The sequence below is a fragment of the Aphelocoma coerulescens genome, chromosome 29, assembly GCF_041296385.1.
Source record: "Aphelocoma coerulescens isolate FSJ_1873_10779 chromosome 29, UR_Acoe_1.0, whole genome shotgun sequence".
Lineage (NCBI taxonomy): Eukaryota > Metazoa > Chordata > Aves > Passeriformes > Corvidae > Aphelocoma > Aphelocoma coerulescens.
The window spans coordinates 3,340,467-3,401,414 of record NC_091042.1 but is presented as its reverse complement, the minus strand read 5'-3'; the positions used below and the strand labels follow the sequence as shown (position 1 = coordinate 3,401,414).

Here is a 60,948-nt window from a genome sequence, read left to right as displayed (position 1 = left end):
TTTTTTCCCCCAGTTTTTTCTGCCCCCAAATCCAGGGGGAATGGGCGGAAAGGGGGGAAAAGCCCCTTTTGCAGCCGCCAGGTGGGATTGTGAAAGCACTTCTCGGGAAATCTCCGCTCCCCTGGGATGGGGCGAGTCCGAATCCGTCCTGGGAGGGGCTCCGGGATGAGAGATCATTGCTACACACGAAATATATCGGATTTGGACTTTTTTCCCCGCTTTTCCGTGCGTCCCTCAGGGATTTCTGAGCCCTGGAACGGGATCATGGAATCGCGGGACTTTTTGGGAGGGACTTCCGAGCTCATCCAGCCCCGTTTATCCCACACCTGCCGCTCTCCCGGCTGGCTCCAAGCCCCGTCCAGGGACAATTCCAGGGGTGGCAATGACGATCCTTAAGGTCCCTTCCCACCCCAAACCATTCCACGACGATCTGGGGAGGTCTCGTAATTCCCAATTCCTGCCGCTCCACATCCCCGAGCCCTCATCCTCCTCTCCCAGCCCCGCCGATCCCTTTTTCCAGGCTGGAGCAGCACAAAAGCTGCGGCTCCGGGTCACAGCTCTTGGAATTTCCATGCAGGAATTAAATCCTCCCGAATCCCTGCACATCCCCGGCTGTCCCAGGGATGCGGAACAGAGCCGGGATTTGACCCCAAAGCCCTTTGGATTGAGGGTGGAAGAGCAGCAGGAAATCGGGAGAAAGGGAGGGAATTCAAGCCTTCATCGGCCACAAACTTTCCCCAGAGCTCGGGGGGCACAAATTCCCGGTGGGAAAGAGGTGGGAATGGCGGCAAATTCCTATGGAAAAGGTGTCACGCTGCTCTGGGCGCGGCCGGGTCAGTGGGGAAAAGCCTCGGGAGGTTTTGGGACATTTTTTGGGCATGGAAAGAGCTGCGATCCCAGAAACGCCGGGATGGGGATGAGCAGCTTCCACCACTCCGCACCCTCCCGAAATCCTTCCGCGCCACGAAATTGCCTCTGATGAGCTCCCATTTCTTCCCAGACGTTGTTTTCCCCTCATCAGTCTCATTAAATCAATTTAAAGGCGATTTCGAAGCGTTTTCCCCACGCAAATCGCGGCGGCTGAACCCGGTGCCCGCGGCTGCGGGGGCTCCTCTGCACCGCGGGCTCGTTTGTTCTCGGGATTTTGGGTTTAGGGGACATCCAATAAACCCTGGGAGCAGCAGGAGCGGTTTTCTGGGAGCCTTTCTCGCTGCTCTGTTCGGTGTTGCATCCCGGAGGCGGGGGGGGGGGGGGAGGGCGAGAGGAGGATGCGGATGGAAATTTGGAAAGTGGAAAATTGCCGAATATGCCGATTTTTTTTAGACTGGGGTGCAGCGTGCCCAGACTGGGCTGAGCTGGCTCTGCCGAAATCCCCACATTCCAAGACCCCAATAATGGGATTTTGGGTGGTCAGGGTCGGTTCTTGCTTTGTCCCAAACACCATCAAATGCTTTAGGAGCAGCCAAATCCAGGTGTCCTGCGCTTCCCCGGGCTCGGTTCAGGCTGCTGATGTGGAGGCCGGGGCTCTGTGGGGACAACGGGAGCAGCTGTAGTTTGCAAAGAGCCGGGAGTGCTGGGGGTGGCACTCTGGCGCTGGTGGCGTTTTTCCTGTCCCAGTACAGCACTGGGCACTCACTGGGAGCTGGATCGGCTGCCCGAACCCACTGGGCTTTCTGGAGGGGCGGCAGCCCCCGAAGCGCTGGGCTCTGGCACCCCGAGAGTCCCCTGCCCACCTGGGTGCTCCCGACCGGGCAGCGGGATCGAGGGACAGGCAAAGAGAGGGTGGGCAGCGAAGGCCGTGCGGGCAGCAGAGAACCGGTGGGCACCGGGCGGGCAGCGGGAACCGGGCGGGCAGCGGAGGTCCGGGGGGCACCGGGAGGGCAGCGGGAACCGGGTGGGTAGCGGAGGTCTGGGGGGCACCGGGAGGTCCGGTGGGCACCGGGCGGGCAGCGGAGGTCCGGGGGGCACCGGGCGGGCAGTGGAGGTCCCGTGGGCACCGGGCGGGCAGCGGGAACCAGGCGGGCAGCGGAGGTCCGGGGGGCACCGGGAGGACAGCGGGAACCAGGCGGGCAGCGGAGATCCGGGGGGCACCGGGTGGGCACCGGGAGGTCCGGTGAGCACCAGGAGGGCCGCGGGAACCGCGTGGGCAGCGGAGGTCCGGGGGGCACCGGGTGGGCAGCGGAGGTCCGGAGGGCACCGGGCGGGCAGCGGAGGTCCGGGGGGCACCGGGTGGGCACCGGGAGGTCCGGGGGGCACCGGGAGGGCCGCAGACCCTCCGGGGAGCCCCCGGGCTACCGGGGGGAGCCACGTGCGATTTTTCCGGCACACCCCGGCAGGCGTGACCACGCCCACAGCTGCCCTTATTTGGCGCGGGTGGGCGGTGCCGAGGCGGTGCCGCGCTGGCATTGGCGGGGCGGAGCCTGCGGGGGGCGTGGTCTGCGCGGAGGGGGCGGGGCCGGGCCGCCGGTTCCCGTCAAAAGGCGGCAGCGGCCGGGGTGGGGGCGGCGGGGTTGGAGCGCAGGTACCGGGACGTGGCGGGTACCGGAACACCGGGCTGGGGACAGCGGGACCAGGTCAACACCCTCTTAGTGCTCGCCGGGGCTCTGGCGCTCCTCGGGATGCGGGGGGTGCCCGCTGCGGCGAACCGGGGATCGGCCGTTCCCGTGGGCACCGGGGGGTGCGGGGGCCGTGGGGTACCGTGGGGGTGAAGGGACGCGGGCACGGGGACCTCCCAGGATGTCCCCGCCGGCAGGAGGAACACGGGGAGGAGGGCGTGGAGGCTCCCCGGTGCTCCCGGTGCTTCCTGGTTTGGGCTCGCGGGGTTCCCATTCTGGTTTGGGTTTCCCGTGTGAGTTTGAGCCCCCCGGTGCCCTGGGAGCGCTTGGGGGTCCCCGGTGAGACCCCCTCACCCCCGTGTTCCCCCTCAGCTGGAGGCTCTCGGGGCTTTCCCTGCGAAAATTAGGATCCCCCTTAGGGTTGGGGGTATCCCGGTCCCTCTCAGCCTCTCTGGGGGCGGCTCCTGGTTTTGGGGTGGTCATGGACTACCCAGTCTCAGCCCTGACTACCCCAGAAATTTGAGTTCACCCCGGAGTGTTGGGGTGCTCCGGGGCGTCCCCACATCCCGGAAAGGCACCGCTGTCCCTCCCCGCTCTCTGGGGTTCCCCCTTTCTGGGGGGGACTTCGAAACCGGGGAATTTCTGGGGGCTGTGGGGGTGTTCATGAGATTTTAGGCTCTCTTGCAATGTTATTTTGGGGTTCCTGGGTGCTGTTGGGGGTATTGATGTGATTGTAGGGTTTCCTGTAAGGTGATTTTAGGGTTTCTGTCTGCTCTCTTGATTCAGCGTCCGATTCAAACCCACGTTCAAGGTCCCAAATCGGGTTTTTCGGGGGCTGAGCCCCCGGCACGGCATTAATCCCCCTCCTTTTTAATTCCCCAGCGCCTTCCTATATTTTGGAGCGATCCCGAGCCGTGCCAGGAGCAGGAAAATAAAGGTACGGGGGGATTTTCTGCAGCGCAATTGGGGGATCCTCCCCTGGGCACTCTAAACGTTTTTGGGGTGGTTTGGGGCCGGCAGAGCCGCTCCTTCCTCTCGTTTTCAAGGCTGGAGCTTTGAGAAAAGTTGGGGGTTTTTTTTTTCTCGGAAAGAGGTTTTCGGGAGAAGCGACGTTTTTGCGGCGTCTCCTCCTCCCCCGGAGCAGCCCGTGACTCATCTTCCTCCGGCTCGGGGAAGGAGCCGCGGCCGCGGCGGGACACGCGGGGGGAGCGAAAATCCTGGGAACTGGGATTAAATCCGGGCAAGTTTGGGTTAAACCCAGGGGTGAGGGCAGCAAAAATCCACGGAAATTAAGATTAAACCCGGAGTGAGGGGAGAAAAATCCAGGGAAATTAAGATTAAACCCAGGGGTGAGGGGAGAAAAATCGAGGGAAATTAAGATTAAACCAAGGTGTGAATGGAGCAAAACTCCAGGGAACTGAGGGGAGCCAAAATCAAGGGGAATTGGGGTTAAACCAATTTGCGAGGGCATCAGAAATCCAGGGAACTGAAGATTGAAACCAAGGGGACCAAAAATGGCATAAATGAAGTTAAATAAACTTTGAAAAGCCCCGGGATCGGGCTGGATCTGGTGGAAATGGGGTGAAATAAAGGGGGGAAAATGCCAGGGTGAGGTTGGGTTCTCTCTGGAATCCCGGAGCAAGGAAAGTCTGGGATATGACAACGATGATGATGATGGGAGATGTCTGCCCCAGATCTCCAGGGCGTGACCAGATCAGGGCTGAGATGTCCCAGCAATAACAAAAATCCCCAAAATCAGAATTTTCCCGAGCTAGAAATACCCCTGGGGTCGTTGTTGGGGGTTGTTTCCCTGAATCCTGCTGTGTTTAGGGAGAAATAAATGGAATAAATAGAAAATCCAGGGGGTTTTTTTCCCCCATTTAATGGCTAACCCTGCTCCAGGAATAATTTTTAACCTCCTGTGGCCGAGCCAAAGCAGAGCCAGCCTGGCCCAAGCTCTCGGAGGGGAAATTCTGGAATTGTCAGGGATTGGGAGAGGGAAAATCCCAGTTCAAGGTGGGCTGGGATGGAAATAGGAACCTAAAAAGGAGAGAAATGGGAAGGGGAACGGTTCTGGAAATTAAAAATAAAAATAAATCAGGGAGATGATGGGGAAAGTGAGGGGAGCAAAAATCCAGGGAAACCAGGGCAGCAAAAATCCAGGGAAATTACGGTTGAACCGAGGTGAGAATGGAACAAAAATCCCGGGAAAGGCCGAGGAAGGTCCGGGACTCTCCGAGGCTCCGAAACGGAGGGAGCTGATGGGGACGGCGCTTCCTCCTCCTCCTCCTGCCAGGGCCTGGGGTGGCACTGCCCGGATGTCCCCGCTGCCACCCCCGGTGCCACTTCATCTCCAGCCGCTGCTGATTCAGCTCCTCCTCGGGCCCATTTCTCTTATCTCGGCTCTTATCAGCTCAACCCTCGCCCTTTTCTGCCGCTAATAAATGGGAAAAGGGTGGAAAACAATACCTGGAATCTTTATCCGGGCATCCAAAGGCGTTTCCTCATTCCCGGGAATCCCAGGGAGCTGCTCCAGGTTCTCCTGGGCAGGGGTACAGCAACGCTGGGGAGGGATTCTCCTTCCCTGGAGCGATTCCTGAGCGTTTTTGTAACTCCCAGAGAGTTTTGCTGGAGGCAAGTGGGATGGAAAAGGAGATTTTTGGCACGTGAGGCCTTCCTGATTTTTCTCTGGAAAAGTCTGAGCCGTTTCCTGAGGATTTTCCCACCTTCTCCATGCCCCAGGCGTGGCTGCTGCTCCAATTTCCCAATTCCAGGCTGCAACAGCTCCGGCTGCTTCATCATTCCCACTCCTCCTCCTCTTTCCTTGGGCAAGATGAGGCTCTGGGGAATGAGAATTCCCTTTTTCACCTGGCATATCCCAGGTACAGGGAACGGACAGAGATTTAGGGGTCTCCTGAAGTGAAAATTCCCTTTTCCCTCAGGCACACCCCAGGGAAGGGAGAGGAATCTGGGCGTCCAGGCACATCCTGGTTCCACCTTTATCCAGGGAAAAGACAGGATTTTGGGGTCTCTAAAGGCTCCCAGCTGTAAGGAGGAGAACCTGCAGTGAGAATTCCCTTTTCCTCCAGGCATATCCCAGGGGAGGGAGAGGAATTTGGGGTCTCCTGTCCCTGCTGCCCCAGAGAGCTCCCTAAAAACGACCCCTCCTCCCAAAAAAATCCCTCCCAGCTCCATAAATCCCCTGCTCCAGAGTCTGACAAGGCCCAGCTCTATTGTAAGACCAGGATGTGTCCCCTGGCTCACCTGGGAGGGGACAGCAAATCCCAGATTTCCTGGGAATTGCCACAGCTGGGAACCACTTGTGTCCCTCCACACCTTCTCAGGGCTCTTTTGGGGCTGTTTCCAGCACAAAAAGAGATTTTATTCCACAGCACAGGGCTGGTGCTGCCCTTCCACTTCTGCTTTGGGAATTTTTCCATACGGAGAGCCCTTCCCAGCACAGTTTTCCTGGAATTTTGCTTTTCCCTCCCACTTTCTCCTGGCCTTGTGGTGCAATTCCTGTGTCTGGAGGAGTCCTGAGCTCCACAATCCCTTCCTGAGGGGCTGGGACACTCCAAGAATTCCATGGGAAAAACCTGGATTTGTGTCCTGCTGCTGCCCAGGGTGGCCCCTGCCCTACCCAAAAATTGGGATTTTGGGGCTGTTTCATTAGTGAGAAATTCCCACTCCCAGAAACTCTTCCTGCTGCTCCCAGGGGTGACAATTCCAACCAGGGGAGTTGGGGACAAAATGTCTGGGAATGGCTATGTCCAAAGCTGGCAGGGAAAAGGCTGAGGTGGGATCTGATTCCCAAATCCAAGGGGGATTTGAGATCCTTGAAGGAGGGGGAGCAGGCCCAGGGCAGGGCTTTGCTCACAGTACAAAAAAAATGTCATTTTAGGGTTCTTTTCCAGCACAAAAAATGTATTTTTGGGTCTTTTTGCAGCCCAGGAACAGCTGGGAAGAGCAATTCCCACTCCAGCTGGACTGGGAATGCTGCAGCTCCTCTCAGGAAGGGGAAAAGCGGAATTCCCTCTCAATTTCTGAGCAACTCCAGCAGCAGAAAAATTGCCAGGGAAGGAGCAGGGCAGGGCCTGGCCCTGTCACGTGCTGGGATCAGTTGGAATTTTCTTCCTGGCTTGTCCAGACAGGTGGGAAAAGCCAGGATTTGGGATCCAGCTCGTCCTCGTCCTTGTCCCCTTCTCCCTCTTCCCCCTGCTCCTTTCTCCACGTGGATATTTCCCCACCTTCACGGATTAAATAATCCATTAATTAGCAATTGAAGCAGCTGGAAAAGTTGGAAGTGGAGCAGGTGCAGGGATTTCGGTGATTTAGGAGTTGTTGGGCCTCTGGAAAGAGAGGGTTTGAGGTGGATTTTGGGTGGATTTTGGACATCCCACACCAAAAATCCCCCTCAGCCAAATCCATGGGGTTTCTCCTGCTGGGAATGGGGTTGGGTATTGGCCTTTACCCACTGGGAAAGTTGGGAAATGAGTTTCCTGTGGGGCAGGGCCCGATCCCACGTGGGATCCCAAGGCCGCGGATTCCTGACTCTCCTTTGCAGGAAGGAGCTGGAATCCTGGAAAATTCCAAGTTGGGATCATCCAGTCCCACTCCTGGCCCTGCACTGGACGCAAAAATCCCAAATATCCAAGAGCATTTTCCAAAAATTCCTTGGGCTCTGGCAGCCTCAGGGCCGTGCCCATTCCCTGGGAAGATTTTTCCAGTGCTTGACCACCCTCTGGATGATGACTTTTCCCTAATATCCACCCTAAACTTCCCCTGGCCATTCCCAGGGTTCCTGTACCAGGAAGATCAGACAATCTTTGCTCCAATCCAGGGAATTAAGGCTGGAATTCCCCAAATTCCAGCTCCTCTCCCCAGCTCCCTGTTTTCAGGGCAGATTTCAGGAGCATTTTGCTGTAATTTTGCTGGAATTTTCCCTCCCTCTGGAGCAGAAAAAAAAGCCCAAGGGAGGCTGGAAATTATAAAAAAAATGAATCCCGGATGAAAATTCCTGGGAATTGCATTTTACCAGGGTGGTTTTCCCTCTCCGGAGGGTGACAGAGCCAGAACCTGTTTGGGAATATTTCGAAATCCAGGGAGAAGCTCTGGAGGAGTTTTGGAATTTGCCACAAGCAGGAGCAGCTTCTCCCTGACGGCCTTCCCTTGATTTTCCCACTTAAAAGGAGCAGTGGGATGCATTTGGGACACAGGGAATGTCACTCCAAGGGTTTAACCTGGAATATTCCCACATTTTTATGGGACCAGAAGTGCCAGCTCCAGGGGGAACCTGTGGAAGTGGAATATTCCCAATTTTTTATGGGATACAGAGAAAACTGGGATCTATGGATCCCAAATTCCTCATCCCAGAGTTCCTTCCCATGTCAGGGCCAGGAGCTCCGGAGTTGCCAGGCTCGTTTTTCCCAGCTGGAATTCCCGGGGCGTTGCATCTGCCCCTGCTCTTTGCTCCGATTCCGTTGGGAAACTTTCACCCCTTCCCTGTCCCGGTTTTCCTTGGGATTTTGTTTACCTGGAACGTCCCAATGGAGCAGCTCCTGTGGGATTTCGGGAGTTCTTTGTTTGGGATCGCTTTTGGGAGAGGATTCCATGGGACCTTCACAAAATACGGGCAGGGATCCCCAGGGATCTTTCAGCCCAGCCCCGCCCCCAAGGCCCAGCTGGGAAAATCCAAATGAAAGCAAAATTCTGAAGGAATTAAAGGAATGAAGGTGAAAACCCAGGCTTTGGTTGGGAATGGTGGGAGAGGAGAGCTGGGAATGCTGTCCCAGGGAATTCCAGGGAAAGCCCCAAAATCTGGCTCTTGACCCAAAATCTCCCTCAGGAATCCCAAAACTCCCTCTCAAAATCCCCCTCAGGAATCCCTGGAAAACAGTCCCAAAGCAGAGGATATTATTTAATTGGGATTTAATGGGATTTGAATGGATTTAAAGGATTCCAGCGCTTGCTGCTGCTGGAATTTGGGAACGGGTGGGTTTGGAATGGAAAAAAGGCAAATTCCTTGCCAGAGGCACCGGGAATTTTTAAGGAGCCTCGGGGTTGTTTTGCCTCATTAGTGAGGCGTTAATTGAGCCTCTCCCAGAGCTCTCCCGGCATTCCAGAAACCCAAAAATTGGATTTTTTTTGGGAGGTTTTAACGCCCAGAGCCAATGGGAATAAAAATTCCTTGCCCAAATCAGTGGGAATCCAAGGAAAAATCCTAAATTTTAGAAATAATTTTAGGAATAAACACCTGTTTTTGCCCCAAATCAGGGGGAATTAAAAGAAAAATCCCGAATTTTTGTGACAAATCCCAGCTTTTTCCCCCTCCCAGCCATGGATCCGGGCACTTCCAGCACCTCCCTGCCCGATCCCGCCGGAGATTCCGAGCGGAACATTCCCAGGATCTGCGGGGTCTGCGGGGACAGAGCCACCGGCTTCCACTTCAACGCCATGACCTGCGAGGGCTGCAAGGGCTTCTTCAGGTGGGCCTGGATCCTCGGGAATGTCCCCATCCCAGAAAAAACTTGGGATTCCCAATGGGAATCCAATGGGATCCCGGAAGAGGCCTGGAATTCCAGGCGGTTCTGCGTTCCCAGGGTTTAAGGGGGGGGGGGGGGGGGGATGTTCGGTTTTTTGGTGGTTTTGGAACCTTGGGATGGGTTTTTCCCTGTTTTTCCAGGGTTTTTCATGGAGCTGGGAGCCTTGCAGAGCTCCAGGAAAAGGGGGGAGTGTGGGAAAACTCCTCTGGCGTCACAAATTGGGATTTTTCCCGAGCCAAAAAGTCCTAAAATCTCCTCAAAAACTCTGGGATTGGGGGATGTGGATGGGCAGGGTATCCCCTGGAGCGGCTCTTCCCAAAATCCGGTGTTTCCAGGGAATTCTGCTGACTCCCCCTGGCAATTCTGTCCCTTGGGAATCCTGCCCCATTCCCACTTTCCCCTGGAGCCCTCCCAACCCAATTCCCGCGTTCCAGGCCAGGAATGAGGCCTGGAATCCACTATTTTTAGCCCCTGGGATCCCAAATCCTCCTGGGAATGGGCGGCTTGGGAAGGTTTCCACGAAATTCCAGCCAAGCCCGGCTCCAGTGTCACCCTGGGAGCCTCTGGAGCCACCCAAGCTGCAATTTTCATTCCCAACCTGGAATTTTGGCCTGCCCTGAGCCCCCGGAGTGTTTTTCCCTACTCCAAGGTCCTGTTGTTTGCACATTCCCAGCCTTTCCCTGGGTTTTTTGGGGAAACAAGGAGCTTTTTGTGCAGCAAAATTGTGAATTTTGGGGTGCCCATGGCTGAATTCCGAGTGCTGGGATTGTTTGTCCCCATTGGGGACAGCAAAATTCCAAAGGTTTTGGAGGAATGGGGGAAAACAGGACCCTGCCATCCATTTTTCCAGGATGAATTCCCAAAAATCCCAAATTCCTGGCAAGTAAGGGCAGAGTGAAGCTGCTTTGTTGAGATCTCCATTCCTAAAACCAGCTTTTGATTCCTGGGGCTGCAGCCTTAAGGAAATATTGGGGATTTTTATCCATATTGGAGATTTTTTTTACCCATATTTTTAGCCACAGCTTCCCTGGGAATTCCATTCCAGGGCCTCACAGGGAGGAATTCCTTCCCAAAATCCCATCCAACCCCTTTAGCCTTGGAATATTCTGGCTCAGACCCTCTGTCCTGGAAAGATTCTGGCTCAGACCCTTTTCCTTCGGAAGAGTCTGGCTCTGACCCTTTACCCTTGGCCAGCTCTGCCCCTTTGTCCCGAGGCTCGGCGTTCCCGTTCCGGCTGCGGTTTCGCTGCAGCTCAGGGCTGTCATTTCGGGCTCCTTCCTCTCATGTCCTGCAGCGAGAATTCCTCTCCCTGCACACCCAAAATGTGCTCAGGCCAGTTCTGCCAGCAAAGCCGGGCTTAGGGCAGCTCAGTTTAAACCACACGGCCCCAGCTCGGGTTTATTTGCTGCCAGGGGGGTTTCTCTGCAACCCTTCCATCCTTCCACCCTCCTGGCCTTAAAAGTCCCTAACCCTAAACCCTTTTGGTTTAGACCCAGAAATCTGCTTAAACCCAGCAGGCTGGGCTGGGCTTAGAGCAGCCTGGTTTAGTGGAAGGGGATCAAGCTGGGTTTAAGGTCATTTTCCCCCAAATCATTTTAGGATTAACCCGTGGCTGAACCCCTTGGATGTTTCCCTGTGGGAAATTTCCTTTTTTCAGCATTGCCTGCAGCTCCCAACTCAACTGATGTTTGCAGTGTCAGCCAAACCGGTGGGAATTCAGCCCAAAAAGGTGGTTTTTTTTCCCTTTTCCTGCTTTTTTCCAGGAGGAGCATGAAGAGGAAGGCCATGTTCACCTGTCCCTTCAGCGGGGACTGCCACATCACCAAGGACAACCGGCGGCACTGCCAGGCCTGCCGGCTCAAGCGCTGCGTGGACATCGGAATGATGAAGGAATGTGAGTGTCCAGCTCCCGGGAATGACCCCTGGGAATGCTCCAGGGGCCATGTCTGGTCCCTTTTCCGTGTGCCTGGTGCCAGGGCTGGGATTTGGAACATCCCAGGGGGATGCAAAGGGCAGGGGAAGCAGTGGGTAATGATTGAGAGGAGCTGGTTTAATGATTCCTTCCCACTCTGGAGTTGTTTTCTCATGGCTTTTCCTGGGTTTTTTGTGAAAATCAGCTCCATGGCTCCCAGCAGCTCTGAAAATCCTCTTTTCCAGTATTTTCCATGCACTACAGGGAGAGCTGGAGGAGCTTCCCCATCCCCATGGAGCCGGGTTGGGTTTTCCTCCTCTCCCTCTGGGATTTTTTTTTTCCGAGCCTTTTTTCCCTGTGGGATAAAGCTGGGACTTAAGTCAACAGCAGAGGGAATTAAAGCAGTTTTTAAACCCAGTCCAAACACACAAATGTGGCCCAAATGTTTGTTTTCTCCAGGTGTATTTAGAGATAAGTGGCTTTTAAAAATAAATTTGTTTGAGGTGTGCAAGGCCTCCTGGAGAGCTCCAACCAAACATTTTCTGCTGGGAGATTGTGGCCAGGGTGTCCATGGAGCTGGAAACTTGGGATGTGGAAGCAAGGCCCTTTCCCTGATGTGCTGCACAGGGAGCAAACAGAGCCTGATGTCACCCCGGGGCTTCCATAAAATCAAAATTTGGAGGTATTTGTGGGAAAAAAATGCTCAAATTTTCAACAGTCCTGATGGAAATCCCTGGATTTTATTCTTTGGGATTGGCAGCTTGGTGAGGGCAGCAAAGGCCACACCCCACACTGGCTGTCCCCAGATTTTGGGGGCTGTCCCTGTTTTTTGGGGAGCCCCTAATGAGGGAAATGCTTTAATTTGCACCAGCAGCCAATTAATTACCCAGGAAAGGCTGGAAAGTTCCTGGGCAGCAATTCCAGGGAGTTTTCTCCATGTTTTCCCCACAGGAGTTAACATGTAAACAGCCCCGTTAGCAACTCCTGCCTGGATTAACCAAAACTGACCCAGAGAGGCTAAAAATAGCTAAAAATGGACTTTGCCACTGGAAAAAGGGGGGAGAACCAGGGGTTGGGGTTATTTTTAGGTGGAAAAAGGGAATCTGGGAGGTTTTGAGGCCCTGTTTTCCACAAGGTGTTGGGATCCAGGGCCAGTTTGGGATTCAGGTCTGGGAGTGTGGGATGGGCATGAAGAGGAGGAAGATGAGCAGGGCAGACCCTCCTGCCGGGGTTAATTTGGGCTCTGGCAGCCACAGAGCTGCCAATGGGGGAGGTGGGAGTGAGTTTTCAGCCCCAACCAGACCTTCTGAGCTCTCCCAGGCCCCTCTGAGATTGTGCAAGGCTGGAAAATGGAGAATGGAAAATGGAAAATCGCCCTTGGCCAAAGGAGCAGGGGAGGCCGAGGGTTCCTCACCTTGAGCTCCTCCCGCTGACCTCTCGCCCTAAATTCCACCTTGACTCTCCCAGAATCCACTCTCTGCACCCAAGGAATTTAAAAGCAACCCTTGGGGGGGGGGGGGGGGGAGGGTCTCCAATCCCTGGAGAAAAGGCTGAGGAAGGGAATTCCTGCTTTTGGGGGGATCTGTCCCACCTGGCGCTCTCGGGAATTGTGATCCCCAGAGATTTGTGCAGCTCCCTGGTTGCAAAAAATAGCTTTTTCTTCTCTTCCAGCCCCTCTAAGGCTACTTAGGGCTTGGAGTTCTTGATAAAAAAAGTGAAGATTTGAGCCCAAATTGCCCCTGGCTGCTCCTTTTCCCTAAATAAACAGGCCCAGCCTTGCGTGGAGCCCAACCTTTGGCCGCTGCCGAGCGCCGCCACCCCAATAAAAGTCATAAATCCCCAACCCTGAGGGCGGGGGAGGCTCAGCTGTGCCTTGACCTTAAAAATCAGATTAAAATTGCCCTGAAGCAGTGCTGGACACCCCTGGGTGGCAGCTGGGAGCCGCGAGGAGCTGGAGCTGGGTGAACCCAGCGGCCCTAAGGGTTTCCGAATTGGGATTTGGGAGCACAGAGCAAACAGGGAGGGAGCAGAGCAGGCACGGGGCATGGCTGGCATGGCCTTGGTGCCCCCAAATCCTTCCCTAAAAGCACCAGAACCCTCCTGGGCACAGCAGGAAACCGGGGCCAAGGGGTTGCAGGTGGAAAAATTGATTTTCCAGGTAGAAAAAGCGATTTTTCAGGCGCTGGACGTGGCATCCAGGGGTCATTTCAATCCCTAATTCCCCTCCTTTTCCTTTTCCCAGTCATCCTGACGGACGAGGAGGTGCAGAGGAAGCGGGAGATGATCCTGAAGAGGAAGGAGGAGGAAGCGCTCAGGGAAAGCCTCAAACCCAAACTCTCGGAGGAGCAGCAAAAAGTCATCGATGTCCTGCTCGAGGCCCATCGCAAAACCTATGACCCCACCTATGCTGACTTCACCAAATTCCGGGTACAACCCCAAAAAATCCCTTTTATCCCTCAAATTCCCCCTGCAAAACCCCCAAATCCCTCTGCCAGCCAGGCTCCTCAGGGAGTTTTCTCTGTCTTCTCCAGCCCCCCGTGAGGAGCCACCCCAGCAGCAGAGGGGCCACAAAATCCTCGTCCCTCCTCACCCAGGACCTGTCGTCCGAGGATTCCTCGGATCTCTTCAGCTCTGAGGCCTTCAGCACATTCCCAGGTGTGCCCCGGCTCCTCCCAGCCCTAAAACAGGATTGGGAGCATGGGGAGGGACCCCAGGGCTCAGTTTGGGCTGGAGGTGACGCCTCAAACCACCCCAAACCCCAAATTCCGGGGCTGGGGAAGGGTCTGCCTGTGCCAGAGCCCAGATTAACCCCACCACCAGAGCCCTTTTTCTCCTCCTCCTCCTCTCCATCCCCCATTCCCAGGCCTGAATCCCAAACTGGCCCTGGATCCCATTGGAAAACAGGGCCTCAAAACCTTCCCAGTTCCCTTCTCTTACCCCTCCAGAGGAGACAGGGACAGAATTGCAGCAGTGTCACCCGAATTTGCCATTCCAGACCTTTTTTTTTTTACTCCCTGTGGGGGCTCATCCAGGTGCAACCCCCCCTGGGGTCCCCTCAGAGCATTTCCCTCTGCACAGATTCCGTGGAGCCGCCGCCGTTTTCCAGCCTGGTGCTGTCGGAGGAGCAGGACGAGAGCTCCTCCATGAACCTGGAGTTCTCGCAGCTCTCCATGCTCCCACACCTGGCTGACCTGGTCAGCTACAGCATCCAGAAGGTGATCGGCTTTGCCAAGATGATCCCGGGATTCAGGTGAGGCCTTGGATCCCAAATCCAGCATTTCCCACTCCCAGGAATCCCATCCTGCCCTTCACAGCCTTCCCTGTTTCCTCTTCCCCGGTGTCCCTTGGTTCTGTTCCCTTTCCAACTCCATTTTCTGTCTCTTCCCCTTTCCTGGGGTTCTCCTCTTTTCCCAAAACCTTGTAAAATGCACCCAAATTCCATCAGGGAAACACCTGGAGCTGCTGCAGCAGTCGAGGGGTTCATGAGGGGCCTCAGGCCCTGTTCACTCCAGATTTGGGGCAAAAACCCACCTGAAAAAAAACCTGGAATGGGAGTTTCTGGGGAGGGAGCCCCAGCTGAGGGCCTGGTGACCACCCTGGGGGGATGGCAGCTCCTCCTGGCCCTATCCCACATCCCCTCTGTCCCCTGAGCATCCTGATCCCCTCCTGAGGGAAATTCCTCTTGCAGGGACCTGTCGGCCGAGGACCAGATCATTCTGCTCAAGTGCAGCGCCATCGAGGTGATCATGCTGCGCTCCAACCAGTCCTTCACCCTCGAGGACATGTCCTGGACCTGCGGCAGCAACGACTTCAAGTACAGGGTCAGCGATGTCACCCAAGGTAAGGGAATCCCAGCCCCAAATCCAGAAATTCCGTGGGTTTTCCCACTGTTGTGGCTTCCCTCTGTGCCCGGTTTTGTGCTGGGAAAGGGAGTGGGTTCTGCCCCGAGTTTGGGGGGCTTGGGGGCAACAAGTGGTCCTTCAATGTCTCCAGTGCCACCTCAGTATCTCGAAAAAAATCTTCTTCCAGAGGAATAAAGCCTCTCCCACAGGAAAAAATCCCCTCCCAGAGGAAAAGATCCTTTTCCAGAGCCTTCTAAGGTTCTGTTCTCTCCGCAGCTGGGCACAGCATGGACCTGCTGGAGCCGCTGGTGAAATTCCAGGTGGGGCTGAAGAAGCTGAACCTGCACGAGGAGGAGCACGTGCTGCTCATGGCCATCTGTATCCTGTCCCCAGGTAGGGACAAACCCACCCTGAACCCTAAAAACCCACAGAAGGGGAGGGAAGAAACCGTGAGCCCTGAAACCCCACAAAAGGGAGGGAAAACCGCCAAGCACGTCTGGCCCTAAAAAGGGACCAAAAGGGAGGGATTGAGAGAAAAGGGAGTGAATCACCCCAAGCCCTAAAAAGCCACAAAAGCAGGGGGATCCCCTCAGTCCCGTCTCTTCCCCAGACCGGCCGGGCGTGCGGGAGCCGGCGCGGGTGGAGGCTCTGCAGGAGCGGCTCTCGGAGGTGCTGCAGAGCTACATCCGCGCCCGGCACGCCGCGCCCGGCGGCCGCCTGCTCTACGCCAAGATGATCCAGAAGCTCGCGGACCTGCGCAGCCTCAACGAGGAGCACTCACGGCAGTACCGCTGCCTCTCCTTCCAGCCCGAGCACAGCATGCAGCTCACGCCGCTGGTGCTCGAGGTGTTCGGCAACGAGATCTCTTGACGGGCTGGGAAAGGGGAAAATCCGCCCTGCATGCCTCGGGAAAAAGGGAGAAGCCACCATGGTTGTGGCAGGACGAGGAGGGGACTGGGCCCGAGCAGGGGTTGGGTTTTGGCATCGCTGCTCGGGTTCTTCCCCTTCCAGGAGCAGCTTCCCCGCTTCCCCATGAGCTGGTTGATCTCTCCGTGGATGTTTTGGGGCTGGGCTGCCTCAAATCCCTTCTTTCTTCGAACGCTGGGAAGGGGAAGCCGCATGAGATGAACTCAGGGCTCTGCTGTGGGGGCCGTGTTCTGCTCCCCCTGAATCGCCACAGTGCCCATGGGCTTGGACACCCTAAATCCCAGCCAGGAGGTGCCACGGAGAGCGTCCCCACAGCTCCAACACATCCTGGGTGCTGCTGCTGCTGGACTGGGACGAGCCAGAGGCAGCCAAGAAAGCCCCAAGAGGGGAAATTTTGTCCTCGAACCTCAAAAGGAAGAGCAGGACAAACTTTGTTTGCATTCCCTGGGAATTAGGGAGCAGGGGGATCTCCAGGAGCCACCCCCACTTTGGAGCTGGACCCCTCTGAGGGATGGGGGGATGACCCCCGGGACCGGGGAATGACCCCTGGGATGGGGCAGGGACCCCAATTCCAGCTTGGCTTCCTCCTCCTGCCGTGTTCTGGGGGCAGCTCTAGGCCCCTGCCCCCACCCGGAGAAAACCCTGGGAAGGGGGATTTGAGAGCTGGGGGGCTCCGGACCCCCGGGAAGAACCGTCACAGACCCCCCAGGCCATCATCAGTGTCCAGAAGGTCCCTGGCTCTGGCTAATAAACTCCTGCTTGGGCAAATCAACTCAGCCCCAGGCTCCTGTGTCCGTCCATCCGCGTGCCCACCCCTGTGTCTCTGTCCATCCATCGCTCCCCAGGGGGGCTGTCCCAGAGGGGGGTGGAGGTGTCCCCGTGTCCGTGTCCCCGTGTCCCCGTGTCCGTGTCCCTGTGTCCGTGTCCCCGTGTCCCCGTGTCCCCGTGTCCCCGTGTCCGTGTCCCGTGTCCCTGTGTCCGTGTCCGTGTCCCCGTGTCCCTGTCCCCCTGTCCCAGTCCCGGCCGCCAGGGGGCGTTCGCCACACCCAACCGCGGGAAGAAATTGGCGGGAAGGGCGCGGCTGCCGTGGGCGTGGCCCCGCGGGGGCGTGGCCTCCCCGCCGCCATGCGCAGTGCGGCGCGCGCCGCCCGGCTCGTGGCCATGGCCGCTACCGGGACCGGGACCGGGGCAGGGACCGGGACAGGGACCGGGCACAAGCGGCCGCACCCCGAGCCCGCCGCCCGCATCGGCACCCACGACGGCACCTTCCACTGCGACGAGGCGCTGGCGTGCTTCCTGCTGCGCCTTCTGCCCCGCTACCGGGTACGGCTCCGCCGCGCCCCGCGCGCGGCGGCACCGGGAGCGCGCCCGGCTCGGGATCCCGCCCGGGGCATGGACGGGACAGGGGCACTGTCCCACATGGGGCCACCTTTGAGACCCCGGAGACATCTGGGGACACTCGAGCCCACCCAGCGGCCGCCCTTCTGTCCCCGGTCCCATCTCGGGCTCACTGTTCTGTCCTCAGTCCCCTCTCGGGGTCCCACCGGGGGTCACCCTTATCTCCCCCACCCCTTCCTCGGGGTCCGTCGTCAGCAGGAGCCGCTCCCGGCGGGTCCCCGGTGGCGCTGGGGACCCTCACCCCGCTGTCCCCCGCAGGACGCGGAGATCGTGCGGACGCGGGACCCGCAGCGCCTGGCCCTCTGTGACGTGGTGGTGGACGTGGGGGGCGAGTACGACCCGGGGCGGCACCGCTACGACCACCATCAGAGGTGAGCCCCCCCCCCCCGAGGACAGCGGCGTCCCTGGGGGTCCCTGGGGGTCCCTGGGGTGACGGCGTGGCCCCCGCAGGTCCTTCACAGAGTCCATGCGGAGCCTGCGGCCGGACAAGCCCTGGAGCACGAAGCTGAGCAGCGCCGGGCTCGTCTATTGTCACTTCGGGTCGCAGATCCTCGCGGGGCTCCTGGGGCAGCCCGAGGACGGGCCCGTGGTCACAGCGCTCTATGACAAGGTGACAGGGGGTCTGTCACCCTGCCAGGGTCACAGCTCTGCCCAGGGCTTGTCCTTGGTGGGGAAAGGGGACAGTTTGTGGTAGATGCTGGAGCAGTTGGGCTTTCAGCCAGGCTGAGCTCTGCTGTCCCCTCACTGTCACTGTTGTCCCCAGCTGTACGAGAACTTCGTGGAGGAGATCGACGCCATAGACAACGGGATCGCGCCGGCAGCGGGGGAGCCGCGCTACGCCCTGAGCACCACCCTGAGTGTGCGCGTGGGGCACCTGAACCCCCGCTGGAATGACCCCGACCAGGACACCGAGGTGGGGACAGCCCCTGCGGCCCCTGGGGACACCCAGCTTGGGAACACCCCACTCGGGGACACCGCTGACCCCCGGTGTCCCCAGGCGGGGTTCAGGCGAGCCATGGAGCTGGTGGGCAGTGAGTTCCTGGAGCGGCTGGACTTCTACCACCGGGCCTGGCTGCCCGCGCGGGCGCTGGTGGAAGAGGCCGTCTGGCGCCGCTTTGAGGTAACGCCGAGCCAGGCCGGGGGGAGTCTGGAATTTTGGGGGAAATTGGGGTGTGGGGAGGCCAAATCCCCTCGGTGGAAAGCTCCTGGGGGGCCTTTGCACCCCATACCCTACGTGGCCCCTGTGTCCCCGCAGGAGGGGACTCTGAGCTTTTGGGGACACCGAGTCCAGGGTGGTTTTGGGAGTCACCCCCCATGTCCCCAGCGTGTCCCCCCCCCACAGGTGGACACCAGCGGGCAGATCCTGGAGCTGTCCCAGGGTGGCTGTCCCTGGAAGGAGCACCTCTTCCAGCTGGAGCGGGAGCTGGAGCTGCCCAGGCCACTCCAGCTCGTGCTGTTCCTCGACCGGGGCGGGCAGTGGCGGGTGCAGAGTGTCCCCACAGCCCCCCACAGCTTCCAGAGCCGGTGAGACTCCTCCCCTGACCCTGCCACTGCCCCCCGTGGGGCTGGGGTCACTCTGAACCCACCCTGTTTCCCCACAGGCTCCCCTTGCCCGAGGCCTGGCGGGGACTCCGGGACAAGGCGCTGTCTGAGCTGGCCGGAATTCCCGGCTGCGTCTTTGTCCATGCCAGTGGCTTCATCGGGGGGAACTGCACGCGGGAGGGGGCCTTGGAGATGGCCCGGAGGACACTGGAGCTTGGGGGTGGCACAGAGAGCACATGAGCCCCCTCCCCAGTGGGGTCACCCTGAAAGGGACCTCCTGGCCCGGTATGGGGTTCCAGGGATGCTGCAGGGACCATTCCCACTTGGATCCCAGCCTCTCCGAGGGATCTGCTGTGCTGGTGGGGGGGAGCAGCCCCTCCCGGGGATCTCAGAGCCCCCACTGCCCGTGCTGGGCAGGTGCCAGCCCAGCCAGAGACTTTTTGGCTCTGTTTCTCGGGAGTTTCTCCCCGTTCCTGTCACGTCCCTGCGCCGAGGCGCTGCCAGCACCAGTAAAATCCAGTGCGTGCCCAGTGGATTCGCTGTTGGGGGGATTCAGGGGGTCCCGGGGGGGTCTGCATGTGACACTGAGGGGTTGCTGTGAGTCAGTGACAGCCGCGACCCCCCACCCCAAGAACGGGGACAGCAGCAGTGCCACCCCCCCGCTGCCACCACCATGATCCCTCTTGTCACCAGCACCGAGGGGGGGTCACGGCGCGTCCCCTCCCACCCCCGTTATTCCCGGGGCCATGCGGGCGGCCGGGCTGCTCCTGCTGCTGCTGGGGCTGCCCCAGCACCTCCGGGGGGGTTCCCGGTGCCCCGGGGAGGCTCTGCCGGCGCCGGGCCCCCCCGGCGGCCGCAATGAGACGCTGGGGAGGGGCGTGGGGCCCGCGCGGGCCCCTGACGTGGCCGTGCTGGTGGCCGTGGGGGGGTGGCTGGGGGCTGTTCTTCTCTGCGTGCGCCGCTTTGTGCGGCGGAGCCGGGAGGAGACGTGGCTGCAGCTGCGGTACCTGCGGGCACTGCCTGGCCCCGGGGAACGGCGACGCGAGGAGGAGGAGCCGCTCAGCAGCGGCCCCGGAGGTGGCACCGGGAGCCAACCGGGCCGGCCCGAGGGGTGAAGCCCCCCAGGCCTGCCCCAGCAGCTGCGGTGGGTTTGGAACCTGCGGTACCCCTGGATCATCCCTGGATCCCCCTGAGTCACCCCGGATCCCCCTGGATTTCCCCAGGGTCACTCCGGGATCCTGCCCGGCCCCAGGGAGGGGCTGGACGCTGCTGGGGGAGGGGAGGGTCTCCCCCTAGCTCAGGGGAGAATTTTGGGGGTCCTGGGGCTGTTGGGGTGGGGGGAGAGCAGCGACCTCACACATTCCCCATCCTCCCTGCCAGCACAGCGTAATCCTGGGATTAAGGGTGTGTAATCCCAGGATTTATGTGCTGCCACCCCAGCATTCCCATTAATCCTCTCTCTGGGGGGGTCCAGCTGCTGCCTCCACCCTGCGGGGCTGGGGGGGGCTCACATGGGGCAGCATGAGCACCCCGGGGCCCCCAGGGCTGGGGGTTTGGGGACCCACAGAGGGTTTGGTTCACTTTGGGGAGTTTTAGTTTGCTTTTGTCCAGCCTCAGGGCAAAACGTGGGGATTGTATGTGTGGCCAAAAACCCCCCCAACCCCTTCAGCCAACACCATTCCCCAAAACGGGGCTCTTTGACCCCAAAAGAGCAGCCCTGGTCCATGGGCTGCAGTTGGGATCACACCAATAGGTTCTGCGAGTTCACTCTGACCTCTTTGTGACCCCAAAAACCAACTCTGGACCCCCCCCAGATCCACAGGACTTCCTGAATTCACCCCCAAAAATCTTCCAGCCCCATCAGGGCGAGGAGAGGAGACAGAGGGAAAATTCACCTTTAATCAGGGCAGGAGCAGCACCATGAGACCCTGAGCAGATGTGGGGGATCCTGGAGGGAGGGGAGGCCCCAGGCTGGGGTCAGAGCTCAGAGAAGAGTGGCTGCTCCCTCACACTGCCCACCACGGGCACGGGGCTGCGGCGGGGGCTGGCACGGGGCTCCAGGGCGCTGACGAAGAAAAAGGGGATGTGGGAGATCCTCCCCGAGGACCAGCACTGCAGGGGAGAGAGGGCAGGGCAGGGGTGAGTGTCCAAACAGCACAGAAATGGGAAAAATCCTTTGGGATCGAGTCACCCAGGCCTTGTCACCAAGTGCTGCCATGTCCAGGCTCTGCTTTAATGCCCCCAGTGATGGGGACTCCCCTGCCAGCCCATTGCAATGTCCAGTTCCCCCTTTCTGGGAAGAAATTCTTCCTAAAACCCGCCCCAAACTTCCCCTGGCTGTGTCCCCTTGTCCCGCTACTGGGAGCAGAGACCTCCCCAGGCTGCCCCCTCCTGTCAGGGAGTTACAGAAAGTGATGAAGTCCCCCCTGAGGCTCCTTTTCCCCAGGCTGAGCCCCTTCCCCAGCTCCCTCAGCCCCCCTGAGCTCCAGACCCTTCCCCAGTTCTGTTCTCTTCCCTGGACATGCCCTAGATCCCAAAATCCTTCCTAAATTGGGGGATCCAGACCTGGACACAACACTCGAGGTGTGGCGACGGAGAGAAACAATCTCCTGGTCCTGCTGGCCACACCATCCCTCAGCCAGGCCAGGATCCTACTGGACTTCTTGGCCACCTGGGCACTCCTGGCTCATGTCCAGCTGCTGTCCCTCAGTCCCTCCGGGTCCCTTTCTGCCTGGCCACTGTTCAGCCCCTCTGTCCCCACCCTGTGGTGCTGCAGGGGGTCGTTGTTACCAAAGTCGGGACCCAATCCTTGGAACCCTCCCATGGCTCACCCCGATCCCAGCCCCTTCCCAGTGCCACCAGTGTCCCCTGGGACTGGGAGGGACTCACCACAGTCAGGAGGGCACCCCGAGGGAAGCAGGGGTGGAAGGAGATGAGTTGGGGCCGGGCACCGCGCTCACCCCGCACGAAGCCGCTGTAGGGTGAGGGAACAGCCAGGGTTATGGATGGGAAAACACCACATTCCCAGGGAACTGGGGGTGTTTGGGATCTAAAGGGATGCACTGGGAAAGGACAACCCAAAGCCAAGGGGGTGAGGTGGGGAGGGGACAGCGTGGCCAAAGCACATCTGGGGGTGAAGCAGTGACTGGGACTGAAGGAGGAGCACAGCGGAAGAGCTGTTCCCCATCACATCCTGGGGGTTAATGGCATTCAGTGAACCCAAACCTATCCCAGATCTGCTGCAGTGAGCCCCAAACCCACCCCAAACGCATCGCAATGAACCCAAACCCCCCTGCACTGAACCCAAACCCACCCCAAGCCCCACCCCAGCGTACCAGGGCAGGAGCTCGAAGACGGGGCTGTTGCGGGTGCGGAACACGGCGACGGCCGTCTGGCTGCCCGGACCCTCGGGGTGTCCTGTGGGGGGGACAGCAGCAGGGAAGCTCTCCCTTGTCCCTGTGTCCCTTTTCCCTGCTGGCAGCAGGATTCCCAGGCACAACCCGGGAATGGGGCAGGACTGACCTCTGATGATCACTGCCAGCCTCTCCCCAGTGGGGTCCCAGACCATGGAATGGACCTCTCCTCCAATCCTGGAACAGCACAGGTCCCCAAAATCAGGAGGCAGAGACCCCCAGGGTGTCCCCAGCAGCAAGGGGCAGCTGCCAGGAGGTGCAGGGACCCCCCTGTGTCCCAGCCAGACTCACCTCTCCTCCCCGTAGAGGGTCTCGAAGGTGGTCTCAGACAGGTCTGCCACGATTGAGGCCGTTTTGGAGCCTCCCACTTGGCCCTGCATCTCCCCTGAAAGGGATAAATCCACACTCCATAAATCCCACTGGATTTCCCAGGTTGTTGTTAATTTATCCATTCCTCAGAGCAGCTGTGCTGGTGTCCCAGGAGTGGCTGGGATGGAGGACAAGGGACAGCAAGCACCGGGACCCCCAAGCTGGCCCTGGACCCAGTGGAGTCTCCCTGAAATCCCTTCAAGACCCCACAACTGTGACTGAGAGTGAGGAGCAACATGAGGAGTAAAAAATCCTGAATTCCAGATCCCATGCTTGGAGACCCCCAAAACACCCCCACCGTGTCCCAGCTCTCTGCTACCGTCCCAACTCCTCACCCCAGAGCTGTGGGGTCATTTGGGAACCCTCTCCCAGCCCTTGGGAAGCTCCAGGTGGACAAACTCACCCCGGTACTCGGAGAAGGACAAGGAGTAGATGACGAACTCGCCCAGCACAGTGAAGAGCAGCCGGCTGCCATCGGGGCTCCAGCACCCAGTCTGTGGGACAGTGTCACCCCTGTCACCCCAGCCCCCACAGCCAGCCCAGGGAGGGCACGGCTGCCATGGCATCTCCTGGAACCAGCTGGGAATGGAGGATTTTAATAAAGACCCCCAGGTGTCCCCAGGAGGTGACATCTGCTCTGCACGGTGCAGTTCAGGTTGGATATTGGGAAGATTTCCACATAATTAGGGAAAATTTCCACAATTTCCTTGGGCTGAAGTGGAGTCCCCGCTCCTGGAGGGATTTAAAAGCCACAAGGATGTGGCACTTGGGGACACGGGTCAGTGGAGGCCTTGGCAGGGCCAGGGGTTGGACTGGGTGGTGCCAGAGGGCTTTTCCAGCCTAAACGATTCCCTGGGTGGGGAACATCCCATCCTACCTGGCAGCGTCCCCTGATCGTGGGCCAGCGCTCACACGTCCACATCTGGGCCTCCCACACCCTGCAGGAGACGGGATTTAGGGAGCAGAATTCCTGGGAATTTGCTCCAATCCTGCTGCTCTGGGAATCCACGATGTCCAACCCCATCACCCATCAACTCCCCGCTCTGTCCCCACAACAGGAACGGGAGCAGGGAGGAGATTTGGGATCCAGATCCAGATTTTTTTAGAGTGAGGATGAGAAGCTCACCGGAACACAGCTGAGGGGGTGGCTGCCAGCACCTTGCTGCCATCGGGGGACCAGGCCAAGTAGGTGACACCACCACCCCCAAACCACTGCAGCTGGACACAGCTCTCGGTGGACACATCCCACACCTGGAAGAGGGAACAAGGAGGACGGTGGTGACACAGGGATTAGGGAACACAGTGTGATGATTTCAGGTCCAGGTGAAATCCCAGAGCTGCCTCTGGGGAGCACCACTGACGTCCAGCCCGAGTGTCCCTTGGTGTCCCCAGGAGAGCCCTCACCAGCATGGCCGTGTCCACCGGTGATGCCGAGAGCAGCCGCTCCCCACTGGGCGCCCAGGCCAGGCTGGTGACAGGGCTGTGCCCGGGGTAGGACAGCACCTGGGCACAGCCAGAGGAGGGTCTGGAAAAGAGGGAGAAGCCACCAGGATTTGGGATTTGCTGGCAGGATGGGTGGTGGTGTCCCAAAGCCACCTGGCGAGGTGACAACAGCCAGGAAGGGGTGGTGTCACCTCGTGGAGAGGGAGGTGGGGTCCAGGTGCCACACGAGGACGCAGCTCTGGCAGGCCACAGCCAGGATGGAGGCACAGAGCGGCTTCCAGGCCATGGCGGCCACATTCCTCTGCAGGCGGTGCTTCAGCGAGGGCACGGTGGCACTGCCGAGAGGGGACAGGTGGCACAGAGGGAGATGTGGGGGTGACAGCCCTGGTGCAGCCACAGTGTCCCCTGCCAGCTCTGACCACAGTGAGGGGGGACAGCAGGGTGGGGAGGAGGGTGCCCTGCTGTGCCCTACTTCTCAAGGAGGGGACAGGAATTCCCAGCCAGGTGACACCGGAGCGAGCCAGGGCACACCTGGTGTGACTGAGCCGAGCTGTCCCCAGCCCGGACAGGGCCCGGGCTGGCCGGAAATCCCAGCTTGGGGACACCTGGGGGGGCTGCAGGAGCAGCCGGCAGAGTCTTCTCCTGAGCAGGGACTGGCATTCCCTGGGGGAGCAGGGAGACCTGGGGGAGAGAGGACACTCAGCCCGTGTCCCCCCGGCTCTGTCACCACCCCCAAGGCTGGGTGACCCCCAGGGTGTCCCCAGAGCTACAGAGTAGGCAGGGAAAGGAAAGGCAAAGCTCTTCATGCTTGGGGGAGAGCTGGGAAGGAGCAGGGAGGGCTGGATGGGAGCCCAGGTGGCCCCGGTGGGCGAGGAGGCCACGGGCAGCAGGACCAGGGCAGTGCCCACCCCGGGCTACCCAAACCCCGGGACAAAACCCCACCTGTTGGAGTTATAGACACGGATGGAATCGTCCAGAAGAGCTACGGCGAATTTGTTGGTGTGGGGGTGCCAGGCGAAGGCCCGGACGGTGCAGCCAGCCCTGGAGGGGGGACAGGGCAGGGTGAGACCCCCCAGCACCCCCTGCGCTGGCAAAGACCCTTCTCAGAGTCCCCAGAGAAGTAAAACTTCTTTTTTGCTGCTCGACAGGACCATTTTCTTTGAGAAATTCCCCATTTCTGGGAATTCTTTACAGGGCTCTGCTGAGGGGATAGTGACCACAGCCTGGGGCTGGAATTGGAAGGAATTTTCCAGGATCTGATCTCCTCTAACCCTGATCTCTCTCTGACCAAGGCACACAAACCAGGGCAGCCAGAGCCAGTGGGGAAGTATTTGCCTTTAATGGCTGAGCCCACCCAAATGGGGCCATCCTGTCCTTGTACCCCCATCCCCAGGGGGGTCCCAGACACCACCACAGTGATTTTTGGACACCCAGGACTCACCAGTCCACGGCCTGGGAGAAGGCTGCGATCATGTCCTCACTGGTCAGCTGCAGGGGAGAGAACACTGAGCTGGCAGCAAGCATCCCCAGTGTCCAGCCCTTTTTCCCTCTCCCCCCACCTGGATTTGGGCCCCTCTTGGAGCACTTTGCTGCTCAAACACCTTCCCAGTGTCCATTTTCCACCGGTGGAGGAAGGAGTAGCACCTGGAGCTGGGCATCACCAGGAGCAGCATCGTGGGAGGGTTTTCAGTGGGGAAGGGACCACCCTCCACCCCAAACCGCTGCTCCCCTTGCCCCTGCCTCCCCCAGCAGCAGGGATCAGGCTGAAGGACTCACGGAGAGGTGTGGGAACAGGGATCCGTGCAGCGAGGACAGCCAGCGGCACACGGCCAGCGCATGGCTCGAGCCCGTCCGCAGCCACTGCAGCCCTGGGGGGACAAAGGACCCTCAGCGTCCCTGCCAGCACTACAGGCAACACGGGCAGGGACAGCACAGCACAGCAAAAGCATCCCAGCGAGACCCAGGAGATCTCCAGGCAGCCCACACTCACCCTCCTCCTCGGCACTGGCGAGCTCCCTGAGCAGCCCACAGAGCCCGGCATCACGCCTGTGGCGAGAGCGTGATCACCTCCTGTCCCCCTGCCCGTCTTGGGGGCAGATCTGGGGACAGCGGGGGACTCACCAGGCGCTGAGGCAGCGCTTCCAGAGGGACTCGCGGTGGTGGATGAACGGCGGGCGGGCGCTGGGCTCCAGGCGGCCGTGAGCCTTGAGGGGCTCCTTGGGCAGGCTCAGCACGGGCAGGTCGGGCACCTGCAGCACCCACAGCACCCCTGAGCCCGGGGGCAAAGGGACCCCTGCCCCAGAGCAAGGGGCAAACGGCGATGGGAGGAAAGAAGGGGCACAAGGAGGGGCGAAGGAACAGCCTGAGGGTGCCTGGAGGAGGAGAGACCCCAGCAGAGGGGACCGAGCTCCAGACACAGCTGCGGGGGACAAATGTGGCACCTACAAGGCTGGCACGGCTCTGGTAGCAAGGGGGACTTCCCTGGCTTGGGGGGTCTCACCCGGCTCTGAGGAGGGGATGGATGGGAAGGAGGGGATGGATGGGAAGGAGGGGATGGATGGGAAGGAGGGGCTCGCCCGGCCCTGGGGGTCTCACCCGGCTCTGAGGGGAGGATGGATGGGAAGGAGGGGCTCGCCCGGCCCTGGGGGTCTCACCCGGCTCTGAGGGGGGGATGGATGGGAAGGAGGGGATGGATGGGAAGGAGGGGCTCGCCCGGCCCTGGGGGTCTCACCCGGCTCTGAGGGGAGGATGGATGGGAAGGAGGGGATGGATGGGAAGGAGGGGCTCGCCCGGCCCTGGGGGTCTCACCTGGCTCTGGAAGGCCAGCGGGAGCTGCTCGCTGAGGCGGCCGCAGACCAGGGCGTTGTTGAACTCGTACAGGGTGACATCCCCAGGGGGAGGCGGCGGCGGGAACAGCCCCAAGGAGCACATGACGGTGCCGAGCCTGGGGGCGAGACCGGGGTGGGGGGCGACAGCTGAAATCTCCAGCGTCCTCGGGATGCTTCCGCTGGCCCCGCCGCCCCTCACCCGCTCACAGCCCCCGGTGCCCCGCGGTTTTCCCCCGGTGGCCCTGGCTCCCCCTCACCCGCTCCCCGCCCTGAGCCCCCGGCGCCGCCATCTTGGCTCCCCTCACCCCTGCCCGCTCCCGGTTCGCGCCAATCGCCGCCGCGCGCCACACTCGCGGCCTTGGGAGCGTGGGGGGGGGGGGAATTAAAAGGGCCGAGGCTCGCGGAGGAAAAGCGCGGGGCCCTCACTGGGGGAAGACGCCGCCCTCCGCGATTTTCCTCCGCAGAGGAGAGGGAATCTTAGCGTGCCCTGAAAATACGCTCTCCTCCGGTGACTTAGTGGCTCTCCGGTAGTAACGGGGACTGATAAAAGTGAGGGCCACATTGCTGTCGTTGCCCCTTTAAGAAAGGCGGGGCCCTCCTCTGGAGGGGCGGGGCGGCGGCCCGTGCGGCCGGCGGGTCACGTGGTGTCCGAGCGGGGCTGCTCCGGGAGCGGGGACGGGATGGGGACGCCCGCGACACCCCCGCGACACCCCCGCGTCCTGCGGGCACCCCCGCGTCCCGCACCCCCCTGTCCCGCGGGTACCCCCGGTCCCGCACCCCCTCGTGGGTTCCCGGGGCATCCCGGTGTCCTGCGCTGCCGTGTCCGCAGTGCTGCCTCCCCCGGTGTCCCCTCTGGCGGGTGCCCGTGTCCCTTCTCCCCGTGTCCCCTGGGTGCCGCTCCCGCCGGGTGCCCCCTCCTTGGCTGGCCCCCAGCCCCTCTCCCGGGGCTCCCGGTTTTCTGGTGTTTATCTCCGTGTTTTCCTTAGCGGCCGCAAGAGTTATTTTAATTTTCTCAGGATATTAAATAAAGGCGGCGGGGGGAGCTGCGGCGGGGGGCCCCACATTCCTCGCCCGTTACGGAGCGAGCGGGGTTCGATAGGAGACGACGATTTGGGATGGCGCCGACATCAGAGGCACCGCAGGGCTGGCGTGGCCTCGTGGCGTCCCCCGGACCGCCCCAAACCCGGCCCTGATGGGGCAGCGAGACGGGAAAAAAGCCGATGGTGGCGGAGGGGGGGGTCCCCGGTGGGGTTGGGGGGGGTTGCTGGATGGGGCTGGGCTCTGTGGTTTGGGAGGCTCCGGGCGGTCGAGCCCTCGGTGGCCGCCGGGCCGGGGTTTGGCTCGGGGACGTGGCTCGGTGCCCTGCTTGGCACCGGCCCACCCACGGCGAGCGGCAGCACGGCTGGCGGTTTGGGGGGAAAAACCCCCAAAACGGGCAAATTCGTGTCGGGGAGAGTGTGGCTGGCTTGGGGGCTACGAGAAAAGGTGGCACTGCTACTCTAAATTCCCCCAGGAGCCACCCTGGGGACAGCTCTGCCACGCTCTGTGTGGTGGCACCGAGCTCCGGCCACTCCATTGATGCCTCCGTGCCTCAGTTTCCCCACCCTGTGTCCCCCCTTTCCCTGGGGACAGCTGGGTCCCGGCCAGGTCGTGGCCACGGTGACTCAGGCGGGGCGGGCACGGGGACCTTCTGCCCTCCCTGTCCCCTCCGGGGCCATGGGTGCCAGCAGCTGCCCCCCTGCTTCGTGCTTGGAGCTTGTTTCCGCCTCCTTTTGCCTTTTTCCGTGGCTTTTTGGGTTTTTTTTTCAGGAAAAGCCCCAAACCAGGGCTGAGCACATCAAAGGGCTGGCAGGAGCCCAGGGCATGGGGAGGGGGAGCTCGGGGGGAGCAGAGCGGGGTCCCCGCCAGCCCACAGCGCCCAAAATTGGGGTGTCCTCGGGGACACGTGGCCCCTCTGCGTGCCCAGTGCTGCCACGTGGGCCCTGGGATGTGGCCAGGGGGAAACTGAGGCACGGGGCTGTGCACACACGTGTTCCCATGCACACGTGTGTCTGATGTCCCTGGGAGTGGGGACGCAGCTGTTGGGGACACACATATGCAGGATGAGGCTGGTAGGGGGACAAGTCCCATCGGGCTCCCCAAAAGCAGTCTGAGGGTCCCTGAGGTTGGGGACATGAGGAGGGACATGGGGACAGAGCGGTGTGGGACCGGGGGGACATGGGGGACAGGGAGATGTGGGACTGTGGGGACCACAGGACATGTCCCTACAGGGTCCTGGGGACACGGCTGGGGTCCTGGGAAAGGGGAGAGGGACAGGGGACCGTGGGGATAGGGCACCCTAGGGGTTGAGGACAAGGGGACAGCACAGCTTGTCCCCAACCCCGCTCAGCTCCCGCTACCCCCAGAGAGGGGGGACACAGCAGCCCCGAGCAGGGCCACGTCCGTCCTCCCTCTGTGCCTCAGTTTCCCTCGGAACCCTGCAGGGAGGGGGAAGCTGAGCCCATCCCTGTGATGAAGCCCCCCGGCCTCAGCTGCAGAAGGGGGGCCCAGCTCCACTCTCAATCCTTTTATTGCTTTTTTTCCGGGAGGGGCAGGCAGCTAAAGAGAGGGGGGGGACACGTTACAATAGCACTGATGAACCAGGCTGGGGGAGGGGGGCAAACCCTGTCCCTGAGTGCGGGGGGCTAGGCTTGGGGGGCAAGAAGGTTTGAGAGGGTGGAGGGGAAGACAGAAAAGGGGGGGTATCACCTTGACACCCCCCTGTGAGCCCCAGAGCGCTTGGAGAGCCCCCCCCATAATTTAAGACATAAATTAGAGTGGCTAACGAGGAGCTGGGGAACTGGGGGGGGGGGGAGCGGGGGGGCAGCACCCCGTAATAAATATCCCCAGCGGCGCGGAGGAAGAGGAGGATGAAGACGAAGACTGAAAGGCTCAAATCTCCAACAAACTCCCGGCTTCGGGACTCCCTCCGTCCTTGCCGGGCGAGGCGGGCGGCGGCCGGGGGGACGCGGGGGGCTGCTCGGCGCCGGGGGTCGGCTTGGGGGGACCGGGGTCGGCGTGGGTCTTCTGGTGCTTGCTGAGGTGGTCGCTGCGGGTGAAGCGCTTGCTGCAGAGCAGGCAGGTGAACTTCTTCTCGCGCGTGTGGGTCCGGACGTGGCGCTCCAGCTCGTCGGAGCGGGTGAAGCGCTTCCCGCAGAAGAGCCAGTTGCACACGAAGGGTCGCTCCCCCGTGTGCCAGCGCAGGTGTGCCTTCAGGTGCGAGGCTTTGCCGTACACCTTCCCGCAGCCCGGGATGTGGCAGCTGTGCACCGGCTTCCGCCGCGACCCGCCCGGGCCCCCGAGCCGCTCCAGCTCCTGGCAGTTGGGACAATCGCACGCCGGGCGTCCCCCCAAGGAGCCGCCGCGGGGACCCTTCGGGGTCTCGCCCGGCGTGGGTTTCGGGGTGGGGGGCGCCGCGGGGGTGTTGGTGTACGGAGGGGGGTTCAGAGCGCCGAAATCGGAGCCGTAGGTGGGCAGAGGGGGGCTGAGAGTGGGCTGGCCCTGCAGCGAGCCCTGCAGCCCCTCGGCGCCCGCCGGCCCCCCCAGCCAGCCCCCGTTGGGGTGCACATCCCACCAGGACGGGGCCGCGGGCCCCGAGCCCCCCGGCAGCCCCCCGCCGATGCCGCCCTTGTACCAGGAGCCGTAGGGGTGCGGCATCTCCAGCGAGGGGTACACCCCCGGCAGGCACTCGCTCGGGGGGTGGCCCTTGGCCGCCACCACCACGGGGGCCCCCAGCACCTCCTGGGCGCCGGACGGGGCTGGGAAGGGGTGGCCGAAGGGGCCGTAGTCGGGGCCGTAGGGGCCGGGGGAGGCCTGGGGACTGGCGGACGGCGACAGCAGCCCCGGGGCGCTGGGGAAGGCGGCGGCATAGGAGTCACCCATGGCTGCGGCGGCGGCGGGGGCACCCCGAGGTGTGGGGCGATGTCAGCGGGGGCTTGCGGCCATGGCACTCGGCAGCCTGTGGAAAAGGGGGACGGGGCATGAGGGGCACCGTGTGCCACGGGGTGACCGCTCCTGGGGGTCACCCAGTGCCAGGGAACCCCCAGCACTGAGGGCAGCTGTATTGGGGTGTCAGCCCCACTGGACACCCCTCGCAGGGGCACCCAGCAGCACCCCCAGCCCCACGGTGCCACCCACCCACCCCCCAACACTCCCCATCCCTTTTGCCTCAGTTTCGCCCCACAGAGCTGAGGCCACCCCATCACCCCCCCAGCCCAGCATCCCCCGCAAGGAGCTTCTCTGGGGGCTGCTGTGGGGTTGAGCTGGTGGCAGGGCTTCCCCCCACCCCCAATCTCGGCTCCTTCTGCCTTTATGGCCTTTTAATCGAATTATGCTGTGGCCTCCCCCCTCCCCGGGCGACTTCCTCTGCTTTTATGCCCGTCATGGCTTTCAGCTGCGCCGGCTGGGCCGGGGTGTCACAAGCTGTCCCTCACCTCCATCACCCCCAGCGTTCCTTTTATTTTAATTTTTTTTTTTTTTTATTAATCTCTTCACTCACTTTGGGGCATTTCCAGTTTGGGATTTTTTTTTTGGTTGGTTTGTTTTTAGGGTGTCCCCCCCGACACTCCCCTTTTTTTTTTTTTTTTTTTTTTTTTTTTTTTGGTGGTTTTTGCGCCTATTTTTATGCCGGCCCCGGCCGTGGCCGCAAGCGCGCTCCTGGTTTTCCAAGTATAACAAGGGCCAGGCCTGTGCCCCGGGAACGCTGCCCTGCCGCGAGAGCCGAGGTAATTAAAACCAGGGCAAGCGGCAAACGGAGGCGCACGCTTAAAATAGTGTCAAACTCCCATAAATCAGCTCCACTTGCGCCGGGAAATTAAGGAGCAGGGAAGGAGCCCCGGGAGCTGCGGGCTGAGCACGGCATGAGCTCGCTGCACGAGTGGCCACTGCTGGGGGTGACAGTCCCTCGGGGGCTCCTGCTGGGTCAGGGATCCTGACCCCTCCTGTGTCCCCTCCTGGCGTGGGAGGGGTCCAGCCGGGGGTCTGGACTGGGGGTCCCCGGTCCCAAATTCCCGGTCCTGAATTCCTAGTCCCTTGTCCCTTGATCACCAGTGTCCAGTCCTTGGTCCCCAGTTTCAGTTCCCCATTCCCTGACCCCTCATCCCCCAGTCCCTGGTCCCCTAAATCCGCAGTTTCTCAGTCCCAAAACCGAGTCCTTGTCTCCAGTCCCAATCCCCGTCCCTGGTCCGCAGTCCCCGGTCTCTGGCCCCAAGTGTCCCCACAGCCCTTGCCTCAGTTTCCCCCACCCTGCCAGTGCCACACTCTGTCCCCCGAACCGGAGGACACCCGGGCCTGGCTCCTCCGGTGCAGTGGCGCTGTCCCCAGCCAGAGGGACAGTTCAGGGTGACAGTGGCACCCGGCACCGTCCTCCCGTCCCTGTTCCCTCCCTGGGGATGGCAGGGCGCAGCTCCTGCTGGGGCAGGGGACACACGTGTCCCCCGGCACAGGGACAGCGGGGGATGCTCAGGGCCCGCAGAGGTCCCTGTCCCTGGGGGGTCCCATATTCCGGGGATCTCCCTCATCCTGGAGCATATCCCCCACCCCGCGGGTCCCAAATCCTGGGGTCCCTGTCCCTAAGGGGGGAATCCCCCATCCCCAGAAAGGAACCCCCCACCCCGTAGTCCTTTATCCTGGGGTCCCTGTCCGGGGCAGTGTCCCTCGTCCCGAAGGGTCCTGGTCCCGGGGGTCCTTACCGCGCTCTGGGGTCCGGGGATGTCAGAGGTGGGTCCCGCTCCCGCCCGCGGGGTTACCGCTGTCGCGGTGTCGCGGTGCCGGTGTCCCGGGATGCCGGTGTCCCGGGATGCCGGGGCTCGGGGCGGAGGGAGGGACGGAGGGAGAGGGAGGGAGGGAGCACCGTGGCCACCGCCCGCCCCGCTGTGCCGCTGCGGCGGGGCTGGGCCGGGCCGGGACCGGGGCCGGGAGCGGGAGCCCGGCCCCGAACCGCCCCCGCCGGGGGGGCTTGGGGGGACCGCGGGAAGGGGGCAGGGGAAGGGAAAGAGGAAAAGGAAAAAAGGAAGGAAAAGAAGAGAGAGGGGAAAAGAAGAGAAAGGGCGGGGGGGGGGGGAAGAAGGGAAAGGGGAAAAGAAGGGAAAGAAGAAAGAGAAAAAGCACGAGGAATTAAAAGAGGAAAATAAGTTACGGAGAAAAGGAGAGAAAGAAAAGAGACGAGGAAAAAAGGAAAATAGAGGAAAGGGGAACGGAAAAGGTAAAAAGGAAATTAAAAAGGAGACGGAAGAATAAAGAAAAAATGTATGAGGAAATGGACGGAAAATGAAAGAAGAGGAGACAGAAAAAGTTGTGAAGGGAGGAAGATGAGGCTGAGCTGGAGGAAGGAGGGGAGATGGGAGACAGGGACCAGCATGGGGAGAAGGAAAGGAGAAGAGTGGGGAGAGGGAAGGAAGGGAAAGGAGGGAAAAGGAAAGGAGAAGAGAGAGGAAATAAGGGGAGGAAAAGGGGGAGGGAAAGGAAGGAGAGGAGGAGAAAGGGGTGGACAGCAGGAAAAGGAGGAAGGGGAAGTGGATGAATGGGAAAAGTGCTGGAAAGGAGCAAAGGAAAGAAGAAATAGATGGATGGGGAGGGGAAAGGGGAGAAAGGGACAAAGGAGGAGCAGACAGCTGGGGCACCCTGGGGCTTGTCACCCCAAAAGGTGCCAGGATGATGCAGGGAGGGGGATGAGGGGCTGGGATGGGGCTGGAAGAGACCAGGGATGGGGACCAAGCAGGGACGGGGACCAAGGATGGACTTGGAGGTACCAGGGATGGGAATGGAGCAGAGATGGGGACAAAACTGGACCAGGAATGGGGATGGGTGGACAAGGGATGGGGATGGGACCAGGGATGGGCACAGCAAGGGACAAGGGGTGCGGATGAGAGGGAGCTGGGTTGGAGCTTCAGGTACCAGGGATGGGGTCAGAGGTCTGGGGATGGGGACAGGAGTCAGGGATGGGCTGGGGATGGAGGGGAGATGGGGCTGGAGGGAACGGGGACGGGGGTCAGGGACAGAGCTGGGGAAAAGGACAGGGACGTGTGCAGGATGACAGGGACACACGTGCCTCTGGAGATGGGGCTGGGGACCCCCCTGTGCCTCAGTTTCCCCCATAGAGGAATTGTTCCAACCGCTCTTTTTTTCCTCTTTTTTTTTTTATTGTTTTACTCCTCCGTCCTTCCCATTTTCTTTTTGCTTCTCCCCTTCCCTGTTTTCCCCCGCGGGGCCGGTCGGGAGCCAGCGGGGCCCTTTCCCAGCCCTGACTCAGGGCTTTCCACTCCGCAGCCGTCGGCGCCGCCGAAGGCCACAACCACCGGCCCCCCCTCGCTGGGGCTTCCACTGCCCACAAACTGGGAGCAACAGCCCTCCTCCTCCTCAGCCAGGGATGGGGGGGGGACACCTCATGGATTTTTGGGGGGGTTTCACTCCCACCAGCATCGCCCACCAGGGTCTGGTTCATTGGGGGAGGGGTCCGGCACTGCCCGAGCGGCCGGGGCTGCCACGGGGGTGTCAGTTGGGGTGGGGGTCTCTCCCCGGCTCGGGGGCGGTGGGGACCCCCCCGTGTGCCCCGGGACCCTTCAAAGCGCGGCGGCCGCGCGGGGGGGGGGGCGGCGGCGGGGGCTGATTACAGGGCGGCGCCGGGCTCGGCCGCCCACGGCCCCGCGGCCGCGCCGGGCCCCCGCAATTACCCGGTATTTATACCCCGGCCGGACGCCGGGAGCTCGCCGGGGCGGGGGGGACACGGAGCGGGGGGGCTCCGTCCCCGGGCAGCCGGCCAGCCACCGTCCGTCTGTCCATCCATCCCTCCCTCCCTCCTTCCATCCCTCCTCTCCATCCCTCCTTCCCATCTCTCCTTCCCTCCTCTGCCTCATTCACCCCCACTTATCAGCCTTGCCTCAGGAACTGACACGAGTTTGAGGGGGCTCAGCCCCCCTGCCCCAAATCTGGGGGGTCTCAGCCCCATCATGACACGAGTTCGGGGGGTCTCAGCCCCCTGAGATGAGTTTGGGGGTTCTCAGCAGGACAGAGGTTGTCCCTGTCCCCATCCCGGTCCCCAGGGCCAGGGGACGCCCCCTGCCCAGCGCGGGGGTGCCGGCAGTGTCGTCCCCCCCCGCTTCCCTCGGTGTCGCTGGGGGCTGGGCCGGGGCGGGGGGAAGCGGAACCAGCCCCGAATCACTTCCATGTGTGTGCGGGGGGCACTGCGGGCACTGGGAGGGGAGAGACTGGGAATGGGCACCGGGAATGTGGCACTGAGGGCACCGGGAATGTGCACACACAGCGCCGTGTCCCACCACCCCGTTGTTCCCAAGCCCCCCTCCGTTCTGCCCCCATCGGGGGGACACCGGGGGTGACCCCCGCGTCCCCCACCCCCCCCGGCGCGGTGTCCCCCCGTGTGCCCCCCAGCCCGGCCCGGCCCCGTCCGCCCTCTCCGGCCCCCGGATGTTTCCCTTGCGGTCGGAGGCCCCGAAATAGCACAGCCCCCGCGCTGGGTGCGCCGGCCACGGCCGCCCACGGGCCCTTCGGGACCGGGGGGGCCAGGGGAGGCTCCGAGGGCCCGAAACGGGGCTGAGCCCCCCCCCAGCACCAGCCACGGGGGGCACCCCGGTGTTCGCAGCCCCACCGGCATCCCAGTGATCCCCCCGAGGTGGGGGACAGGGAGGGTCTGGGGGACAAGAGCAGAGTAGGGGGAATGTGGGGGGGCCAGGAGGAACCACGGGACATGTGGGGACATGGCGGGGGGGTGAAGGGAGGTGCAGGGGGTCATGGAGGAGGTTGGGGGTCCCATGGGACCCTGGGGGATTCCATGGGATCCTGAGGCGCCCAGGGGGGAACCCAGGGGGACCTGGGGGCATCTGGAGGGACCCAAGGGGACACTGGGGATGTGGAGGGACCTGCAGGGACAGAGGGGGACCCGGAGTGGGGCTGGGGGGTTCCCACCCACAGGGAAGCCGGAGCAGGGCGGCCCCGGGGCTGAGCGGTGCCCACGGCCCCGATGTTACCTCCCACCCTTCAATTATCCCGGGAATTATCCCTGGAAATAACTGCGGGGGCCGCGGGGGGGGGCACCGAGCCGGGGGCGCAGAGACGGATCCCCGGCAGGGACAGACAGACCCTGGGACAGCCGGACAGACCCCGGGGAGACAGCAGTGGCCCCTGGGGGGACAGAGGTGACCGCTGGGGGTTCAGGGGTGGCCCCCAGCGCTGCGGGGACCCCAAGCCTGCCCCCTCTCTCCGTGTGTCCCCCCCCCCCCCCCCCCGCCATGTGGTTCCCATCGCACTGCGGTGCCGAAGCCACATCAGAGCGGTGGCAGCAGCAGCCGCGGGGGCGGCACCGGGGGGCTTGACCCTCCCTCCGCTGCCGAAGGACCCCCCCAGGTTGCCGAGAGGACCCCCCCAAGCTGCCACCGTGCCCCGTGTCCCCCCCAAGTTGCCAAAGACACCCTCCCATGCAAATCTGGGGTACACTACGTGTCCCCCAAGCCCTGGGACCACCGCAAGTTGTCCTAAGATGCCCCCCCCCCCAAGCTGCCAGGGACCCCCCCGACCCAGGGACCCCCCAGCTGCCAGCGACCCCTCCCCATTTCTGAGCCCCCCAAACTGGCCTGGGTGTATCCCCCCCCCCGGTGCCCCGTGTCTCCCCCCAGTCGCCCCGGGCCCTGTGACCCCCCCGGCGCCCCCGCCCGTCGCTGTCCCCGGGCCGGGCCGCCCTGGCTCGCGCCGCGCTGCATTTCTGCGGTTCCCAACCCAAAATTGCTGGGAGTCGCCCGGCGTCGCCCTGATTCCTCCGCGGCCGCGACCTGCGGGGGGGGGGACCCGGGGGGACAATCGGGGGGGTGGCGGGGGGGGCGGGGCACCCCAGGCTGCTGCCGCCGCCCCCCCTGGCTCGCCCCAGTGCTCCCAGTTTGCCCCCAGCCCCAGACTGAGGGTTCCTATGTCCCCGTCCCGTGTCCCCTGAGCTCACGTGGCCAATGGGAGGTGGGGACAGGGACACGGACGGGGACAGGACAGGCGTGGGGACAGAAGCAGAGGGAGCGCAGGGACAGTGACAGGGTTGGGGACAGGACAGGACCCTGGTTTGAGAACCCCACTGGGGACAGGCAGGGCTGGGGGCACTGTCGGTGACAGGGCAGGGCTTGTGACACTGTTTCTTGGTCCCATTGTTGGTGACACTGTCGGTGACAGTCGGTGGCCGGGTCCCGCTGTGGCGGGTGACAGGACACTGTCGGTGACACTGTCGGTGACACTATCGGTGACACTGTCGGTGACAGTCAGTGCCCGAGTCCCACTGTGGCGGGTGACAGGACACTGTCGGTGACACTGTCGGTGACACTATCGGTGACACTATCGGTGACACTGTTGGTGACAGTCGGTGGCCGGGTCCCACTGTGGCGGATGACAGGACACTGTCGGTGACACTGTCGGTGACAGTCGGTGCCTGGGTCCTGCTGTGGTGGGTGACAGGACACTATGGGTGTCACTATCGGTGACACTGTTGGTGACAGTCGGTGACACTGTCGGTGACACTGTCGGTGCCACTGTCGGTGACAGCCGGTGACAGTCGATGACCGCCGGTGCCCGGGTCCCGCTGTGGCGGGTGACAGGACATTGTCGGTGCCACTGTCGGTGACAGTCGGTGACCGCCGGTGCCCGGGTCCCGCTGTGGCGGGTGACAGGACACTATGGGTGACAGTCGGTGACAGTCGGTGACACTATCGGTGCCACTGTCAGTGACACTGTCAGTGACAGTTGGTGACAGCCAGTGACACTATCAATGACACTGTCGGTGACACTACCGGTGCCACTGTCGGTGCCACTGTCGGTGCCACTGTCGGTGACAGTCGGTGACCGCCGGTGACAGTCGGTGTCACTGTCGGTGCCACTGTCGGTGACAGTCGGTGACCGCCGGTGCCCGGGTCCCGCTGTGGTGGGTGACAGGACACTATGGGTGACACTATGGGTGACACTATCGGTGCCACTGTCGGTGACACTGTCGATGACACTATCAGTGCCACAGTCGGTGACAGTCGGTGACAGTCGGTGACAGTCGGTGACCGCCGGTGCCCGGGTCCCACTGTGGCGGGTGACAGGACACTGTCGGTGACAGTCGGTGACAGTTGGTGACCGCCGGTGCCCGGGTCCCGCTGTGGCGGGTGACAGGACACTGTCGGTGACACTATCGGTGACACTATCGGTGACACCGTCGGTGACAGTCGGTGACCGCCGGTGCCCGGGTCCCGCTGTGGCGGGTGACAGGACACTGTCGGTGACAGTCGGTGACCGCCGGTGACCGCCGGTGCCCGGGTCCCGCTGTGGCGCCCCCGCCAGGCGGCAGCAAAGCCTCGGGCTCGGGGGTGGCACCGCCTGGCCGCGACCACCAGGGGGCGCGGGGGCACTGGGGACACTGGGGCGGGGTCCTCATGGGGGGCAATGAGGGGTGAATTGAGGGGGGGTCCCAGTGACGGGCACTGGGGAGTTAATTGGGGGGGGCTCGATGGGGGGAAATGAAGGACTAATTAGGGGCATTCAAGTGGGGGTGTAATGGGGGCAGGTCCTGCCGTGGCTCCCTCGAGCCCCCCAGCCCAGCCCATCCCCAGCCCCCCGGGGCTCAGGTCCGGATGGGGACAGTCCCGGTGTCCCTCCCCAAAGCACTGGGGCAGGGCCTGGTGGGACCTTTTGCCCCCAGGTGCCACCACTGCGGGCCAGGAGGGGACACTGAGCGACGCCAGTGGTCTGGGGGAGATTGAGCAGGGACAGGTCGCCCCCAAGGCCCCACCGGGTGCGGGGGCGAGGCCGCGGGGCCTTCCCGGGCTGCGGGGAGGGAATTGGGCCGAAAGCACCGGGAAATGGGAAGGTCACGGACGGAGGGCGGTTTTGATAGTGGAAAGCGAAGCCAAAGCCACTCCGTGTCCCTTGTTGTCCCCTCGCCGGTGTGTCGCTGGCTGCGATCTCCTCCCGCCGCGCCCCGCCCGCCCCGCTGGCCACCAAACCGCGCGCTTTTCTGTAAAATAAACAACCCCTAACCCCCCAAATCTCGCCAGCCCCCAAAACACCCCAGGCTGCGTTCCCAGTGCAAGGGCAGCCCGGGCTCCCCGCTGCGGCGCCCGCTGTGTCGGGACAGGGATGAGCTATGTCGTGACAGGGCGCTGGGGGTGTTCACACAGCGCCGCGGGCCCGTGAAGACGTGTCGCAGCGCCATGGCGGCTGTCGCGACAGGGCTGGGCCAGCTCGTGGCGCGTAACAGGGACTCAGGGAGGGAAGAGCCGCACGTAACCCGCGGTACCGACGGCGGAGGGGCCCTGGCGCTGCCCAGCGGAGCCCGGCCGAGCCCGAACACAACATGGCGCCGGCCCGACCATTCGCCGCGCCGTCCCCCCAAGGGCGCAGCCGGGCCGCTGGCCCCGCCTCTCCGCCGCGCCCATTGGCCCGTTTGAGAGCGACCGGCGCTCTGATTCGCTCCGCGGCGCGCCGCGGCAGCCGCCTCCGCCTTCCGATTGGTCAGCCCTGCCGTCAATAGCCGCGCCCCGCCCTCCCCGCGGCGCGGCCGGCGCGGCCGGTTGGCGGCCGGCGCTGCCAGCTGCCCCCGTGCCCCGCCTCCCGCGCCCCGTTGGCCGCGGCGCGCGCCCGTCACGCCTCGGCCCGCGCCGCCGCGGCCGCGCCCATACGGGGTCTCCCTGCGAGCCCGCGCGGGCGCTGATTGGCTCTGCCGCCGCCCGCCCCCTCCCCCCCCGCGCCCCCATTGGCCGCCGCCCCGCCGCGCTCCCCCTCCCCCACGGGGCGGGGCGGCGGGGGCGGGGCCCGCCCGCCCTCCTCCTCCCCCCCCCCCCGTGCCGCGGCGCCCTCGCTCCCCATTGGCCGCGCCGCCCGTCGTTCCGCCGCCCGCGCGGCGCCCATTGGCTGCGGGGGCGGCGGGGGCGGGGCGCGGGGCTGCGGCCGCGGCGCGCGGCCCCTCCCTCGGCAGCCCCTCGGCGGCACCGGCGGGTTCGGCCGCTCGCCCGCCCGCGCCCCCGCCCCGCCCCGCGCGCACGGCCCGGCCCCGGCACCATGAGCGGTAAGGACGGGGCCGGGGCCGAGCGCCGCGCGGGGCTCCGGGCACACGCAGAGGCGGTGGCGCCCGCCCGCTCGGAGGGGCCAGAGGCGGCCCCGCCCCGCCGGGCCGGGCCGGGCCCCGCCGGGCCGGGCCTCGCCGCGCCGCGCCGGGGGGACCTGCCGGGGGAGGGACCCGGGGGAGGGGGGAAGGCCTCGGGGGAGGGACCGGCGGCCGCGCCTGGCAGGGCTGGGAGCGGAGGAGGGGGCGGCGGGGAATGATGGGGAGGCCCCGGGCATCGGGGCTGGGGGCGGGGGGGGGGGGGGGGGTGGCGAGGGGGGGAAGGGATCCCGGGGGATCGCGCGCGGAGATGGCGGGGGGGGGCCGCGGGGGTGGGCGGCTGCGAGCGCAGGGACCGGGGGGCTTTCCCCCATTCCCGGGCAAGGCGCCCTGCGGGGGCGGATGCGGGAGCCGAGGGCGGGGGGGGCCGTGCGGGACGGCCGTGGGAAGGTGCGAGCGGCCGGGGGGGCTCGGGGGTGTTCAGCGTCGTCCCCCCCCCGCCATGTGAACCCTGGTGAGGGGTGCTGGGGATGAGGGCAGGACCGGGAGCCGCAGCCCCGTGGCCGGCGGAGGATGAGGAGGCTGCCGAGCGCTGGGAGAGGAAGGATTTGGTGGGAGCGGGGACTCCGCGCTGGGGGGGTCGCGGGTGGGGCAGCCACGGACAGGGGATCCCGCGGGCCGGACCAAGGCGGGGAATCCCGGGGTGGATCCGCGGGCCCGGGGCGGGAGGTGTGTGCCCGGGCCGGCGGGCAAGGCAAGGGGGAGGCCCGGGGAGGACCTCGGCAGGGGCCAGGGAGTGTCCCGAGCGGGCGGGGAGGAGCTGGAGCCTGGAGCAGGGCCGGGTCCTCCCCCCCTGTCCCGCTGCCAGCGCCCCTTTGGCAGCTCCCTGCGCTTCCCAGCCCCTTCCCGGCTGCGCCAGGAGCACATGGTCCCCCCGGAGCCAGCCCGCCGTGTCCCCTTAGGGCCCTGCCCGGCCTTCCCGAGCCTCGTGCCGCTGTCCTGCCCCAAAATGTCCCTAACCGGGGCTGTCGCTTCCCTCCCGCGCAGACCAGGAGAGCCCCGAGGAGATGTCGGCTGTGAAGCCCGACAAGGGCGAAGGCGACGCCAGCAGCACCAGCAGCGCCGGCGGTGGGGAGGCCCAGGTGAGTGGGGGGAGGATCGGCCCCCACCCGGCCCCGCTGGCCCCGGGGAACTCGTGGCAAAGTCCAGGGCCAGGCTGAGCTGTTTGCTGGGCCCAGGCGAGCATTTCAGCCCAGGCAGGAAGAGGAGGGTGAGCACTGCCAAGCAGCACCCGTGGCTTCCCCTCCTCCCCGGCTCTCCTCGGAAACGCGCAGTTCCCCTGCTCCCAGTGACACCATGGCCCCCACTGGCCCTTCTCCAGCTCGAGGTGCCCAGGAATGACCCTCCTTCCTGGGGGTTCGTTGTGCCACAGGGGGATTCCCCGGCTTCGGGGTGGAGGAGCCCTCTCCCCTCGGCTTTCCCAGGCAGGCTCCCTCCCCTTTCCTTCCTCCCAAAGGGCTTTTCCCTGTGGGTTCAGGCTGTCCCGGCCTGACAGCCCTGTGCCTGGCAGTTGTATTTTTCCGGCTGTGGGTGGGTTTGTTCAGGAAGGAGTGTTTATCTTTTCCGAGTACGCTCCTCCCTGTTTTCTCTTATTAAGTTTTTTTTGTTTCCTCGTTGTTTTTTTTCATTCTGGGCCTGCCCCTCGGGTCTCCTCCCACCCCCGTAACTCCTCCTCTCATCCCCAGGAGTCACAGCCGTCCCCGCTGGCCCTGCTGGCAGCCACCTGTAGTCGCATCGAGTCTCCCAATGAGAACTCCAACAGTTCCCAGGGCCAGCAGGGTGGGAGCAGCGAACTGGACCTGAACGCGGCCGCCGCCCAGCTCACCCAGTCAGCCAACGGCTGGCAGATCATCTCGGCGGGCTCCAGCACCCCCACGGGCTCCAAGGAGCCGGGCAGCAATGGCAGCAACGGCGGTGACGCCTCCAAGAGCCGCCCGGTCAGTGCTGGGCCCTACGTGGTCACCTCGGCGTCCGGCCTGCAGAACCAGCAGGTGCTCACGGGCCTGCCGGGCGTCATCCCCAACATCCAGTACCAGGTGATCCCCCAGTTCCAGACCATCGACGGGCAGCAGCTGCAGTTTGCCACCACCCCAGCGCAGGTGAACGTGCAGCAGGATGCCTCAGGGCAGCTGCAGATCATCCCCGGCTCCAACCAGCAGATCATCACGAGCCGCGCGGGCGGCAGCAACCTCATCGCCATGCCCAACCTGCTGCAGCAGGCTGTGCCCATCCAGGGCGTGGGACTGGCCAACAACAGTCTCTCCGGGCAGACCCAGTACGTGGCCAATGTGCCCGTGGCCCTGAACGGCAACATCACCCTGCTGCCGGTCAACAGCGTGGCTGCCAGCCTGGCCCCCACATCCCAGACAGGCACCCTGAGCAGCTCGGGCTCGCCAGACAGCAGCTCCCAGCCGGCCACCTCAGGAGCTGCCAGCAGCTCGGGCAGCACGGCCACGTCCCAAGCTAGCTCGGGCGCCTTCTTCACCAATGCCAACAGCTACTCCACCACCACCACCACCAGTAACGTGGGCGTCATGAATTTCTCCACCAGCGCCACGGTGGGCACCAATGTGCAGGCGCAGACCCCCCAGAGGGCCAGCAGCGTCCCCAGCTCGGACTCTCTGCAGACCCCAGTGTCCGGGGTGGCCCTGCAGCCGGGGCAGCAGAAGGAGGGGGATCAGAGTCAGCAGTCGCAGCAGCAGCAGCAGATCCTGATCCAGCCCCAGCTGGTCCAAGGAGGGCAGACGATCCAAGCCCTCCAGACCACCCCGCTGTCTGGCCAGACCTTTGCCACTCAAGCCATCTCCCAAGACACCTTGCAGAACCTGCAGCTCCAGGCCGTGCCCAACTCGGGTCCCATCATCATCCGCACGCCCACAGTGGGTCCCAACGGGCAGGTGAGCTGGCAGACCATCCAGCTGCAGAACCTGCAGGTGCAGAACCCCCAGGCGCAGACAATCACGCTGGCCCCCATGCAGGGCGTGTCGCTGGGCCAGACGGGCAGCACCAGCACCACACTGACCCCCATCGCCTCCCTGCCCAGCGGCACCGTCACCGTCAACGCCGCCCAGCTCTCCTCCGTGCCGGGCCTCCAGACTATTAACCTCAGTGCCTTGGGAGCGTCCGGAATCCAGGTGCACCAGCTGCAGGGGCTGCCCCTGGCCATCGCCAACGCCCCTGGTGAGTGCTCGGGTCCAGTTCCCGTTTCGTAGCCAGGCACGGGAAGGAGAAACGCTGGACCCTGCAGGGCCGGGCCGGGGCTGGGCTGGGCGTGGTTGGTGTCAAGTGGTGTTGGCGAGTGGGGTGGGGCTTGTGCTGGCCCTGGGGAGGGAGTGTGGAACCTGTGTTGCTCACCAGAAGACACAGAAGGTCTTTTGGGGGGGGTTTAAATCTTAGAAAGAAAGGGAGGAGATGACTGTGGGGGGAAAGTGGAGAAGAAGGGGGACACCTGGTTTTGTACCACTGTCCTGCCCTGGTGGGCACCCAGGGGTCTTGGGTCCGGGCTGGGGTGAGGACCCAAGTCCAGCTCAGCTCCTTGGCTGAGTCTGTAAAGAGTCACAGCCATAAAACACAGGGATTAACTGGAAACCCCGTGAAAACAAACACAGTCACGGAGCCGCGGGGAGTTCCTCGCAGGGGCGGAAGAAAGGGCTCATTAAGTGTCTGGGTGCTGGCACGGGACAGCGTGACCTCAGCGTGGCCCAGACGGTCCCGTGGGCATGGGGCACCCTGCTCAGATCCCCTGGATCCATCCCGCCGTCTCCACAGCCTGAGAACCGCGGGATACATGGATGTGGGAGCTGAGCTAGAGCCTGCTCAGCTTCCGCCTCGGAAGGGCTCGGTTGTGGGAACGCTCTGCACTTGCTTTTCCACTGTTTTCCTCGGGGGTTTTTTTGGGTGGTTTTTTTTTTTTTTTTGTGTGTTCTGGCTCTGGCTAAAAGGGGCTGTTGCTGGATTTAGTCGCAGTTGAGAGGCAGCAGAAAATGTTGCTCAATCCACCCCGAGCTTCCCTCTCGCGAGAGGCGGCGGCCGCTCCCCCGGGCTTGTTTTGCAGCATTATTTTGGGCTGTTGCTACAGCAGCTTGGCTCTCAGGCGAGCCACGGGTCACTCCATCCTCGGGATTAGCCTGATCCTTGGATTTCCCCGAGCGCAGGGACCCGCGGGGGCTCCCACAAGCTGGGGTTTGCACCTGGAGGGGGGGACATGCATGGCCCCGGTGTGTGGGGTCCCTGCGGGGTCCCCTCGCTGCGATCCCTGTGCCTGGGGCCGCTCCTGCCAGGGCCAGGGCTCATTCCCTGTGTGTAGCCTGGCTCGTTCCTTGTTTTGAAGGCGCTGGAGAAAGGCATGGGCGAGCCCCAGTTCCTGTATTCATGCCTGGCTCTGCCCTTGGAGGTGGGACAGGGAGGAACATTCTAGAGCCCACCCATCCACCGCGCTCACACTGCAAAGCCACCACCTCCTCCTCCTCCTCTTTCTCCTCCTCCTCTCCTTTTTTTTAGCTCAGCAGCTCTCAGCCCTTGATCCACGGTGACGAATTCCCCGCGAGCGGTGGCAGCGGCAGCAGCGGGGCCTCCTCACTCTGTCCCCAGCCCCAGGATGTGACGCTGGCCCTGTCGCCGTGACATGGTGGCATTTGAAAAGCCAAAGCAGGGTTCAGAGCAGCTTTTTTGGGGAGCCCCAGCTCTGTGGGATGGTCCGGGAGGCTCCTGGGATGAAATGGGGAAAGCTGTGGCCAGGACAGAGCTTCCTGGCATTGATCCAGTGGCAGGATTTGACTCCAGGCTGGAGGAGTTTTTCTCCAGCCATGTCCCTCAGACGTGGCAATGAGTCCCTTTGTCCCCCACCAGCCCCTCTCCAGGGGGTGCTGAGCCCCCCTAGACCTGCGTCCCTCCAGATCGGAGCTCTCCGATGGGAATTTGAGGGAGGGGTTTGTTCCCAACACTGCCCAAATCCCTGAGCATTTTCCAAGCCTCCACGTGTGCTGGAACTTTCTGCTCCAGGCAAGGAGTTGGGAGGGATTTTTGGAGCTGAGAAAGCTCCTCTGCTTCCCAGAGAGGTGAATGGAAAACGAACCCTTGGTGAGGAGGAGACTGCAGCTGGTTTTCCTTGGATCCTGCTGCATGTTCCAGCGTGGTGGGGAAGGAGAAGGAGGTGCCTAGCAGCCAGGGGTGTGGTGGCCCCAGCTGCCACCTGGGCTGGCAGCGCTGCATGTCCTGCCCCTTCCAGAGCTCAGCTCAGCCTCCTGGGGGGTTCTCTGTCCCCTCCTGACCCCCATGGACAGGGGGCTGTGGCTCCTGCCCCTCGGGCCCATTGCCAGTGAGGTTTTCTCCTTTTTTTTGGCAGGGGAAAAATCCCCTGGGGAGAAAACAACGCCTGAAAAGGTGTTTAAAACTCGGATTTTTTTGCTGCTGGGTGTGAGGCAGAGCTCAGTGCCATGTACAGGTTTAACTCAGCGTCTCTGTTAATGGGATGGCTCGAAGGCTGTTCCCTCCTCCTCCTCAGCCGGGCTGGGAAGGAGCCGAGGCAGAGTCAGGTCTGTGACCACCAGGGGTGGCATGTGGGCAAACAGGCCCTGCCGCCAGCTCTGCCCCCGGGGAGGGCACCCCCAGAGCCAGGGAGGGGGGATTTCCTCAGCTGACGGTGTCCCAAAACCCTCCCGGGGCTGTGACGTGAGGGATAGGGGGCTCAGGTGGGGCCTGTGACACCTCAGTGGGGTCTGAGAGTCACCTCGGTGTCACCCCAGCCTGCTCAGGGAGGGGACATCCTGTGTGAGGGGGGTGATGGCAGGGATTTTGTGACGTCAGGGTTTCTCTTCCTCTTTTGCCGTAGGGAGGAGGAGAGGGACTGTTCTGAGCTCAGCGTCCTTAGAGTGGCTCTGTCCCCATGTCCTGCTGTCCCCATGTCCATGTCCCAGCCCTACCTGGCTGAGGAATGTGCTGGGTGAACAGGTGACCAGCAGGGAGGTCAGCACTGGAGTTAAACCCCTCCTTGTTTTGGGGTGTTTGATTGCGGGGCTGGATAGAGCTGTCGGGAACACCGGTGGGATTGGGGTTTTCTCGGCAGTACGAGCTCCCTTCCAGCTCCTTGGATGGAGGATGAGGGGGAATGGAGCAGTGGGACCTCAGGACTGTCCTGAAAGGAAAAAACCCCTGGTGGGTGCAGGAACCCTTGGAAATGAGTTCAGCAAACCTCTCCCGGCCCCCTGCTCCCACTTTTCCTTCCAGGGCCCTTCCCGGCGCTGGGGCAGCGGCACAAAGCCCCGATTGTGTCCTGTTTGCTGGTTTTTAAGGGCAGCTTTGTAGCAGGGCCTGGATGAGCCATCCCCACGGCGTTGAGTGTGGCGGGGAGGGCAGGACAGGGATCAGCCGCGGCAGGACCCAGCCGTGATGCGGCCCCTGTTTGTCTCGCTGCGCCCGTGACATCACGGCAGAAAACAGCACATTGTGAAACTTCCTGCTCTGAACCCCAGCCAGGCTGGACTTTACATCCCCTCTGGATTCCTTGGCTGACCTCTGCCCGTGCCCTTCGCTGGGAACTGACGCGAATCTTTAGAGACCCTGGGCTTCGCTTGGGAAGAAAGGGAGTGACCCCGGCAGAGCCTGCGTGAGCACAGCTTTGTCTGGGTGAGACTGTGCCCACACCAAGTCCCTGTGGCGCACAACCCCGTGGCTCCTGGGCTCCGTGGGGCAGCCCTGCTCCTCCTCCTCCTCCTCTCCCTGCTGCTGCTCCAGGCCAGGGCTCGGCAGGGCTGGGAGTGGGTTGGCAGCTGCGCCAGTCGGACGGGTCGGGCACGCGGCACCCACCCCGTGACTCCTCCCAGGACAGGTCCCGGCTCCAGACCCGTCTGCCTGGCCCTGATCTGCCTCTCCCTTTTATCTGGGCTGGCCCCAGCCCTACTGCAGCACCGTCCTTATCACCCCACACAGGAGACACATCCCAGCTCCCAGGCTTGGGGGAGTTTCCGCGTGGCTCCTTTCCAGAGCATTGGCTCCCACCTTAGCGCGGCTGGTAGCATCCAGACGGCTCCTCATCCCTTCCCACCCCGTCCAAGACGCCTGGGTTAGATCCTGGGAGTGATACAGGCAGAAATTCCTCCTCTGGGATTGAAAACTTGGGATTTGTGGCTTGGGAAAGCAGCCACCCTTGGCTGCGGTGGGCGAGAGGCACACGGAGGTTCGGGTGATGTGGGAGATGCCTGCTGGGGTTCCCCACCTTGGGAATTGCCCTTCCCTGTCTCATCCAGGCATTTTCCTCTTTCCACAGCCCTTGCTCAGGGATTTCTGCCTGGATGTTATGGGGTGATGTGGTGGGACCTGCCTTGCTGCAGGGTGAGGTGCTCTGGGTGCTTTCACCCCAACAAAAGCAAGGCAGGACCAGAGGCTTCATCCCGGTTTTGTGACAATCCTGATGGGAATTTACAGGGCAAAGGGGCTCTGTCTCTGCAGCACGACAGAGGTGTTTGGCAAATCCTGGGGGATGCAGGGATCTGGCAGAGCAGATGATGAGGTGATTCCCTGCCTCAGCTGTGTCCACCATCACAGCCTACCTCACTCATTCCATGAGCTCCATCCTGATTTATCCCTGTCCAAAGGTTTCTGTGCTCATCCTGACGCACAGAAACCTCCAGCAATTACAGGAGCTGCCCAAGGAGTGGCTTCTGGAGCCATCAGGGTCCAAATTAAAGCCCCATTACTCGCTGGGCTGCAGACCTCCAGCCTGCCCCATCCCCTGGTTCCCTCTCTGCTGCCCCGATCCCCAAGGAATTGCTGAGCCAGAGCTTGGCTCATTTACATGGATGAGCTCCTGGTGCAGATTAACTCATTTTGCAAATCAGGGAGGGAATCAGACAGAAAAAACCAAGGGGACGTGGTTCCAAAGCCACTTTGCCCCTTTGTGCAGCGCTTTGGTGTGTCTGGAGCAGCTGGGGTTTGTTCTGGGCAGGGCAGTGACCCCAAAAACCGGGCAGGAAATGGGGAGAGCTCGAGTTGTGAGCTGGAAAATGTGGATTTTGGAGGCTTTTTCAGGAACACACCTTGAGAGGTCGGGGCTGCATGTCCCCGGGTTTTGCTTTTCTTTCTTTTCACCTTTAAAACTTCCTCTGCCTGGAAGCCACGTGTGCCTAGTGCCAGCTCTCCCCCCTCACCCTCTGCTGCCAGAGGTGCAGAGTTTGCACAAGCAGCCCCGGTTTGTTTGTTTTGGGTTTTATTTCCAGCTCTTCCCCTAAAAATGAACACGGGGTCTGTTCCCCCATCCCGAGGTCGGCCGGGGTGGGTGTGAGAGCTCCTCTCTCCTCCCTGCCGGGCATTTCTCACCTCCTGTTCGTTTGCTAAATAAAGCAAACAAACCCAAGCTTCTTCCTGCACAAGGAGCACCTTGTCTGCAGAGAATTCCCAAGCCAAGATTCCGGGCCTTGGCATTTTTAGTGGGACACCAGAAACTGCCCCCATTCCTGGGGGGTCCCAGAGGTCCCTGCTGGTGGAGCAGGGCCAGGGGCAGCTCCCCTCCCCTGCCTTCCCCAAATCCCTCTTTCTCCCCAGGCTTTTTCCAAGGATTAAACCCCCTTTTGCTCTATTAATAATATATTTTTCCAGGGCTTTGCTGACCCGAGTGCGGAGCCTCCAGGGAAGTTTTAGTCGTAGCAGGGACATGTGTTAGCGGGGATAATAAATGTGAATTATCTTCTCTGCCCACTTTTCCCCTGAACCTGTCGTATCCCAGGGATTTCAGAGCTCCTGCTTGGGGTGAGATGATGCCTGCAGGTCCGGGATTTCTACCTTGCTGAGAGGCAGCCACAGATCTCCAGCAGCAGGATTTGGGTTTGTTCCCCCCGTGCCAAAAGGCTGGAGAATGCCGCGTGGGCTTTTGCCTCTTGGAGGATTGAAGCCATTCTGAGACATCCTGGCTGGATTCTCCCCCTCCCTGGAGTGTTTTTGGGGAGAAAACTTGTGTTTCCTCCTGGTTTGGGGTTTTTTTTGGGGGGAGAGAAGCTGTGTTTTCTTCTGGCTTTTTTTTTTCCAGCAGCTCTTCCCATCCGGGGAAATCTCTAATCCACCAAGCTGTCGGTGCTGGCTTAGGAAGCTTAAAAACCCCTCCCTGGCTCTCTCCGTGCGGGGCTGTGACTGCACTCACGTCACTGGAGCTGCAGGGAGGGACTGGGACGCTGCTGAAGTCACTCTGTTTCACAGGGAGCTCGGGAATGCGGCAGCGAGGGCCAGCTTCAAATCGTGTCACATTTGGAGGGGGTAATTTCCTCTGGGCCTGGCTGGGACAACATTCCCGTGCTCCCAGGGCGACGGGGGTTGGTCCCAGGCTGGATGAAGGGACCATCCTCAGGGATATCTGGTGTTTGTGTGCCAGGTGACAGCCCCAGGTGACATCCTGGCTGCTCCTGCTGTGTACCCCCATGTGACAGGACCAGGGGAAACGGCCTCAGGCTGTGCTGGGAAGCTTAAGCTTGGATTTTTGGGAGGATTTCTTCACTTTTCTGGTGGTTTTTGTCCTTTTCTGAGTGACAGAGATCCATTCCTGGTGGCTCCTGTCCCTCCTGAGCATGGGCCTGGCTCCTCGGTGGAGCTTTGTCCGGGCACCACTGACGCCTGCTGGCACTGGCACCGCCAGGGACCAGGGAGGTTGTTCCTGCCAGGAATTCTTCCTCATTCCCAATGCCATCCCTGGGTTGTGAAATCCCTCCTGGCACCTCCCGGAGAGCCCAGCCTGCGCCTCTTGCGGGATTTGAAATTTCTCCTCCTCCAGCTGCCTCTGGCTCCTGCCTCGGAGCTCCTATGGAAAACCGGGATTGCAAAGGAAATTTCCCAGCTTGGCCGAGGTGCTGGTCCCAGCAGGGCTTCCCAGAAGAATCGTGGGCTGGGGTTTGGGAATGCCAGCTTTGGAAAGTGCCCGGGCAGAGGGGATGCAGTGAGTGACCAGCACCCCCCGGCCACCCCCGCTGACCTTCCCATCGCTGGGAGGGCAGGGAGAGCCCCAGGATGGGGAATGTCAGGAAAGCCAAGGGAGAAGGGTGGGATTCACAACTCCATCCAGCAGAGACCCTCCCCTCCAGGTGAGGAACCTTCCATAACCTGCGTGTTCTGTTCCAGGTGACCACGGGGCCCAGCTGGGGCTGCACAGCGGCAGTGGGGACGGGCTGGGGGACGAGAGCGCGGCCGTGGAGGAGGGGGAGACCAGCCCTGACCCCCAGCCCCAGCAGGGCCGGAAAACACGGAGGGAAGCCTGCACCTGTCCCTACTGCAAGGAAGGAGAGGGCAGGTGAGGCTGCTCCCCACGGACCCAGCACTGGGAACGCTCTGGCACCCCCAAAGTGCCTCATTTTATGGGATTATTTGGGTTGGAAAGGGTCCCTCTAAGGGTCATCGAGTCCCAGTGCTGCCCAGGCCACCACTGCCCATGTCCCCAGTGGCCACATCCACGTGGCCACCTGGGTACCCCTAGGTCCTTTCCCAGCTTTCCAGCCCCAGTTCCCCATGCCTGGAATGTCCCATGGCAGTGTTGTGACCCAGGGGCAGGACCTGGCCCTCAGCCTGGCTGAACCTCACCTCACCCCAAACCCTAAACCCACCAACGCCACAGGTCCAACCAATCTCAATCCCGCATGTCCGCACCCCCCAGGCTGCATCACCTGCACACCGAGATCCCCTTGGGTTTAATCCTTCCCTTCTCGCAGGAGCTCTGGGGATCCAGGGAAAAAAAAGCAGCATATCTGCCACGTGCCAGGCTGCGGGAAGGTGTACGGCAAGACCTCGCACCTGCGGGCGCACCTGCGGTGGCACACGGGGGAGAGGCCCTTCATCTGCACCTGGGTGCTGTGCGGGAAGCGCTTCACCCGCTCCGACGAGCTGCAGCGGCACAAGCGCACACACACAGGTAGGGATGAGGGTCCTGGCATCCCAGGAAATTTGGGAATTCACGGGGATGTCCGGTGCTGACTCGTGGTGCTGCGCGGGGCAGCGCCAGGGATTCCCCCGAGTCTGAAATGCCAACGTGTCGGAGCGTTGGCCTTGAGCTCTTGGGGCTGAGAGCCTCTCCGGAGCCTGATCATTCTCAGGAGGAGGAACATTTTCTCAACACGCTGGAGCATTGTCCTTGTCCTTGAGCTCTTGGGGCCAAAACCGCATCCCAGGGGAGCCTCTCCAAAGGAACCTTTTCCCCAAATCCCAACCTTTTCCCCCAATCCCACCTCCCCATCTCCACCCCGTTCCGCCATCCCTCACCCCCGTCTCCCTGTCCTCCAGGAGAGAAGAAGTTTGCCTGCCCGGAGTGCCCCAAACGCTTCATGCGCAGCGACCACCTCTCCAAGCACATCAAGACCCACCAGAACAAGAAGGGAGGTGCCACCAACGTGGCCATGAACGTCTCGGCCGTCCCCATGGACACGGCGGCCACGGCCGAGGGCAACGGCGGCGCCACGCCCTCGGCGCTCATCGCCACCAACATGGTGGCCATGGAGGCCATCTGCCCCGAGGGCATCGCCCGCCTGGCCAGCAGCGGCATCAACGTCATGCAGGTGGCCGACCTGCAGTCCATCAACATCAGCGGCAACGGCTTCTGAGCCCGCGGCCAGCACGGAGACGGCGACGGCGCCACGGCGTCGGCACCTCCAGCACTAGCCCAGCCCGGCACCGCTGCCACCTCCACTCGAAGGCCAGAGCTATATATATATATTTTTTAATTTTGGCTTGATTCTTTTTTTTTTTTTTTTTTTTTTTGGTCCCTTTTTGTCCCTTTTTCCTCCCCGCCCCTCCCGTCTCCCTCCCTGCCCGAGGTCCCTCGGCATCATCATGCCTTGGTCCTTTTAGCAAAAAAAAAACCCCAACAAAAAACCAAAAAAAAAAACAAAAAAAAAAACCCCCAACGACAGAAATACCAACGAAACAACGCAAAAAAAAAAAAAACCAAACACAAAAAAACAAAAAAGAAAAAACACAAAAAAAAAAAAGAGAAAAGATTCTATATTATTATTATATATATAAAAATATAAAATGTGTTCGTTTGAGAGAGGAGAGATGTTGCTGCGACCATGGCGTGGTCCCTTTGATGCCTTACCCGGAGCAGGTCGGCCCCTCTGGGGCGGGTCGGACGATGCCCGAACTCTCCCTCCCTTCCTGGATCCCATTTTCCACCAGAATCCCTAAAAACCCCCATCCTCCCCGGGCTGTCGGACGCTTTGCTTTGAGGTGATTCTGTAATTCCTTTGGCATTCTTGGGGGGAGATCCTGCTGGATTTTCGCCCTTGGACTCCCACTGCCCTCCCCTGCTGGCACTGGACCTTGGCAGGTGTTGTTTTTCTTTTTTCCTTGGATCTTGGTTTTTCCCAGCCGTTTTCTTGGCAAGGCTCCCTGTCCCGTGGGAGTGGAGTCGCTCCGTGGGAAGGTCATGGACAGAGGGACACGGCCCTGGGGGGACAACTGAAGCCTCCTTGGGGGGGAAAAGTTGATTTTTTTTATTACAGCCAGCGTTGGAAATAATAATAATAATAATAATAATTGGGAAAAAGGAGAATCTGCGGAGCTCAGCCAGCCTGGAGCGAGGGGGAAGCACCGCAGGGACACGAGGGACACTCGAGGGTTTTGTTGTGGCACCGCTGGAGGTGGCTCCTGAAAAAAACAAAAAAAAGTGTGTTGGAAATAGGGACAGCTTGGAAAAACATACCCAAAAAGGGTTTTCCAGGATCCTGCTCTTCCCGCCGTGGGAGGGCTCGGTCCTTTCCGTTCTTCCTCCCACACCCTCCTCTTCCTGCCCCAGACACATCCGGGCTGCCCTGCCCGGGTTCCATCCCAAAACGGGGGTGTGGGGTGTGGATCCCCCCAAAAGGGGCAAATCTGGGGTTGTTCCCAGGCAGCAGCTTCGGGGTGAGCCCAGCGGGGTCTGACTGGGGTGGGGTCCTGCAATGACCTCAGGGTGTGGAACCGAGCAGGGGAAGGAGGAGTTGAGCTCAGGGAGGGGGCGGACCGAGAACTTACCTGCTCCCAGTTTTGGGGTCGGGGCGGGACCCCCCCTCTCCGGGGGTGCAGAGGGGAGGCCCCCCGGGATCGCCGCTGAGCCACGAATCCCACCTGCCCTGGGCCGGTCCCACAAACGAACGGGGCGTTTTCCCTGCCAGGGCAGGTGGAGAGCGGCCACCCCCCAGTGCTTCCCAGTCTGGAGACCCCCCCCCAGCCTTTCCCGCTCCCTTTTTCCCGGGAGAAGCTCCGGCAGAGCCGAGACCACGGGGCAGGCGCTGGGGAGGTGCCAAAACCCCTCGGGAAAGCCTCTGGAGAGGAACTAAACCAGCTGCCCCACCTCCATCTCCGAGTTCTTCCACGCTCGGGAGCTCCGGGAGCCAGCGGGAAGCGGGAATCTTGTTTTTATTTGGGGTTTTCTTTTGTAAAAAAACACACAAAAAAAAAGGAAAGGCGTCAGAAGCTCCCCGGGGAGGGGGCGCAAGGCCCGGCCCCCCCAAGCCCCGGCTCTCTCTCTCGATATCTATTTTTGCATTTGTATATTTTTATATAGGAAACTTTAAGCGTTTGTATTTTAATAGCCCTGTGAAGCACTATGAGCTCCCCCCAAACCCCCCCCAGCCCCAAACCCACAAAGGATTGGGACAAAAAACAGGAGGTTTCTTAATTTAATGGTCAATTGGATGATTTTGCCCCCACCCCGAATCCCCCCAAGCCCAACTCCATCCCCAGCGGGGATCAAGTGCCAAACCCGATCCTGGATCCGGTGTTGGGATGTCCCCGGTGTCCCCTCCCCAGGATGTCCCCATGGATGAAGGAGTTTGCCTTTCCTAAGGAAGCGTAGCCGGGAGGGAGGGGTACCCTCCTGCTCAGAGCCTGGGCTGCTCCCCTGCAGGTTTTTTTTGGGGGGGGACAGAAGATTTGGGGTGAAATCAGAGCATTTTGGGGGGGTTCACACCACCAGCGCTGCTCCCAGTGCCGGAGGGGCAGCTGGATCCCGTCACCCCCATTTTGGCTCTGTTGGCACCAGGGTCCCCACTCCAAACCCCCCCAGCCATTCCCGGGACACAAAACACGAACGTGCCTTGACAAGGGGGTGACAGGCTGGGCATGAGCCCCCCCTGCTCCCCTCCCGCCCCCCACAGCCCACAGAGGGTCTGGGGGGGCTCTTGGGGCTGTCCCCGAGGCTGCCCCCACCTCCCAGCTTTAATCCACTGTCACCCCTTCGTTCTGGGGGGGCCGGGGCCAGTTCTCTATGCAGCGGGGGGGGGTCCTGGGGGGTCCAGCCCCCCCAAACTGGCAATAATTCTCTCCCTGTTTGATCTCGTCCTGTCTCTGTTCTGTTTTAATTTGGGGAAGGGGAGGGATGGGGGGGATGGTTTTTACAAATCCAGTGGCTGATGTCATAAACCCCCCCAAAGGCGATTTTTTTGGGGGGGGAGGGGGTGGATGATTTTTTTTTTTTTGGGGTCCCAAAGTGCTATTTTTTTGTACAAAAAGACTTAGATGAAACTGTTAGTTTTGGGGGGCTCCTTTGTAAATGGGGAACGACGAGTTCTTTTTGTAATAAACACGAGTTGCTGGCATTGTCTGGAAGTCTGCGGGGGGGTCCCTTTGAGGGGAGCACAGACGGGTTTTGGGGAGGTGGCAGGGGGGCAGTCGGTCCCAGAGTGGGGCCCGGGGACACTGAGCTCCGGTCGGGGCTTCGCGGGCCGGTTTTGGGGGGTGCAGTCGGTCCCAGAGTGGCAGCAGCAGGGAGAGGGGACACTGAGCTCCCTTCGGGTGACGCAGGGCAGGGGGCCAGGCCTGGCTGCCCCCCCGGATACCCCGGCTCTCTCCTCCCTGATGCGGGGGCAGCACCTTCCTCCTCCTCCTCCTTCTCTTCTTCCTTGTCCTCCTCTCGCTCGGCTCCGCTCCCACCGGCCCCGCGGAGGCTTCCATGGGGCGCCCAGGTGGGTGCTGGGGGGGCCCAGACGGGGCTTGGGGGGCATTTTGGGGGGGGTTAACAGCCACCCCCTGGTGCGTGTGTGTCCCCCCCCAGGCCCCCACAACCTGACCTGCGTGTCCAACAAGCACCCGAGTGTGCGGGGCGAGCTGGGGGACGCGGGGGGGGCGGCGGCAGGCGCCGTTCGCTGCCCCCCCGGACAGTGCTGCATCGGCATCTGGAACCGCAGCCACGCTCTGGTGCAGGGTGAGACCCCCGGGACCGGGGGGGTTTAGGGAGGGGGAAAGGGGGGCTGCGGTCTGAGCCTACCCCGGGAGGATTTTGGAGGGCCAGAAGGGGATGGGGGAGGATGGAGAGGTTTGGTCCTGCCCCGGGGGGATTTTGGGGCAGGATGGAGAGGTTGGTCCTGCCCTGGGGGGTTTTCGGGGAGGCAAAAGGGGCCTGATCCTGGCCGGGGGGGGTCAGGGAGCGGGGGCTGGTCCTGTCCGGGGGGATTTGGGGAAGTTCTGGTCCCTCCCAGCGGCTGCACTTGACCTTGGCCTTGAGCAGCGGCTGCAGCGGTGCTGGGGAGGAGCAGCTGCGGGGGGGACCCGCACAGGGGGTCCCACCTGTCCCCCTGCCCCCTCCCGGTCACCCGGCACCCCGGGGTGACCGTCCCGCTGTCCCCAGGCTGCTGGGGAGGCGAGGGGGACGCCTGCCCCTCGGCCACCTGCTCCCCCAGCCCCGCGGGGATCCCCGGGGGCTCCGTGCTCCTGTGTCTGTGCCACGGCCACCTCTGCAACGGCAACGCCACGGGGACAGCGACGGCGACGGGGACAGGCACGGCCGTGGGGCTGGGGGGGGCCCGCCAGGGCCCAGGTACGGGGGGGCCGGGCGGGCCCGTCTTGGGGGACACTCGGGGATAGGCACACAGAGGGGACCCACGGGGGATGGACCCCCAAGTGGGGACGGTGGGACCCAGAGGGGACTTGAGGGGGGCTGGGGGGGGACCTGGGACTCACTGGGGACCCGTGGGGGACTGGGGGGTCCGTGAGGGGGACCCGGGACTCACGGGGGGCTGGGGAAGCCATGGGATCCCCAAAAGGGTCCCCCATCACCACCCCGGCGACCTGGGGGGCCAGGGGGCCTCGTGTCACCGCAGTCTCTGTCCCCAGTGCCCGGCCGGGCGGGGACCCTGTGGCTGTGGGGTGCCGGCCCCCTCCTCCTCATCCTCCTCACCTGTCTGGGCATCCTCGGTAGGGACAGGGACACGGCGGGGACGGGGGGACCGGCGGGCACAGCCACTCCCAACCCGCTGTCCACTGGGTGTCCCCAAATGCCACATTCCTGGTGTTCCCAGAGTGCGGGTCTCCCGGAATGGAGGGGGGGAGTCCCCAGGTATTGTGTCACTCTGTCCCTGGGGCGGGGGGTCCCTGGTGTCCTAGTGACCCTCGCCTGGGGTGTCCCGCGTGAGGTGTCCCGGGTGGGGTGTCCCCAGTGTCCCGGGGATCCCGGGCTGCCACATTCCCCATGTCCCCTGCGTGGTGGGGGGGGGCTGGTGGTCCCTGGTGTCCCCAGGTCCCGTGTCCCTGATTTGGGGGGGGCTTCCTGCGGGGGGGTCCCTGGATGGGGGTGTCCCCCGTGTCTCCCATCCAGGACTGCGACGGACAAGGGCCCACACGGGGCAGCCACCGCGGGGGGGCCGGAGAATCGGGGTCCCCCCGGAGCCCCCCAGCCCGGACCTGCCTGCGCTGCGCTTCCTGCAGGTGCGGGGCCCCCGCGGGACAAGGGGCACCCAAGGGGGGTACACCCACGGGGGGCACCCAAGTGGGAGGGCAGATAAGGAGGTGATGCTGGGGGGGGAGATGAGGGGACACCCACGACAGAGTGGGCATCAGTCCAGGGGTGGCACAGCAGCGCTACCCGGGGACACCGCAAAGGTGCCCGGCCATGGGGGCTCCTGTGCGCGGGGGTGCCGGGAGCTGGGGACACCCGGGGCCAGCTGTGTCCCGTTGTCCCCGCGGGCAGGTGCTGCAGTCGGGGCGGTTCTCGGCGGTGTGGCGGGGGACGCTGCGCCAGCGGCCCGTGGCCATCAAGGCTTTCGCGGCCGAGGCTGGCCGGCGGTTCGCGGCCGAACGCGCCGTGCACGCGCTGCCGCTGATGGAGCACGAGAACGTGGCCAGGCTGCTGGACACCAGGGCAGCCGGACCCCGCGCCCGAGGGGGGCTCCTGGTCCTGCAGCTCTACCCGGCCGTGGGTCACCTCGGGGGGCTCAGGGGGGTCGGGGGGTAACGGGGGTTTGGGGGGTAACAGGGGCTGGGGGGACTTGGGGGGCTCGGGGGGTACAGGGGAGCATGAAGGCTCTGGGGGCTCGAGGGGTGCGAGGGGCTGGGGGGGCTTAGGGGATTGTGGGGCTTAGGGTGTGCAGGAGGCAAGGGGGGAAATGGGGGGCTTGGGGGCTCGGGAGGCTCCAGGGGCTCAGGGGGTACTGGGGGTTAAGGGGGCTCGGGAGGTGCGTGGGACACTCGGGGAGCACAGGGGTGGGGACGGGGAGCTGGGGGCGGAGATGTGTGGGAGATACTGGCTGGGCACCCCACATCCCCACCCGTGTCCCTCGCGTGTCCCCAGGGCTCCCTGCGCCACTTCCTGGGGCAGCACGTGGGGACCTGGGCGGGCAGCGTGCGCCTGGCGCTGTCGCTGGCCCGCGGCCTGGCCTTCCTGCACCAGGAGCTGTGGCGTGACGGTGAGGGTGGCACCCCCGGAGTGCCCCCTGCCCTGTTCCCCCCCTCCCTGAACTCTGCCTGGGGTCCCCTTTGCCCTGTCCCCTACCCTGGGCTCCCCTGCCCTGCCCTGTCCCCCCCTGACTCCCGGTGCCCCCAGGGCTGTACAAGCCCAGCGTGGTGCACCGGGACCTGAGCAGCCAGAACGTGCTGGTGCGGGAGGACGGCACCTGCGCCATCGGCGACTTCGGGCTGGCGCTGGCGCTGCCACCGCGCGCCCAGGACAGCACCAGCGCCCGGCACGCTGTGACCATCCGGAAGGTGACGGGGTGGGGTGGGATGGAGATAGGATTGGGATAGAGAGAGGATGGAACGAGGTGGGATGGGGATGGGGGAGTGGAGAGGATGGAATGGGATGGGGATAGGATGGGATTTGGATGGGAATGGGAATGGAGTGAGATGTGACAGGAATGGGAACAGCATGGGGAGGAGAGGTGACAGCCCTGGGATGGGGATGGCACCCCAGATGCCACTGGCAGTGCGGGCTGTGGGTGCCAGCTGAGCCCTCACTCCTGCATGAGCCCATCCCTGGCACAGGGGGCCCTGGTGGCCCTGGTGGCCCTGTCCCCCGAGCTCAGGGCTCCACTGGACGCAGGCGGGCACCCAGCGGTACCTGGCACCCGAGATTCTGGACGAGAGCCTGGACCTGCGGGCCTGGGGCCGGGCCCTGCGCCAGGCCGACGTCTACGCCCTGGCCCTGCTGCTCTGGGAGATCCTGTCCCGCTGCCAGGCCCTGAGCCCCGGTGAGTCCCGGGGGTCCTCCCGCGCTACCCGCGGCGCCCCGGCCCCGCTGACCCCCGGCCGCCCCGCAGGAGCCCCGGTGCCGCCGTTCCGGCTGGCATACGAGGCCGAGCTGGGCTCCAGCCCCACCGGGGCTCAGCTCCGGCGCTTGGCTGCGGACGAGAGGCGACGGCCGCTCATCCCCCCGGCCTGGCACTGCGTGCCCCAGGTCAGACCCCCGGGGACCCCTGACCGGGGGTGGCCGGGCGTGACCCGCGGGGGTCCCCGGGGGGTGCAGGGGGTGCGAGGGGGGATCCCTGCCTGGGTGCCCCGGGGTGTTTGGGGTGCCCACGGTGTTGCCTCCCAGCTGCCCAAAGATGCTGACCCCTGCCCGGGGGTTGTCCCTGTTTCTGGGGTGTTACCCCCGGGGGTCCCCAGAGGGTCTCAGGGGGTGCCGGGTGACTCAGGGGGCCCGAGGGGAGGTCCCTGCCTGGGTGCCCAGGGGTGTTTGGGGGGGTCGCTGCCCAGGGGTCCCCTCGCAGCTGCCCAGCGATGATGCTGAGGGGACCGGGAGGTGTCCCCGTTCAGGGGTGTCCCCGGGTGTTTCCCCCGCCCGGGGGTTCCCGCTGAGCCCGGGGGGGGGGGGGTCTCACAGCCCGGGGGGGCTCTGCCGGAGCTGCTGGAGGATTGCTGGGACCCGGACCCCGAGGCGCGGCTCTCGGCCGAGCGGGCGCTGCAGCGGCTCCAGCGCTTGGCCGCGGGGCCCGCACCGACCCCGGGGGACCCTGGCCCGGGGGCCCCCCCCCGCCAGGTGCGTGCGGGGAAACTGAGGCACGGGGCAGGCAGGGGAACACCGGGAACCGGGCGGGGGAGGGGCCCCGATCAGGCCCCTCCCCTGGGGTGGGGCCCCGGCGCCGCTTCCTGCCGGGAGGGGCCGCGGCCGGAGCGAAGGTGGGAGCGGAGCCCCAGGACCCCCCTGACCGCAGAACCCCCCCTGCACACCCCCAGAGCTCCCCTGCAATCCCCGCGCACCCCCTGTGCACCCCCAAATCTCCCCTGGGCGCCAAACTCAGCCTGCAGCCTCTTCTGCACACCAAGCCCCCCCTTGTGCACCCCAAATCCTCTTCACCCCCAAACTCTCCGACTTCCCCATAGCCCCCCCCGTACCCTCCCTATTGCTCTGTTCCCTCGATCCAGTCCCGGGGGGGACCCCCCGAAGCTTCCGTGACTCAGTTTCCTCTGGGTGCAGCGGGGGGATCCCCACGGCAGTGGGGGGGTTTGGGGGGGTCCCCGCTCACCCCCTGTGCCCCCTCCAGGTCCTGGAGTCTCCCACCATGTGGAATCCTGGTGCAGGTACAGGGGGACACCCCAGACTGGGGGGGCTGCCTTGACACCCCCGGGGTCAGCCCCCCCCCCTCAATCTCCTCTTTTCTCCCCCTCAGGACAGCCGCCCCCCCCCAACCCCGCGTACCCCCCGAACCCGAACCCCACGTACCCCCCCCAGGTCCCACCGCCCAACCCCGTGTACCCCCCCCCCGCGGCACCCCCCAGCCCGCTGGTGGGGCCCGGACAGCCCCCGTACCCCGCTGGCGCTCCCCCGTACCCCCCGGGGCCGCCTCTGGCCCCCTCGGTCCCCCCCTTGGGCCCCCCCCTGCCGCAGCCCCCCCACCCGGGGGTGCTCCCCCACCCGGGGGTGCTCCCCTCGTTCCCCCCCGGGCTGGACAAGAAGGCGGCGAAGAAGATGAAGAAGAGGATGAAGAAGGCTCAGAAGAGGCACAAGGTGGGGGGGATGCGGGGGGGGGGGCACAGCGGGTGACCCCCAGCCCCCCCTCGGGGGCTCATGGCTCTGCTGTCCCCCCCCAGCGCTCTTCGTCGTCCTCGTCCTCGTCCTCCTCCAGCAGCTCCGACTGAGGCTCCTGGGACCTCCCAGACCCCCCAGAATCACCTGGGACCCCCGAGGACCTCCTGGAACCCCTGGGACCCCCAGGAGCACTCGGGACCCCCCAGGACAACCAGGACCCACCTGGGAGCAGCCAGGCTCCCATCCTGTCCCCATGTCCCCCCACCCCGTGGTCCCGGGGGGGTCCCAAGGGTGCTCCTGCTGTCCCCCAATAAAGCCCTGGGACACCCCAATGTGTGTCAGCGCCTCCTTCGCGCCTATGGGGGGCTGGGGTTAGGGGGGACACAACCCCCCAAAGCTCCTTGAGAGAGGGGCCTGCTCCCCGTGCCCCTATTGCCCCCAGTGCCCCATGGCTCCCCATACACAATTCTACCACACCATTAATCACTCCCCAGTTCCCCCTCAGGGCCCCCCATTCCCCTCCATTGCCCCCGTTAGCCCCTGCTGTGCTCCCCATTACACACCATTGCCCCCATTCGCCCATTTACCCCCCAATTTCCCCCAGAGCTCCCTCAGTGTCCCCCCTTACTCCTCATTACACCTCATTACACCCCAATGCCCCCCATTCCTCTCAGTCCCCCCCCCAGTTCCCCCCACTCTCGCCCCTCGCCCCCATCCCGCCCCCATTCCCCTCTCGGACCTCCGCGCCGCCCGGGGGCGCAGTGCAGGGCGGCGGCCGCTCTGTCCCGCCCCGCGCGCGCGGTGCGTTTCCGGGTCGGGGCGGGTGTAAA

The 60,948-nt window shown here is 63.1% G+C and overlaps 7 protein-coding genes across 15 annotated transcripts; 5 read left to right on the top strand and 2 right to left on the bottom strand.

The window, feature by feature from the left end:
- The first annotated feature begins 2,501 nt into the window (after positions 1-2,501).
- VDR (vitamin D receptor) lies at positions 2,502-16,550 on the top strand. Of its 3 annotated transcripts, XM_068997730.1 has the most exons (11): positions 2,512-2,573; positions 3,438-3,492; positions 6,502-6,706; positions 8,890-9,040; positions 10,861-10,991; positions 13,252-13,436; positions 13,541-13,664; positions 14,088-14,259; positions 14,698-14,849; positions 15,128-15,244; positions 15,462-16,550. In XM_068997730.1, the coding sequence occupies exons 4-11, from the start codon at positions 8,892-8,894 to the stop codon at positions 15,719-15,721; spliced, it is 1,290 nt and encodes a 429-aa protein (XP_068853831.1). In that variant the 5' UTR covers positions 2,512-2,573; positions 3,438-3,492; positions 6,502-6,706; positions 8,890-8,891; the 3' UTR covers positions 15,722-16,550. The 3 variants fall into 3 exon arrangements, with proteins under 3 accessions (XP_068853832.1, XP_068853831.1, XP_068853830.1); XM_068997731.1 differs by lacking the exon at positions 6,502-6,706 and having other exon boundaries at positions 2,502-2,521; XM_068997729.1 differs by lacking the exon at positions 6,502-6,706.
- A 338-nt stretch (positions 16,551-16,888) lies between these two features.
- On the top strand, positions 16,889-19,086 carry MYG1 (MYG1 exonuclease). The gene is made up of 7 exons (XM_068997696.1): positions 16,889-17,101; positions 17,435-17,547; positions 17,627-17,786; positions 17,940-18,089; positions 18,174-18,296; positions 18,519-18,700; positions 18,778-19,086. The coding sequence occupies exons 1-7, from the start codon at positions 16,904-16,906 to the stop codon at positions 18,956-18,958; spliced, it is 1,107 nt and encodes a 368-aa protein (XP_068853797.1). The 5' UTR covers positions 16,889-16,903; the 3' UTR covers positions 18,959-19,086.
- On the top strand, positions 19,006-22,897 carry LOC138100026 (uncharacterized). Its single transcript, XM_068997695.1, is given in 3 exon segments — positions 19,006-19,338; positions 19,340-19,862; positions 22,596-22,897. Coding segments are annotated over 3 exon segments (1,008 nt in total). The 3' UTR covers positions 22,748-22,897.
- Positions 20,600-27,134, bottom strand: AAAS (aladin WD repeat nucleoporin). 3 transcript variants are annotated; one of them, XM_068997694.1, is made up of 18 exons: positions 27,077-27,134; positions 26,752-26,887; positions 26,065-26,192; positions 25,934-25,989; positions 25,720-25,811; positions 25,385-25,431; positions 24,886-24,984; positions 24,475-24,624; positions 24,135-24,278; positions 23,905-24,025; positions 23,627-23,751; positions 23,378-23,438; positions 22,904-22,994; positions 22,423-22,516; positions 22,241-22,308; positions 22,054-22,135; positions 21,608-21,692; positions 20,600-20,830 (listed from the first exon to the last, which is right to left on the bottom strand). In XM_068997694.1, exons 2-18 carry the CDS (start codon positions 26,872-26,874, stop codon positions 20,696-20,698), a joined length of 1,701 nt encoding a protein of 566 aa, XP_068853795.1. In that variant the 5' UTR covers positions 26,875-26,887; positions 27,077-27,134; the 3' UTR covers positions 20,600-20,695. The 3 variants fall into 3 exon arrangements, with proteins under 3 accessions (XP_068853795.1, XP_068853793.1, XP_068853794.1); XM_068997692.1 differs by lacking the exon at positions 24,475-24,624; XM_068997693.1 differs by lacking the exons at positions 24,475-24,624; positions 27,077-27,134 and adding an exon at positions 27,029-27,054.
- A 2,568-nt stretch (positions 27,135-29,702) lies between these two features.
- On the bottom strand, positions 29,703-30,706 carry SP7 (Sp7 transcription factor). The gene has a single exon (XM_068997737.1). It carries the CDS (start codon positions 30,690-30,692, stop codon positions 29,703-29,705), a length of 990 nt encoding a protein of 329 aa, XP_068853838.1. The 5' UTR covers positions 30,693-30,706.
- A 9,060-nt stretch (positions 30,707-39,766) lies between these two features.
- On the top strand, positions 39,767-54,489 carry SP1 (Sp1 transcription factor). Of its 2 annotated transcripts, none has more exons than XM_068997482.1 (6): positions 39,767-39,840; positions 40,924-41,018; positions 41,622-43,116; positions 50,035-50,203; positions 50,619-50,818; positions 51,187-54,489. In XM_068997482.1, exons 1-6 carry the CDS (start codon positions 39,834-39,836, stop codon positions 51,501-51,503), a joined length of 2,283 nt encoding a protein of 760 aa, XP_068853583.1. In that variant the 5' UTR covers positions 39,767-39,833; the 3' UTR covers positions 51,504-54,489. The 2 variants fall into 2 exon arrangements, with proteins under 2 accessions (XP_068853583.1, XP_068853584.1); XM_068997483.1 differs by lacking the exon at positions 39,767-39,840 and adding an exon at positions 40,308-40,487.
- Positions 54,490-54,748: 259 nt separating this feature from the next.
- AMHR2 (anti-Mullerian hormone receptor type 2) lies at positions 54,749-60,315 on the top strand. 4 transcript variants are annotated; one of them, XM_068997742.1, is made up of 14 exons: positions 54,749-54,845; positions 54,935-55,084; positions 55,508-55,657; positions 55,993-56,073; positions 56,474-56,583; positions 56,846-57,070; positions 57,446-57,560; positions 57,698-57,858; positions 58,193-58,340; positions 58,410-58,546; positions 58,973-59,128; positions 59,634-59,670; positions 59,760-60,097; positions 60,181-60,315. In XM_068997742.1, the coding sequence occupies exons 1-14, from the start codon at positions 54,833-54,835 to the stop codon at positions 60,226-60,228; spliced, it is 1,869 nt and encodes a 622-aa protein (XP_068853843.1). In that variant the 5' UTR covers positions 54,749-54,832; the 3' UTR covers positions 60,229-60,315. The 4 variants fall into 4 exon arrangements, with proteins under 4 accessions (XP_068853843.1, XP_068853842.1, XP_068853844.1 ...); XM_068997741.1 differs by having other exon boundaries at positions 55,508-55,696; XM_068997743.1 differs by lacking the exon at positions 55,993-56,073 and having other exon boundaries at positions 55,508-55,696.
- Positions 60,316-60,948: the final 633 nt, after the last annotated feature.

Excerpts from the sequence above, each read along its gene's own strand:
- VDR (XM_068997731.1), top strand. The coding sequence starts at position 8,892 with ATGGATCCGGGCACTTCCAGCACCTCCCTGCCCGATCCCGCCGGAGAT. Across the intron at positions 14,260-14,697 it reads AAGATGATCCCGGGATTCAG|GGACCTGTCGGCCGAGGACC; the intron begins GTGAGGCCTTGG and ends TTCCTCTTGCAG. Across the intron at positions 15,245-15,461 it reads CATCTGTATCCTGTCCCCAG|ACCGGCCGGGCGTGCGGGAG; the intron begins GTAGGGACAAAC and ends TCTCTTCCCCAG.
- MYG1 (XM_068997696.1), top strand. The coding sequence starts at position 16,904 with ATGCGCAGTGCGGCGCGCGCCGCCCGGCTCGTGGCCATGGCCGCTACC. Across the intron at positions 17,787-17,939 it reads TCACAGCGCTCTATGACAAG|CTGTACGAGAACTTCGTGGA; the intron begins GTGACAGGGGGT and ends TGTTGTCCCCAG. Across the intron at positions 18,701-18,777 it reads CCCCACAGCTTCCAGAGCCG|GCTCCCCTTGCCCGAGGCCT; the intron begins GTGAGACTCCTC and ends GTTTCCCCACAG.
- AAAS (XM_068997694.1), bottom strand. The coding sequence starts at position 26,874 with ATGTGCTCCTTGGGGCTGTTCCCGCCGCCGCCTCCCCCTGGGGATGTC. Across the intron at positions 25,812-25,933 it reads CGCCAGTGCCGAGGAGGAGG|GGCTGCAGTGGCTGCGGACG; the intron begins GTGAGTGTGGGC and ends TTGTCCCCCCAG. Across the intron at positions 22,309-22,422 it reads ACCCTCTACGGGGAGGAGAG|GATTGGAGGAGAGGTCCATT; the intron begins GTGAGTCTGGCT and ends GTGCTGTTCCAG.
- SP7 (XM_068997737.1), bottom strand. The coding sequence starts at position 30,692 with ATGGGTGACTCCTATGCCGCCGCCTTCCCCAGCGCCCCGGGGCTGCTG.
- SP1 (XM_068997482.1), top strand. Across the intron at positions 43,117-50,034 it reads GGCCATCGCCAACGCCCCTG|GTGACCACGGGGCCCAGCTG; the intron begins GTGAGTGCTCGG and ends GTTCTGTTCCAG. Across the intron at positions 50,819-51,186 it reads GCACAAGCGCACACACACAG|GAGAGAAGAAGTTTGCCTGC; the intron begins GTAGGGATGAGG and ends CCTGTCCTCCAG.
- AMHR2 (XM_068997741.1), top strand. Across the intron at positions 56,584-56,845 it reads CTGCGCTGCGCTTCCTGCAG|GTGCTGCAGTCGGGGCGGTT; the intron begins GTGCGGGGCCCC and ends CCCCGCGGGCAG. Across the intron at positions 58,547-58,972 it reads CCTGGCACTGCGTGCCCCAG|CCCGGGGGGGCTCTGCCGGA; the intron begins GTCAGACCCCCG and ends GGGGTCTCACAG.